The sequence below is a fragment of the Mchenga conophoros genome, linkage group LG10 (genome assembly GCF_057382185.1).
Source record: "Mchenga conophoros isolate Kocher_MC1m ecotype Shallow Benthic linkage group LG10, M_conophoros_male_GT1.1, whole genome shotgun sequence".
NCBI classification, from domain to species: Eukaryota; Metazoa; Chordata; class Actinopteri; order Cichliformes; family Cichlidae; genus Mchenga; species Mchenga conophoros.
In genome coordinates this window covers 32,209,227-32,281,315 of record NC_140535.1, presented here as the reverse complement: position 1 = coordinate 32,281,315, position 72,089 = coordinate 32,209,227, and the positions used below count along the sequence as shown (strand labels likewise).

The 72,089-nt window shown below is 39.7% G+C and overlaps 3 protein-coding genes across 4 annotated transcripts; 1 reads left to right on the top strand and 2 right to left on the bottom strand.

Annotated features, from left to right (window-relative positions):
* Positions 1-40,711: 40,711 nt before the first annotated feature.
* LOC146566248 (uncharacterized) lies at positions 40,712-50,625 on the bottom strand. Of its 2 annotated transcripts, none has more exons than XM_085289845.1 (2): positions 49,896-50,625; positions 40,712-42,494 (listed from the first exon to the last, which is right to left on the bottom strand). In XM_085289845.1, the coding sequence occupies exon 2, from the start codon at positions 42,011-42,013 to the stop codon at positions 41,402-41,404; it is 612 nt and encodes a 203-aa protein (XP_085145971.1). In that variant the 5' UTR covers positions 42,014-42,494; positions 49,896-50,625; the 3' UTR covers positions 40,712-41,401. The 2 variants fall into 2 exon arrangements, with proteins under 2 accessions (XP_085145971.1, XP_085145972.1); XM_085289846.1 differs by having other exon boundaries at positions 40,712-42,050; positions 50,300-50,625.
* Positions 50,572-58,589, top strand: sap30l (sap30-like). The gene is made up of 4 exons (XM_085289849.1): positions 50,572-51,337; positions 53,372-53,494; positions 54,831-54,929; positions 56,332-58,589. Exons 1-4 carry the CDS (start codon positions 51,152-51,154, stop codon positions 56,458-56,460), a joined length of 537 nt encoding a protein of 178 aa, XP_085145975.1. The 5' UTR covers positions 50,572-51,151; the 3' UTR covers positions 56,461-58,589.
* A 954-nt stretch (positions 58,590-59,543) lies between these two features.
* Positions 59,544-62,650, bottom strand: LOC146566246 (heart- and neural crest derivatives-expressed protein 1-like). The gene is made up of 2 exons (XM_085289847.1): positions 61,827-62,650; positions 59,544-60,858 (listed from the first exon to the last, which is right to left on the bottom strand). Exons 1-2 carry the CDS (start codon positions 62,304-62,306, stop codon positions 60,763-60,765), a joined length of 576 nt encoding a protein of 191 aa, XP_085145973.1. The 5' UTR covers positions 62,307-62,650; the 3' UTR covers positions 59,544-60,762.
* Between the last annotated feature and the right edge of the window lie 9,439 nt (positions 62,651-72,089).

The following is a 72,089-nucleotide window of genomic DNA, read 5'->3' as shown; positions in this document are numbered from 1 at the left end:
CAAAGTCTCCCGGTTGAGGTGAGCTGAGGATGAATGACTGGCCGTCAATGGCAGTGTGATCATATACGTTGTCTCCATGAAGTTAGCCAATCCACATGATCCGTCCCCTGGATGCACCAATCACGGAGAGGCACCTGCACATTCAAATTTGCATATCAGACAACATTACGACAACAACGAAACAATCGACTACACTACACACCAGCTACACAAGACAACACACTAACTACAGACTCCAAACATGCAAAATGTCACAAATCTTAACTTATGCAAAGGACAGGAATATGTGTTTGTAATCAGTTGTTTGTAGTAAGCTGGTTTAGTTAAGCTGATCATCTCACACTGGCTTTAAATGAAACAAATTAGCCAAATCAACAAAATAGTTGACTCCCTAAAAATGATCTCCAAGACAGACACATAAAAAGTTACAGTTAAGTCTAAGTATGCTGCAAACACACCCGTTTGGTGGCCTATTCAGGGCCCTGTTCAGGGCTTGTGACCTTACTATAATGACCTGCATCTTTTTGCATCTTGTGTGACACCTCTTTGGGGATTAGACTTAAAGTTCAAAGCCTAGTGTTTCACCTGCCGTCTTCCTTACTTGTGGTATATTCTGTGTATAAGTATAAAAAGGTCTTCCTTTTTTTAAATTTTTGCTAAACAGCAGCGACATAAGAATATGCACAATGTGTCACACAGAGAGAGCAGGAAAACAGGAAAACAAGGTAAACTAAGATGTGGAGCAAAACAGGCATTTTCACCCACCAAATTTAGCCGAGGGTGGTTTGCTTGATATGTAAATGGGACTTGCTGTATGAATGTTTCATCGACGCTTGGCTGAGGTAGAGTGTGCGGAGAGCGCCAACCAAGCATGAAATATACATCACGACTTTTATGTGTGTGGGTACTGCAAGCCAAATAAGTGAGATGTTTGCACATTTTTGTGTATTCAGTAACTTGCCATCTATCAAGCATGACCTGCATGAGGTTATTGATATAAATCTTAATACATGGGACTGGACACTCCATAGTTTCTTGGTGTAATGTTGATAAGAACTGTTTAGTGTGCACAGATTAATAAACAGTCAGTGAGAGTAGGTTTGTACTGCAGGAATTATACAAAAGAATTATTCATGGACTTTGCAGTAGCCACAAGGTCACATGGGTTCTTCTTACAGCTGCTCCCCACAGGGGAGGCCACAATGGTCTGACTCCATCTTACTCCATCCCTCCTCGGTCACATCAGCCCTTCTACCTCCACTATTAAGTGGAAAGCATGCTCTGTTGGGTTGAGATCGGGTGATTGACTTGACCATTGAAGAATTTCCCATTTCTTTGCCTTGAGAAACTCCTTGGTTGCTTTTAAGAAATTCTTTGGGTCATTATGTATTAATACTGTGAAGTTCTGCCCAGCTAGTTCTGGAGTATTAGTATCTGAGCAGACAATAGCCCTCCACACTCTACAGAAGTCTTCCTGCTACTTCTATCAAACACTACTGACCCACTTGTACATACTAATGCTGTAACATTGCCTCCACCATGTCTGACAGATGATGTGGTGTGTTTTGGATTATGTGCCAGCTTTGTGCGCAGACTTTATTCAGTTTTAAAAGTTGCCTCAAGGTGCTTTAGAGTTTAAAGTAAAGACTTTATAATAATACAAAGAACACAGAGAAAACCCCAACAATCATATGAACCCCTATGAGTAAGCACTTTGGCAACAGCAGGAAGAAAAAACCTCCTTTTAACAGAAACAAAACCGTGACCCCGGATGGGGTCACTGCAGTTTATCTTGTCTAGTTTGCACGTTGCTGTAAACTCTTTATTCACATTCATGAAGGAATCTCTTGATTGGAGACTTTGACAAGATAAACCTGTTTTCTCAAGAGTGTTCTTCACTCTGTTAGATGTTGTGAAATCATTTTTCATAAGCAATGAAAATAATTCTGTTGCTGTAAAGCTGAGCATTATTCGTTTGGCCACTCCTAAAGTTTTTGCTCTTTCTTATAGATTTTTTTTGTTGTTGTTCTTCGAGCCTAATGGTTCCCTCTCCCACTTGCACCAACATCTCTTTGAGCTTCATTTTTAAAATTACAGTGGAAAGCAGATTTATAGTGTGTCTGCTCCATTTGTCACAAAATAAGAAAATGGCCTTCACCTGACCATGAAGCTGCTTTATGTGTACTGAGGTGTTCATGGTTTACTTCTGTACCCACAAACCTCTCTAAAGGAATTGTGTGTTTTTTGTTTGTTTCTTTGTTTTTTAAAAACCCTATTAGGTGTATATATTTAGATGATATTAAATGTTACTAAGTAATAATATTTTATAAATCTTCAGCCATGATATAATGCAGAAAGTTGAAGACTTCAGGGAAGAGTCCAGCAAGACACTGCGCTCTGATCCAGTTTATCTTATTAAACACTGGAGAAAGATTTACTTTTTGACACTGAGCTGTAATCAAGGATGCACAATTGTGTTCTTTGTGTGTGGTGTTTTTATCCTTATCCATTTAAATGACCACATGTCACCACCACTGGCATGCAAATCATGGGCTTACTTTTCATATGCTGGTTTAGTTATAAAGCTGATCAGCTCCTGGAGCAAACTTTGTCCGGTTAGCAGCTGTGCCACACATTGTACACAGTATTATAATGACTTTTCTTTAAAATGACAGGTCCAACGCAGGATGTCTTTTGTTTAATACTTTTCCTCATTTCCCACTCGCATGTCTGGTTAGGTACTTTCAGGCAACTGAAGATAGACAATGTGGGAAGGAAGAAAATGGGCAGGATTTCCAAAAGCCATTTATTCGGTGGAGGGAACAGTTTTCAATACAGCGGGGTTTTTAAAAAAAAAAAAAAAAAAAAAAATCCATTTCAGTGGATGGCTTCTTGGCTCATGGCAAGAAGATTGCTGGTTCCACTCCTCTCTGTGTGGTTTACACTTGAGGTCAGCTGGCAATTCTAGAAATTGAGCATGGATGTCAAGCAGCCAAAGTGCTTGCATTGTGTTTACATGTGACTTTGTGTGGCCAGTTAGACTGTATAAATGCTAGTCCCACCTCTAGAGCGCAGAAGACATGTCGACTGTTTACAATGTCTACAAGTTTTCCAGGAAAGTAATGACGATGTAGAACTCTCAAAATATCCAAAGTCTCGTTTTGCTGAAAAATCTGATAGTAAACAAAGTATTGAAGCAGTAGTCTACACTCTGTGACCATCAACAAGAAAACTTAGATAATGAAGCCACACAGAGAGATTATCTTACTTTTATAAGCAGTATGGGTGCAGCAGATTATAAAATACATTTTGGATATGCACAGATATGCAATCAGTAGCGAGATCTTTAAAAAACTAATTTCCAGCTGAAAGCAGGAATGTATGTCAAGGCTGCTGATCTTTGCACAGGTTAATTAGATCATTTCCAGATTCACATGAAGAAATATTGCCAACAACAATTACCAATTTGTTTTTAAGCAATATTCTGCAGGCTGCTGAATGTGACAGAATAAAAAGGCAACGGAGAAGCTTATATCCCTGCAGCACCACAAACATTTGTTTTCTGAGACACCGTCCTCCCACGAATGAGTATTGTCATTCTTGTAGCAGACTTTCAGTGAAATCAACTAATCAGAGGAAGTCCTAAAAGTGCCGCTGGTTTAAAAACTATGACAAAGTTCCTCTTTTGTCAAAATCTAAATTGCAGCTTTGAGGAAATTACAATTATTTGACTTTCCCCTTTGCAATGTAGCTCCAACAATGAGGTTATTATGTTCTCCTTCAGAGCACATGTTTGCGAGTGACACAAACAATGCACCTTGCTGTGCCGAGTGCTCTGCCTCAGGCATGCAGCAGCCAATCTGCAATGCCATGTAATCTCTCAGCCACCATTCAGTAGCCAACAACCTCAGCAACTTGCTTTGCTTCCCACGTCATGTTCTTCCTGTCGCTCACCAGCTGTGTGTCCTCTGTGCCTGATGAGCTGTCCAGACTGGAGCTTACGCTACATCCTTACCCGAGGACCATTATGTGGCTCAGCACCACAGAGCACATCACAAATGGCAGAGTCGTAGTAGTGCAGATGGGTTAATTAGTTCTGTGCCATTAAGAGTGCTTACAGTCTAAACTGTTTCCAAATAAGACTAGGAGCAACAACGTCCCTAACAACCCTCTCAGGCCTTATTACTCATTATAAGGGAAATCCCACAGTAAAGTTAAAGAAAGCTGAGGTTCCTCTTCAGGTTTGCATTAGTACTGGTTTCTATGACCACAAATTAAGGATTTAGAACTTAAAACACACATTTATCAATAACATCTGTTGTAGCAATATAATATAATAAAGTATTCAAGCTAAAACTGTCCACTGTGCCCCAAAACTGAGAGGTTTCACTCCAAATCAAGTTGGTTGAATCCCCATCTCACTATATCCACGCTTTACCTTTTAAAATGTTCAATTTCTAATTAAAATCTAATGAATTATATTTCATTCATTTTAAAAACTCATAATCACAGAAATATTTAGATATTCTTTTAGTCTTCTTTGCAGGAGTTGCTCTCACCGGGGTGAGTCATCAGTCTGATGACTCACCCCGTAAACTCATCCATGAGTAAATACATTACTGGCAACGTGGCAGTGGAAATACAACAATTTAAGCACAGTAGGCTAAAAATCTGGCAAAAAGTTTTGTTACTGCACCTGTTGATACAAAAAACAAAAGTCTGTCACAGTTTCTCTCTTTAAATAGATGTCGACTCGCTACTTCTGAAAATTAATTTCCATGCTGTGAAGCTGTCCGCAGCGTCCACTAAATTTCAGCCACATACAGCCTTTTTTCACAGGAGGAAGAAAAAAAATGGTACAGAACCGAATAAATGACTGACTGTAAAAGGCAGATTCACACAGGATCAATCTTGGATGAGAACTGTGCTGGTTGAAATATGTTTTTTTTAGCCAATTTGATTTGGAAGCTTAAATTCATTGGTCAAGTATCAAGTTCTTTTTTGTCAGTGAAGACACAGGAGGTTACCAGAGAGGAACTGTCTGAGAAACAGAGCTTAGCAGCATTATAGGATATTTGGAACATAAATGCGAGTACAGCACATCTTGGCCTGTTCTGAATTCATTTTGAACCCATTACTTTGGCACACTTTGAATGGTTTTGTTTTAGAACAAGGCTTCTGTCCTTCCAGTGGAAGATGAGCTGAGAATACACGGAAGCAAAAAATATCACAGCACTGAGAAAGGGTTAAATTGCTGTTGTGCTAGGTTGAACTCCCAGTTAGAGTCATTATGGTAAATGGTAAATGGCCTGTATTTGGATAGTGCTTTACTAGTCCCTAAGGACCCCAAAGCGCTTTACATATCCAGTCATCCACCCATTCACACACACATTCACACACTGGTGATGGCAAGCTACATTGTAGCCACAGCCACCCTGGGGCGCACTGACAGAGGAGAGGCTGCCGGATACTGGCGCCACCGGGCCCTCTGACCACCACCAGTAGGCAACGGGTGAAGTGTCTTGCCCAAGGACACAACGACCGAGACTGTCCAAGCCGGGGCTCGAACCGGCAACCTTCAAATTACAAGGTGAACTCCCAACTCTTGAGCCACAATCGCTCGATTATTTATATAGTATGCAATAAAAGTAGAAATAAAAGCAATTAAATGAAAGTAGATCGAAAAAATTCACCTTTAAAGGTGGTGTTGGAAAGGTTACCTTTGAAATGTAACACTTTGCAGGCTACTCTGTTTAAAATAGTGCACATATCAAGTATTAACGCAATTTTATCTTCTCTCTTACAAAATGTAGTCTTACTTTTTTAGATAACATCTTTTTTTTAAATCACTGTTGTGCATATAAATAAAATCCTGCACTCTCTCATAGTCTAAGGCCTAGTGATGGGAATCTAGGACCAGTTCTTTTTGAAAACTGGTTCCCAGTAGTCCAAATGGTGATGCAGTTTAGGCCATGGATATGGAGATTTATTTTACCATTTATCTCATCCTTTTGTGCAATAAAAATAAAGTGGAAAACTGCATCAAAGACAGAAATACTCCATTATGCTGCTAACACAACACAACTTTGCTGCTAACTCTAAGTTAGCCAAGAACCCATAGAGAAAGCTGAGGGAATGCTGACCCCATCAACCAACCCCTTAAGGAATCTAATTTATAAGTGATATCGATAATGGGATTGGAATCACTGAATTTCTACCAGTTCCCATCCCTAATAAGGTCCTTACCAGGAGCCTGTGACATTTTTTTAAGTGTGTTGTTTATCTGTTTATTATTATTATAATAATAGACTGTACTATTTTTATTCTTTGTCATGCTTCTGTAACACAATTTCTCTTGTGTGTTCCACAACTATTAAATGACAAATGGCATGATTACTTACCATATGCATTTTTAATGTTTAAGCTTGATTTAAAATTCCGTTTAGTGACAGATTGTAGCTAGAATCCTGTAGATGTTACCTCAGGTTTGACAGTTTTCAGAATTTCTAACAAGCTTTTCTGCAAACAGTGATATTTAAACAGAACGCTGCAGCTCGCATGCTGACCGGTTCCAAAAAGAGAGACCACATCACTCTGGTCCTCTGCTCTCTCCACTGGCTCCCAGTTGCTTTTAGGATTGATTTTAAAATTTTACTGCTGGTTTTTAAGGTTCTTAATGGTACTGCACCTCCTTACCTGGCAGAGCTTCTTAGCATTTACCGCCCCAGGAGATCTTTGAGGTCAGCAGACCTGATGCTTTTAGATGTTCCCAGGTACAGATTAAAGACTAGGGGAGAGAGTGCTTTTGCTGTGGCTGCACCCAGACTGTGGAACAGTTTACCTCCTCACATCAGATTCTCCACAAGCCTAGGAACTTTTAAAACTGCTCTTAAAACTCACCTCTTCTCATTGGCTTTTAGCAAGGTTTAACTTATTGTTTTAATTTATTGTTTTATCAGTGAGGTGTTTTATGTACTTGTGTTTTATTGTATTTTATATTTGTATTTTATTGTACAGAACTTTGGTCAGCCTTGGTTGTTTTTAAATGTGCTTTATAAATAAACTTGACTTAAACCCTTTGAAAGGGAAAAAAAGATTATTAACCTTCCAGTATAACAAGGCTTTATGTCTGATTATATGGATACCATGATGAACTGGTAACAGATTCAACAGTGTAGTCTGATTTAATTTTTTATTGTCAGATGCCATAATTGTCCCATTATGCCTCCGGTGTCAAGCGGCCACTTTCTTCTTGTCATTCTGTCTGTTGCCCCTCTTCCTCTGTTTATGCATGTATCTTTAGGTTTTTGTGGATTCTTGGAGGTGCTGCTACTCATTGGTTTCTTGCAGATCTCTGGCACGCACCCACGTCTGGCTAACTGGACAGTATATCAGGACCAGCATTTCCATCTGCCAGATTGTTTTTTAGCAGTAGAAATGTTCAGGCTCCTCTCGTAGTACTGGTTTCTGGTTGTGATCTCTTGCATTCAAATGCCAAACTGCACATACTGTTAAATGAATGGATCTAAAAATAGATGGAGATTCCTGTAAGCCATTTTACACTTGATGTTGCTGTATTTTTTGGTGTCCAGAAATGCGCCAAAAGATGGTATACCCGCCTGCGAAAAGATCCTCCAACAATTTAAGGATTAGGCCAACATGCAAAAGGCAAATCCAACATTTCTAACCAAAACTGAAGACCTGAGTGTTGACCAAGGCTCTACAGTGATCTCATGTTTCAGCCACTGAGACTAAATATTCTCTGCACTGAAGACCCTACTCATCCATCATACTCAAGAAAAAAGCATTATCTTGTGTTTTTGACTTGTGCCTCAGTATGAATTATTCAATGAGCTATTCATTATCTAACTGGACCTGCATGTAGAGGACGAGTCCCATCTACGACTCAGCCACTTCTATCTCTGAGGAGTTTGGAAAGCTCTCAAAATAATTGAATTGTGGCTTTAGAGGGTCTGGCTTTCCATCTGACTCAACTGCAAAGACAACTGCACTCGTCTGCCACATCTGATTTATTTGATATGCCTTTATTAGTCCCACAAGGGGAAATTTCATAATTTAGACACAAGTTGTGTCAGTTTACTGAAAACCTGATCAAAGTCACACAGGGACTAAGCCACATAAAGATCCATCGCCCCAGAACTGGTCATTCATAAAGTAAAATGGGCAAAGTCTAAGCTACTGCAGCCACTGTGACTATTTCCATTAGACACACATAATGTGTAAGGTCAGAAGATGAAAAGCTGGAATTCATGATGTTGAATGTAAGCTTTGCTCCAAGTAGCATTACAGCGTGGTGTAAATGGCACTGTGCTGAATCACACACATGATATGGTGGAGCAGCTCTCAGCTACAGATTTAATAGAAAATATGAGAACATTTAGAAAAACACTGAACATTCGGTAGAAATGATACAATACCAATAAAGTACAATTACTGGTGTCTAGGGACTGAAATGAGTTGGGCAACCCAGCTTGTTTTCACATTTTCACAACTGTTTTTACCTGTATGCTTTTATCTCTTTAGGTGAGGAAGTCTCTGTACGAGACCTTTAACAGAATAACGATGACAAACATATTAGGAGTGCACAGGCATGAAAAGAAATCTGGACAAAAATATGTCTTGTCATTTTTGGACTCCACTGAGAAAACAGGAAAAAAAACAGTAAAGTACCCTTAATGAGCTATCTGCAGAAAACAGGAAGCAAAAGAAGAAGAAAACAGTCAGACGACATGAAAATGCAACAAAATTCACCGACTCAAGAGAAAATACATAAGTACATAAATAAGCTGTCCTCTGCAAAATTACACTTTTAGGACGTAAAGAGCTCATGGATGAATTAAAGATTTCTTTAAACATGTGTTTGCTGCTGTCCTGTCAAATGTGGCATAGACGATGCAGTTTGTTTGATCTTTCAAGTTGACTACTTGTTGCTCGTTTGTTAGTCAAAAAAAACATGCTGATTGTGCAATAAAAATAAATCTATAATAAAGTTTTTGGACACATCTGTCTCAATATTAATGGATTTTACAACTAAGGAGATTACTCAAACAGTCAATATTCATTTTTCAGAAATTCTGATTGTAACCGTGATACTCTCCTTGCTTATTTTTTAAATAAGTGAAATATGGAAGTAGTGCTTACACTCATTTTCACACAAACTCTGCAAGCCTGAATTAGTTTTTTATTTATTTATTTATTTTAAATGCATCACTTGGGAGGTTTAAATGCAAATGTAGTCCAAACAGATTGGACATTAGTCTTCAACATGCCAGCTCAACGTGCAAAGGAAAAGCAGAAATTCTGACTACCTACTCTCACATGGAATCCAAAATCCCACCTAGCCAGAGTTACTCCTGTGTCCTGCAGTGTGCTGTGCATGAGACAAAGTTGGCAGAATAAGGTTGGGAGAGTGTGCAGATTTAATATGTGAAAAGACCTTTGATTATGTCTTTCATTTCACAGCAAAGAGATCGGAGGGTTTATAGTGATGGTTGAGTTTACACAGTTTATACATTTAATGATGATTCATTTCCCCCGGGAGTTCGTGTTATTCTGCATGTTGTGTTTATTCTGAGATCTGCATGGGCCAAAAAAATATTCAGCCATCTGTTACTGTGTAAAGGCACAAGTGTGAAAAAATTGATTTGGGGATTAAACATTAGCATTTTTGGAGGTTTATCAAATGGTTTTTGTCAATGTGTCTACCTGTAAAAATCAGATTCAAGAACTGTAAAAAAAAAATAAAAATGTTTTTTTAACGTAGTAAAAGTAATAGTAATCTAGTTACACTGTAGAAAAGGGAAGATTGCAAACACAGCTCTGCTGCCATGCTTTGAACTGAGGAGTATGACCATGTCACTCGTGTCTTGAGTAGCAGTTTATGTTTTATTTAAAGCTCTTCCAGTCTTCCAGTTCCATTGCCGTCTTTCTTGTGCCATATCAGGCACTATGTAGCCTCATATCCTCAGGCAGTTGTTGAAAACAAAGGGAGAAAGAGTGTTTGTGGTCAGGGGCTCAAGACTTTGGATATCACACGGGCCAGTTCAGTCAAAACATTAGCTTATACACTCCATCACGACTGATTTACCTTCTGAATTTACTGGACATCTGAAGTACAGAGCGCACCATTACTCTGCCACTCTTGCCTAATCCTTTTTACACAATCTGTCAATTTAATAATAATTTAAAAAAAAAAAAAAAAAAAAAAAAAGTTGGTGACATTATTTGAATCGATGTGATTCTTGTAAAGAATTGGCATATGTAGACAGAGATTGACTTTAAGAGTAAGCCACTGAAGAGAATGAGACAGAGTGCAGTGATAGTTTGATTTCATTTTTCTGTCCTAGCATATCACTGTGGCTGCGTTATTGCTGAATAAACTGAAATATCAATGGTATGTGCATCAGTCTGTCAGACGAAATGAAAAATCTTTGACTCAAATTGGTTTTGCACTGATGAAGGTCATTTCTTTGGAAAAGAGCAGACCAACTGAAAAGAAGAACTGACTCTCACTGTTTCACTGCTCTTTTTTTCCTGCTTCAGTTTGGCGTGCTCATCTTTAACAACCACCACAGCAATTGCAAAATGCTGTACTGCACATAACTCCCAGTTAATTTAACAGCCATACCACATGTTTGGATGCCAGTATCTTTGGAAGCTTACAATAGCCCTTTTTCCATTAGTACCTACTCGGATCGGCTCGATGCGACTTGAGGCAGCACAACTCAGCTCAGCTAATTTACTGTTAGAATCAAGTACCACGTAATGTGTGCAGGGTCAACATAGCAACACAGCCAAACGTCCCGCGACATCATTGGTAGGAACCAACACAGGTTGATGTTGAGGCAATGGTACACCTGCTGCTTGGACTGTGGCTTTTCGTCAGACTCTGGGACCATGATGCTTTTTTTCTGTGTAACCATTTCCCTCATTCCCGGGTTTTTAAAAAAAAAAAAAAAAAAAAGGACGCTCTCATGACTCAGTGATGCCACTGACTAACCAATCGTGGCATATGGTCTGACATCACATTTTCAGATGGTTTGAAACCCTGGTTGAGAAGTTACCAAACAATTATCTGGTACCAGTGTTATGAGTGGCTGTGTGCAGACAGGAATAGGACCCAAGGTGCAGACTCCGGAGACAGTCGTGAACTCAAAACAGCTTTAATGTAAAACTCAAAATATAACATAACTGGGGGAAAAATCAAAATAAACTTAAACCGGAGGACTGACAGAACACACAGCTAGGTAAACAGTAGATCGCGACACAGACACAAAGAAACACAGGGCTAAAATACACAGAGGGAGCAATCAGGGAATGGGTAACAGGAGGGAAACACAGCTGGGGCAAATCAGGCCTAACGAGACAAAGGAAGCAAAACCAGACACATTAACATCAGACATGGACTTTCAAAGTAAAACAGGAAACATAACAGAGACTGAACAAAAGACACAGACTCGCATGCAGTCACTACAACAGAGGGAACAGAGACGTGGGACCAGGGCAGACACAGACACTGACTGGACACGGGGATATAGCAACTAAGGATACACAGAGACGTGAACTAGACAAGGGGATACAGCTGACAGGGGGGACAGAGCAACTAGAGACGACAGAGACATAAACCAAAAGACAGAACTCTAAGAAACCAAAGACTAGAAATTATAAATAATAATAATAATAAACTCAAAAACCCTGGGTCGACGACCCAGGCATCCTAACAACCAGGTTTTATCACTTAATGGAAAACCCTAGAAACCATGAGCCATGCCAAGTCGACACAAGTAGGTACTAATGGACAAGGGCTAAAAATAACCATCTTCAAACCTTTAACTCCCAAACATTATTAGTTTGTCAGCTTGTGCACATGAAAAACCAGTGTGCCGAGCTGAGACTCTACATCACCAGATAAGTTCCCATTTAATTAAATTTAATTCTTTGGCATATTTATTTTAATCACCTTCTACTATTGTTTTCCTCAAGTTTTTTAATTCATTGTGAATCTATAAATACTTGACAGTGTTGTCACAGCAGCATGTTGTTTGTTTAAATGTAATTGGAATAAATTATTGTGACCCAGAAATAAACAATTTTGTGATGTTTGTCACTATGAGACAACCAAAAGCATGGTGCCGCCTTTGTTAAATGTTATTTCTTTTCAGTGCATCACTCCGTTTCCATGACAATAGGTATTATAGGCCACATATTTTAATGTAATGAACTTTAAAAAGGGGACCATAAGGTCACAGAGCACCAAGTGGAAACTAGGCATGTGGCCAAGTCATTGCACACCGACTCAAAAATCTTAAGCTGCCTATATTAAAATTATGATTTTAATCTAACAAATCATCAATAAGCAGATGACTTTTACATAATATATCTGAATGCATTAAAACAGAAGTCATCAAGTCTTCAGTATACAGGATGATCAAAGTGCATAATAGTTTTACACCAACACTTCTTTAATGGTTAAACAAGTTTCTGGCAGACACCTGCTCGTATTTAGGAAAAGCAACTCAAACAGCCTCACAGTGCTGTAAGGATTAATATTTAATGTCTTTTCATATTTAAATCCTTTTAAGAGGAAACACATGGATTTCTAATGTCCCTACTTCAACTCATTGTGGACACAACATGTTGGCTAATTATATTCTTTTTTGAGTGACTGAACATGCAAGTCTGAAGTTACTGCTTTCAGCGATGGGTTACATTTGTAAATGGACTTTATGGTTTACTGGTAATTCTAAAGTACTCGAGGGATGTGCTGCATGTTGTCTGGCTTTTTAATGACATGGGCATCAATTATTCAGTTGAAAACATTTCACTGCGGGAACCAGACAGTCACTTAATGATTCAGATTTGTTATTTGCATTTAAATAGAAAGAAGAAGTACTCTTGAAATATGAGTAGTGTCTACACATTCAACCTAGTTGACATGTTGTATTATGTTATATTTATAATGAGAACAGCAGAATAATTAACATTGAATTAGCATCAGAGTTTTATATCAAGATGTGATCCACACCTCACAAGTTTGCTCATTACCAACAAAATTCATCATTTTCAAAATTCATCATAACTCTGTGTTCCCCTCTAGGCCATCTTACAATGATTTTAACATGTTTTTCTTTTCTGTTCACAAGTCTTACTACAAAACTTGTTGAGGGTCGGACCCTGAAGATGACATAATAGCCCTGGGGTGTTGAAAAGGTTCCTCATCTACCCTCAGGGGTTTAGTTCACCCCTCAGCCAGTGCAGGCACTGAATATACAAAATAGACAATGCTGCTCACAAGGAAAAAATAGTCACTGAGGCAGCAATAAGAGATAACAAATGTGCTGAAGGTTTTGCAGCCAGAATGTTAAAAAAAAAAAAAAAAAAAAAAAGAAGGAAAAAAAAGCAGACTTAGATTTTTTTACTTTTACAGAAAAGGAGGAAGGAGCTTGGAGAGACGGATGAAAGGACAAGAGGAGGTAGAGGAAGAAGAGGGATAAAAAGACAAGGGTGTATAAAAATATAGTGAGAACAGGAGGAAACACAAGGGGAGAGAAAGTGTTGGTTGTTTTTGTGCGTTTGCTGGAGTGTGAAATGCAAAACAAATTTCTATGCATGCAAACAGAAAAGTATAATGTCAATGAAAAAATAGGTTACTGGCGGTGGTGGAGGAGGGCCTGTGTACCCTCACTAACTTTACAAATAAAGTACACGCTCCTCCCCCCTAACCCCCATCCCCAGCTCTTTTGTGTTCAGCAGCCAGGGGGAAAAGAGCATTTCAGGATGTACAGCTGCATCAACCAAACCCATTTATAGAAAACACCTCATATGCAATATGAGGTCAATTAAACGTCACATGTGTCAGGTTATCTGAAAATAGAGATGAAAAGAGATTACTGATGAGATTTTAAACATTTTTCTAAGGAAATATTTACTTCAGTAGATTTATAATCAGACAAAATGAAACAAGATTATTTTGGTCCACTTAAGCAGACAGTAAGAAAAGGCAGCAACTAGAAGCGTTTAATGAAGCTAAAGAATGTAGTGAGGACTACAACACAAACCTAAGGTATGCATCTCTGCAAGGTACGTTTTCTAAGTACCTAGCTGGCTAATCTGTTAGCTTCTAGACCTGACCTTCCTTCCCTTCAACCTGGTGTCAAGATATGGTGGTGTCAAGTCCCCACTCAAGTTCTCATTCCTGCCCTTCCTTCTCTCGCTGCCTCCAAACACACCTTCACCTTCTGTTCGGCTAACAGCAGCATCTTGCAAGTGCAGTCGACTCAGACTGAGACTGAGTCCAAAACTAGATCAAAATCTTCACTTTCTTGTTCCACGTCATCACCTCTAATGATCATATCTGCTAAGATACTGACCCCAGGCATTCCTCCATTTCCCTCTCTTATTCCATTTGTTTTCCAGTTCCCTTCTTTACACCTTCATCTTACAAGTTCTTCTAGACATAAGGCGTCTCCTGTGATGCACTTTTAACCACAGGGTTGGAGCAGCTGCATGATGACAGAGTAGAGATCAAGCAACGATACAGATATGAGTGAGAACAGAAAACACCACAGACACACGTGGTTTGTTTACATTAGCTTTTTTTGTCCACGCTTTTTGAGAACTACATTTTAATGCACATAGAGTACGAATCAATCTGTGAAAACAGATTTAGGCAAGGCAAGGCAAGGCAAGTTTATTTGTATAGCACAATTCAACAACAAGGTGATTCAAAGTGCTTTACAGAGACATTAGAAACAAGAACAAATAAAAAGCATGATTTAAAATTGATTAAAACAAGCAAATAAACTAACTAACTAATTAACAAACAAACAAACAACAGTATATAAAATCAAAACAGATAAAATCAGAACAGTAGATAAAATCAGTAGTTAAATGTAAGTTTTGAAATTTAAGCTTAAAAGTGTGGATTTGGTGCTTTATTCAAATGCAGCTGAGAACAGGTGAGTCTTCAACCTGGATTTAAATAAACTGAGTGTTTCAGCTGATCTGAGGCTTTCTGGGAGTTTGTTCCAGATATAAGGAGCATAAAAGCTGAATGCAGCTTCTCCGTGTCTGGTTCTGACTCTGGGAACTGATAAAAGACCGGATCCAGATGACCTGAGGGATCTGGATGGTTCATACTGGGTCAGGAGGTCATTGATGTATTTTGGTCCTAAACCATTCATTTAATAAAATAAACCTATAAACACACTGATCTTTGTATTAGATGCAGGTTTTTGAACATCTGGCTTTACTTTTTTCAGTTTTTGTTTTAATAATTTGATCAAAGTTCAGGCAATATACATCAGTGAGCCTTTACTGATGCTTCACAGACTTTTCAAAGTGGGCTTCAGACAACAGCAGCTGACAAGCTTCAATTTGAAGAACAAGCCACTCAATCCAAATGGCCATCTGGCTTTGAAAAGGCAGAATTTTGGTGGAAAAACAGGTTGTATCAAAGGGGACCAATATTAGGACTCTAAATGATATTGTCAGATATCTACTTCATGCATAGATGTGTGCGCTTGCATTAACTTCCTCTCACCCTGCATCATCATTACCACACATGTTCAGGTGTGCAATATTTGTTATAAAAAAATTCATCTTAGGAGGTGGTAATTGCATTTTCTCTTAATATCGTCCAGATCCCTGAAAACTGTTTGTTTACAACAGTCATTGAAAATGGACATCTACGTTTGTTTAATTACTTTGATTCCTGTGTATCTGCTACCCCAGTTTAACACAAGAACACAATATAATCTGCCATGTACAACAACAAGGACACAGACAGACACCCTTTCACTGTCTACACAGTCCCTGCAGGCGAGTAGTGTCTTAATAAAGTTTTACAGATCTATGTTGGAGTTCAGCTTGCATCATCAATTCCCTTTTGTTTATTCATTTTCCAAATATAATTTCCTACTGAAAAAGGCGTAGATCCATAAAATATGCATGACCTGCCCACTCCCACACAGGCAGCGAAAAACAAAAAGGAAATTGTACAGTAAGAAAACAGTACGGCCTTGTTAATTCAAGGTTACGAATGCAAACTGGAAATGACTGTTGCTTATAAATAATGTTTATTATTAACATTCCATCACTCGTCAGTGACAAGAATTGTGTTGTGTACAGGACTCAATGTGTCTTCTCAACTTTGGGCTATGTGGGTACATTTAAAATTTAAGAGGTTGTTTGAAGGTCTGATAGGACATGAGGCTCCACATGTTTCTCCAAGGGTGCCATCATCTAAAAACACACAGGCTACATAAATTATGCACTGATGCCCTTTTAAAAGTTACGCAGTACAACCCTGTCAGCTGCTCTTCAGACATGGAAAAGCATGCGATGGAGTGGAAGCGCTGAAAAGGTGTCAGTACCACCACCGAGTGGTTAAATAAAGGAACAAGTTTTGCTGAAATGTTGCAGAGTAGTCACATGCCACATGTTTCCTGTGCCACCAGTGCCCGTGAAAGACCAGACGTTGTAATAATGGCTGCCACGTGATAATGTTCCCATTTTAAGGATTAAGGTTAGGTTACTGGGATAATGATACCATAAACTGCAGATGGTTCTAATGGAACAACTTTATATTCTCCAATTTCTGATTTGTTTTGTTTGTCCTTTATTTTTGCTTAAATTACATTTTGGCAGCAGGGATTACTTGGTTAGGTTTAAGAAAAAAAAAATAAAGGATCTTGGCTTGGATTAATATATGCCTGTTAACAGTAATCCTAATTGCTGACAGATGAATGGGATGTGACAGAGCCCTCTCACTGCTGTCATAGTCCAGTACATCAGGGCTCAAAGAAATCCTTATGTGTAAATGAGCCACAGCAGTGACTCTGACGAAATGTCACTAATTGTTGCTCCAGGGATGAGAACGGCCTGGCGATACTGAAATTAGTACCTCTTGAATATAGCTTCCCATCACATTTGCAAACACATGTAGATGTGGACTACTGGCCTCTACAAAGCCAGGCTGAAAGCTTATGCTTGATCGTAGCCTGTATTACAAAGTCAATTTGGTGGGCTGACCATGCGCTCAAAAGGTAGTTTCAGATTTAATTGGACAGGAGGTACTGGTCCTTGTAGTTGTTCTGTTCACAATGGTCATGGAGATATCCTCAATGATGGAAATTCAGCCTGAGAGGTCAGGGAGAAAGTGCACAGTCAAGTGTGCATCTCTTACCAATTCAATCTTCCTCTTGTTGGAGCTTCAGAGTGAATTCAAGCTGAGGTTGTTTTATGATACACAACCCATTTTACATATACTCATACAATTTATAATAATAACAACAACAACAACAACAACAACAACAACAACAACAACAACAACAACAACAACAATACTAAGTGTGCACTGCTCCCCCCTTCTAAAATGCATTTTAAAACAGATCTCTGCTAGCTATAAAACAGAAGAATGTCTGCAGTTGTCCCCAGCACACCACAATGTGCTGTCAAAGTTGGTTTATCTACTTCAATCAAGTGGGTTAGTGGCTGTGCTTAACAATCAATCATTATGTCTTTAAAACAAGAACAGCTGAGACTTTATAATGCTAAATTTTAGTAGCTGTTCTCAAAAGGTGATGGAAAAGGATCTGCTGGAGGTGTTCATATAAATAATGGTGCACACAAATTCTGTTTGAATGTGTTCATACAAAAAGTGAACCAGTGTCCTGAATGCCAATCATGGTGGGCCTTTGTAGCTCAGGAGGTAGAACATCTAGCTGAAGTTCTCCATTTACTGCAGTCCACATGTCAACGTGTACATGGTGTATCCAAAAAGTTGAGCGTATGTGCATTAGAGCTAAAAAGCATGTCCATGATGGGGGAATACAGCTAATAGTATAAAAACAGTCATGTGTGATTCAGTGCATTTTATATGATCCAATACCAAGTAAATGCGGGGCAAGCATACCAAAACTGAAACGTTTAATTTATAAAAAGCAGCTTACTGTATGTATGGGAGAGCAGTATGTCAAGATTTATCTGATGGATCATCAGTTTTTAAATCCTGAATACATTTTAATGACCACTTCATCACTGATTTTTACTTTACCACAATAATTAATCAACAAAACACAACACAACACACTTAGCTTTTCATTTCATAAATGTGCCTGTCCCTAAAGCACTATGGGTCAACCTCTGTTTAAATGTGATATAGACTATAAGTCTAGAAGTTAAAAAGATGTGAATGTCCACACAAAAACAGATGTTTTTTTGGGGAAGTTTTTGTAGTGCATGTTTTCATTTCCAAAAATATGATTTAACACACACTTTAGTGGGCAACATACAGAATTAGAGGCTGGAAACAAAGTATTGATGATGTCGTGCCAGTGTTAGCATCAATACCAGTGCTGGTATCAATATTTGGATCAATCATTCCACATCTTGTATAAAAGCACTTCAAATGCTTTTAGTAACTGTGTATACAAGTACCACTCTAATTACAGTTTACCAAATGCCATTTAAATGAGACTGAATCTGTTTGAAAGTGTTATGTCAGGTAACACCAGGCTCTAAAAAAACAAAAACAAAAAAAAAACCAGTGAGACAACACTGCAAACTCTGAATTATTTTTGTAATCACAACAAGCCGTTCAGTCAGCACTGTCCTTTGGTTCCTCTGAGTCAGAGCAGAGCCTTAATATGGAGCTGCAGCAAAATGAAACATGTCCTGACCAGAACTGAGGGCTCCTGACAAGCCTGTCACCATGAGCGTGATGCTACCTAAAGAGCACACACTGACAGCTGAGGGGGTGGAGGGTGGTGACATGGGGGTCAGATTGGTAAGAGTGAAGGGAGAGTGATGCGTTTCTGACGGCTGGGTGTTACCCATGTCAAATCAGTCCATACAGGGCAGTGCTGATTCACCCAGTGTCATTCAGTGATGGAATAAAATGATAGTGGTGAGAGCGTGTTACACAGGCAGACAGGCCAGAGAGACATAATTACCATCAGATCCCTTAGAGAGAGACAGAGACTAAGAGAAGGATGTGCATAAATTGAAAGAAGAGAATTAAAAATGAACAATGTGAAAGAATATAATAAAAGTGGAGAATTTTTTTTAAAAGGGCAGAAGTGTTAAGTGGCAAGGTGGTAAGTTTCATTACCCGCCATTAAAAGAGTTGCATATTATCCAGGTCAGGGCAGCTGAGAGTCCTACAAACTGTGGCTGAGAGTCCTCTGGGCTCTTTTAAATTTAAATCGGCTACTCACAGGTGGCAGGAGATGAGGAGACAAACGTATCAAAGTCGAGGAGGGAGAGGGTGTACGAGACTCAGATAACTAATGTCAGGAAATGAGGGAGGAGACTGATGGCTGCGATCAGGAGAGACAGGAAGACTGACAGCTGCTAAAGCAGTTTATGGAGTTGGTTGGACTGTGGCACTGATGTTGATATCAAGTGCATTTATATACCAGATGGTCTAAATGCCACAACATTAAAAAAGGAACTCTGTAATCACAACTATAAGTGGTCTTTTGGGCCAAACAACCAGGATTCCAAGAAGACACCTAAGAAACTAAGCTTGATAGATAAATAGCAATAATAATTAGCAATAAAAGCAATTAAAAAAGAAATTTAAAAGGTCTTTAGCTTTCTGGTGGCGATGCTAATATGGCAGTAACAGCTTACACTGTAAATATAAGAGAAAAGGAAACAGAGGTGTGAAGGAATGAAGCTACAGCATCAAGCAAGACAAGCAGCCATCAATTAGCTACTCCAGGGAGGTTTATGGGAAATATACACCGTGGAAGCAGCGCCACTCGAAGCGATACAAGCAAGGCTGCACAGACAAACAATTTCCGATCTTTATTATACCATGTTTTTTTTGGATTGTAAATCCAATTGTCTCAAATCTCTCAAGAAAACCCTGAGGGGAATTCTAATTAAATTCACTTGGATTCAACGAACAGATTCAATTCTGGCGATCAAAATGTCAAGGTCACTCATCACAGAAAGCACATCTTTGGCCCCAACACAAGAATATCGTAGTCAATAAGTTATAAAAACAAGATGTCAGCATCATTGTGATGTTCTACAGAGAGACATTTTTTACAACATGACATTTTGGTCAGATAATAAGTTTGTTGTGCCGTCTGATGTGTCCGCCTTCAAATTTGTGGCGTTGTGGGGCTGAAACGGTGTGAAAGAGACACGTTTTAGAATTAGCGATGCCCATATTATCATAGCTACAACTTTGTGTTCTACCATTATCAGCTTTTATGGCTTCATAGCAAACACTTTGTCCTTCAGTAATGAAGTGACCAGATCACAAGCATGTTTAGTAACAAAGACAGTATCATTCTTAAACTTGCTTTCTAATTTAGGTTGGAGTCTTTACAAGGTCATTAAATACAATTCAAGTGTTGCTGCAGCTATGGAATTGGACGAGAGTCAGGTTTATACGACAAGTACAATAAATTTTGGCAACATGAATCTCAATGCTCTGACAGCACTGCTGCTGCTGGCTTCCACAGCCATCTGCTGTGGCTGAAAAGTGGCCTTAGCCTAGAGCAAGTAGGGAGAGGCACAGAGATCCAAGTGATGGTTTTATGAAGTTAAATAAAATGAATAAAACAACAAAGCAACAGATTTTTTTTAAACTTTGCCTTTAAACACAGTGGAGACAAAAACTTTTGTTTTGACAAAGACCAAAAATGTATCCACATAGTCTTGAGGTAATCTTGACCTCTACAAACAAAATCCACAAAGTTCACTTCAGATGAAGAAAAGCCATCAAGTCAAAGGACAAAAACACTGCATGGTCAACAACAGACTACTATCATCAAGATCCAGATCTTCCACATATGTCTGACAGCTGCAACAAGTGCAAGTTATTAAGAAGTTTAATTTGGCTGCGGAAGTTTTTTTTATTTGTAAATTTGTATCACTTTTAGGGTGAGTCATGTGCAGCCATAATTCTTTTGTTGTTTTGTTTCATTACAGTTTTGCTCCTCTTCCAACACCATGTTTAGCTCGCCTGACAAACTAAACAAATTAAAACCATAGCACTGTTTTTCAGTGACATAACATTGATTGGCACAATAGTTCAGACACAAGCTTTCTGACAACTCCTACACCAGAGGGACAAAAGACCCAGACCAGAAACTCAAAACCAAAACGCTTGTGGAGGAGAGCAGTGGAGAACTGAGCTAATTAAATCTCACTTCTCAACTTAAATTGACCAAACAACTCAAAGGCAGGCAAAAGGTTTTTTGTAAGAACTTATAGCACCTGCAGGCAATGATGCCTAACGAGGCCTCTGCACACCAGCAGATTATAATTATCCAAAAAGAATTGAACTGTGTTAATAAAGCCTGGAGTAAAATGTTCAGCTATCATACATAAAAATAAACACCTCAAGCAAGATATGTTTATGAGGTACGTGAAGAAGGAACCTATTAAAATTAAAGAAGTAGCTTAATTCTTGCTCATTTACATGAAATGCTGATTTGGCTTCATGATGATGGTGCCAATCAGATGCCTGAAGACACAGTTTCTATTACCTGTTATTTGTACAAATATATTACAAATACCTTCTAAACCGCATCAACTACAAATCAAATTAATTAATGCTAGTATTAGAAGAGAGTGTGATTCCAAACTCTATCCTCGAACTATCAATGGCCATATTCTGATCTTTTTAACCTGCCTTAAATGTTTTAACAGAAGTCTCATGTGTGATCCACAGAACTTTACAAACATATCTCCAGTTCACACATATACAAAATGAACATCCTGAAGATATTAATTCACTCAAAGATGTTGCAATAGTTGTTCAGGTGTGTTTATGGGAATCAGATCTATTCCAGCAGACCTACGACACCAGCTTCTATAAAGAATTGCTTTATGAGTCGTCATAAAAACTGCTGTTTCTAGTCTGGTGAGTTCCTCATATTCATTTTTGAGTCTTTCAAAATGAAGCGATAATTTGTTGCCTCATTTGTGATATATTTTACAGCCAGCGGTTTATGTGTTGACTGAAAATGAGTGAGGTGTTTCTTGAGATCTTACAGCAAAAACATACCAGTGACTTTATGTCACAGTGTGTCATGATGATAAGCAAAGATCACAGAGCATCATTCTAACCACTTCAAAGAGTCTGACAAAAAAGTATGTGACTGATGACAAGTTATGCATTGATGTTTGATTTGTGATCCACTTTGGTGAACGCCACTCTCAACAAATGCAGGAATCCAAAAACCAAAGAGCAGCCTACGATGTAAAAAGTTTATACAATTTGTTGCTGTTATTCTATCCAGCAGATGGTTTTTGTCACCTGAAAATAAAGGAATATCTTTACTTGGTAAAATTCAGTCTCTTTGTCTTATAAGGCTTCCACACTAGAATTTCTTCCACTTAGACATTTTACACACTGAGTGGCTTTTATGGACTCAGCCTTGTTTAATAATAGCGGAATAATAAGCTCCATGGGAGACAATTAGTGAAACACTCTAAACTGACACCTGTGACCACATGAAATAAATTATTAAGCAGACTGAATGCAGAAAAAAAATGAGCAAATCATGGAATCTAGTCAACATTTACACTGAACATAAGTGTAAAGAGATGTTTGTCTAACAGGAAGATATATGAAACCACACTCATGTGATTAATTAAAGGGGGAAAACTAAACTCTTGACTCCTACAGTGAGGGCATTTGGAACCTCTGTTACGGAGTTGGGGTGCCTTTGCTGTTTCCTTTGAGAAAAGGATATTGAAATCCGCCCATCCATTCAGATGGACATCATCTTCTTTAGAATTATTGATCGTTCAGAGACGCGGACTACAGCTTTCTTGGCTGCTGCCTCAAAGCACATTGTGCGCTGTCTATCTTGTGTGCTGCACAATATCGTTTAATATTTAGTATCTACTGTTATCTACTGCTAGCTAGTTTATTGTGATGGTGCTGTTTTTTTATTCTGTTGCTCTTTGTTGTTTGCTTTCTCGTCTTTTTTTTTTCTCCATACAGGTGATCCAGGTGTTTTGTTTGTTTTTCTTTCTTTCTTTCTTCCCCCCCTTCTCACCGTCTCTTCTCCCCTTTGGTTTTCTTTCTCTCCCTCTCTTTCTTTCATTCTTTCTCCCTGTCCTATCCCCCAGTCATGTCTGTCCCGTTTGTAGCAACCGAAAATAAAATAAATTCATAATTATAATAAAGGTCAATCAAATGGACCAATATGGCAAGGCCATGATGATCCACTTGGTAAAATAAATCCGCTTGGCATCTTTCTTGGCCTTAAGACAACAATTCTGATGGCTAAAGATCCAAACGGGACACAAAAAAAAAAAATAAATTATTGATCCACCCAAAGGGATGGGATCCCGAACAGTTTGAGTTTGTGAATGTTGTTAGCTTCTCATCACCAAACCTCAGCCTGATTAAACCCCTAAGTGGACATCTCAAACTGCAAAAATAAATTTGAAATGTTTAATATTTTGAACTTGTGCAGATATGTAGTCCCATCTATTGGTGCTTATTTGCATTTTTCAATATTGTTATCTAACTGTGCCCCAATAGAACAGCTTCACCTTTGGTCTGAAGTCACTATTTGACACCAGTTGACCTTTTGCAACTTGATTAAAACATCAAAATCATTGGCGCCCCATTTCCAGAAACTCTTCTGATGTCATGTCTTGGCTTACTGAAGAACATAACGAGAAAAAAGTTCTTTCTATCTCTACATGTATATTTTCCTATTTTGCACCTACAAAAAACTAAATTGAGCTTATGTTCTCAATTTAAGATAGAAAATGTTCCAGTGTAATATATTTTTGCCCAGTTACCTTATAGGACAACATAAAGCCAGTGGTAACAGTTGCAATATTTTTGTGTTATATTGTGAAATGTGTTATATTGTAAATGCCACCTTTAACTGTTCATAGTATATAGTTTTTCCTCTCCGACAATGAAAACTATTGAAGAGAGAAAGACATGGGGGGCACTTCTTGAGAGGCTTCACATAGCAGGAGAGAACAAACAGCAGTGTGATTTAACTCCCCAAAAAGCTGCCATAATCATTCAACACTAATAACCAGGAAATGAAACTGGACACCACATTAGCCCAGCACTGCAGTGGAACATCCAGTTCCTCTCTGTCAAATTACCACATTAGTTCTAATGGCACATGGAGCATTCCAGTCGGACACAGCCCTCAACCTGTCCAGCTACAGGTTGAGCTACAGGAGGTGGACTCAAGATCATGAGCATTTGTGAGGTCTGAATGATAATGTTGTGGTTGTGTGTTTCCTTCTTTATGGACTCAGAGGAGAACAACTAAAGTCTTTGGAATGTGAAGGTTGTGTAGAGATGAGGGTTTCGTGTTTAATTTAAACAAAAGGCGTTGTTCGTTGTTCTGACAAAATGATGTGGATAACTGACATTATGACAGTGAATAAAAAGAACAAATGCTTGTTGTAGTGAACATTAATGTCCAACTGAACTGAAAATATTCTGACTGGGGACAGCTTAAAATGCCTGCCTCTCCTTTGCTATATTCTTCATCATCATCATCATCATCATCATCATCATCATCATCATCATCACCGTTACAAGGCAGGCTCAATCACTGGGCCCTTTTCAGTCTGGTTAATATTCAAGGCATGGCAAAAGGCATCCTGATGGGACATCAAATGAACCACATGGAGTGGGCTTGTTGCCATTAGCCAGCAATCACAAACTAAAGACCCTTGTGACTTCTGGCACATTTGATGCTACGATAATAAAGCCTCTGCTTTAATGAAGCAACTCAAAAATATGTCAAAGGAAAGAAAACAAAAATATTTTCATCTCATTAATGGTCTTTCATGTGGTGGTTGACGGTTGCAAGAACTGCATCTCACAAGGTGTGTGGGAGTGGTGGTTACAGATTGGTAACCACCAAATAAAATGATATGTAAACTTCTATTAAAATCAAGTTTGCAGGTTGGTCTTATTGTGTGACTGCATTTAGTTAATGAGTGATGTATCCTGCACATCCACATCTAGCAAAAGACAAATGCAAACTTTATCCTAAACAGATATTAACAGCACACAACTATGCTTCTTTCATAAGAAAGAGTCCACATAGCAAGAGTCAGTAGAAGCACCAAGCGAACGAAAATGCTGATGATCAAAGCAGAATAAAGTGAGCACTGCAGATTGTACTGCCAGTTAAGGGACAAACAATCCATCCATCCATCTTCTTTTGCTTTTCCAGTTCAGGGTCGCAGAGAGGTCGCAGGTGTTCCCACGTGTCACAGGGCAAGAAGCAGGGCATACCCTGGATCAGTGGCCAAATTCATATTCACATCCGTCTTCTGCCTTTCCTTCAGTTGTTCTCATTTTCTGAATAAATCCCTCTTTCTTAAGGTTCATATTAAAACATTTGTCTCCATGTGATTAACAGCCAACCATTTTTGCTTGTGTAGTTTCACACAGGGAAAGCAATCAAAAGTACTTGCAGCTTGTTTTTGGAACAGCTGCATGGGTCATTTGAAGGGACTCGCAAACAATCGACTGGGATCCTGGCCCAGTATCTGTCCCAGCTTTGATCTCACCGGATTCCTAGCAGGCGCACAAAGCAGAAACCAAGGAAAGAAATTGCTTCCAACAAAGTCTGAATTCCTATTCTCTCTTCTCCTGAGGTGTGTTTTATCCCCAGCTCGCTTTCTCTCAGTAGATGAAATGCAATATTTGGCTTTTTTTAAATGACTGACTGAGCCTCTTATTGTGACTGACTTTTCTTACTAAACCTCAAGAGACTTGGTGTAATTTTCCATTCTGCGCACGCACACACACACACATACACACACACACACAAAGAGAGAGGGGGGGGATTCATTAGACATGTTATGTATTGAGGAACTCCACTCCAAACAAAACTATGAGAAAGGTCTCATCTTGTTTATTTTTGGTCCAAATTGGTATAATTTAGGGCAATTAAATAAATTTTACATACAGATAGTAGATATGAAGATAATGTTAGAAATTAGTTTCATATTTGATATTTTAAAAGGAAATATGTTTGGAGGACTCCACTGGCAGAATTAAAGAAATACATTTAGAAATGAAATAATATATAAAATTTGACTTATACATACCACTACATTAACATTTGCCCTCCATGTCATTACTTCCCTGTTTTTATTGAGCGGCGTTTTTAGTTTTTGTCACTGGTTCTACACCTCCAGTGTATTCGATTTATACCCACTGGACACTTTATTAGTTACTCCTTACCAGCACCACATTAAGAGTTGCTGCAGTTTTGTCACCTGCACATCCATCATGTGAATCTCTAACACAACCCAAAGGTGCTTTATTGGATGAGATCCGGTGGCTGCGGAGGCCATTTGAGTGCAGTGAACTTGTCGTGTTAAAGAAACCAGTTTGAGATGATTTGAGATTTGTGGACATGATCAGCACTAATACTTGGTAGGCTGTGGTGTTCAAACGGTACACAGTTGGTATTAAGTGGCCCAAAGTGTACCAAGAACATATCCTCCATTCCACATCCATCCACTTGCATCATTGATGGATGGAGCCACGCTTTCATGTTGCCGACAGCAATGAAGACTGATCACTTTTTTTTTCTCCAATTTTCTGTTGTTCAATTTTGGTGAGACCCTACAAAACTGTAGCCTTAGTTTCCGCTGTACTCCATGAGCTTCAAGGTTTGATGTGAAGTCCATTCAGAGACGGGCTTTTTTTTTTAAATTACTGTTGCTTTCCTATCAGCTCAAAGTGGTCTAGCCATTCTCCTCTGACCTCAAGCATCAACAATGCATTTTCTCCCAGAGAACTGCTGCTCCTTGGATTTTTTTTTCTTATTTGGAAGATTCTCTGTAAATCCAAGAGGTGGTGTGAGAAAATCCGAGCAATTTTGGAAATAGTCAGACCGGTCCATCTGGCACAAACAGCCATTCCACATTCAAAGTTAGTAAAATGACCTTTCTCTGCTATTCTGATGGTCAGTTTGAACTTTAGCAGGGTGTCTTGACTATGTCCTAAATGTATCGATCTATTGAGTTGCTGCCATGTGATTGGCACATATATAACTATCCCTTACTCTAATAAAACACACACACATATATGTGTGTGTTAAATAAGAACTGCAGACTTAATGTTATTGAGGTTTTACCTTGTGAATACTGAGTTTGATTTTATACACATTTACCAGTAATCTTGGGCAAAGTTTCAAGCTGCAAAATGTGATATTTATTTCCCTCTCCAAATTGATATTCTCCATTCCCTAAAGAAATGTCGGGGGAGCAAAATAAGAGCAGATATTGACTTTTTTGAGTCAACGACTTGACTAGTCAATCAATTCCAGTTTCCTAAATATTTACCCTGGAGCTCACTGACAGTAATACACCACAAGTCATTATTTCTTCTCTTTTGAACAAATGTCAGCAAGGTAAAATGACATTTTCTCACACTGGAAGATGAACTCTTATTCACCCATGTTGCTTATTTGAATATCATCAAGCATCAGCAGTGAGACAGAAGGAAGTTATGGTTTCAAGCTCAGACAAAGTTATATTCAAAGAAATTTGGAAATGTGAGTATAATCATCCCATTCTCAATCCAGGCTGTCAAACGTTCTTTTATCAAAGCCCCTGGCCTCTCAAAAATACAGTGTTTAAGGTGTCATCACACACCAGGTTTCTGACAAAGATGAGATGACCTGTCACTCCCAACACTTTACACAGGGACACTTGTGAACGACCCCTTTTGTATCAGCTTTAATCACAGGCTACGTCTACACTAATCCGAATAAATTTGAAAATGACTTTTTTGTCTAAAAACGCTCCACATCCACACTAGCATTTTCAATCATTTCCAAACAGTTGTTCATCCACACGGAAACGACTGAAAATGCTTACGTTGCTGTATTGCGCATGTGTGACACATAAGACGATTCGACCTACGTCATTTCTGTGTGCTGTTTCTTTACTTTCCGGCTCTTTGAAACATCACAGCAAAATGTCGAGGAAAAGCACCAAGTTTTTCAAATGAACCGACAATGAGGTGGAGTTGTTGCTGCGAGTAACACAAACGTACAAAGTTGCAAAAGCGAGTGAGAGTTAAAGAATTTGAAGAAAAGCTATCTGGAGCATGTACAAACTGATAATAATCTTTAATAGGGCTGTCAAAATTGAGAGCAAACAAAACTGCTCCGCTATCTTAGGTTAATTGGTCACATGACTACATCATATGACTAAAATGCGTCATCGTTTTAAAAAGTCTCCATTTACGCAGTCTACACTGCACCACAAAAACAGCGTTTTCAAATGTATCTGCTTTGGAGAACATTTTCAAAAAGCTCTGTTTTCCTTGACTAAAAACGCCGTCTCAGTGTGGACGAAGGTCAGAACGGAGAGAAAAGGATACATATTAGTATGGACACGGCCACAGTTAGGTTTAAATATGGAGGGTTAATGGCATGAAAGGGCATATTTTAAACCAAACCTTGATCCGTTTCTAAATCTATCCAAGTAATCTTTGGTGCCTAGACCTAACCAGGTGTGTGAATGCAAATGTAAACTGCAAGTGAAAAGGAAACAAACAAAATAGAGTGCAAAACACAAAGCTTCCAAATGGGACATGAACTATGGTCTCCTGGCTGGAACACTTGTGATTTAGTCCACTAACTCTGAACAAATAATTGAGCCGACAGCTGTATAGAACAATCATTACTGACTACCCTAATGACCACTACAGAAGTGTTCATATACCACATTTAATAAAATCTGTGATATGTCAAGAAGTCTTCACAGTGTGAAATCTTCTCACATTTCACACTTCATTTCTCAACCTGTTGTCTGCAATAATTTATGGTTAATGTTTTTAACTTGAAGTATCAAGGTTAAGAGTGCATCGTTTTCTTCTTTTTCAGTTAATTATTTATGATTATTGTGGTATAAAGCTTAAAACAGCAATCTGAGTTTTCTAACACGTTCTGTCCTCTCCTCATTCTTCCCACCACCCTCAGGGTAAACTTCATTTTTCTCCCCATCTTCGCTTCTATCATCCTCTATTATATCTTCCTGCTTTCTATCTGCTACACATACAAGCTCCTAATTACATTCTAACTCTTTTGATGCTAAGGCAGATCAGAAGTCAGTCCGATCATCTGGGGAACCTGCTGCTTCTTCTCTGGCTGAGGCATATAAGCCCTTTTTCCATTATTACCTACTCAGGTTGGCACCCCATGGCTCACCTTGGTTTTCAGGGTTTTCCATTAGGTTAAAACCCTAAAAAAAACCCTGGTACCTGCTACTTTATTAGTACCTACTAAGGTACTAAGTTAAGGCGTCACTCGATGAGTCATGAGAGCGTCTCCTTCGCAAAAATAAAAACTGCCATTTTTTTAAACCTAGTGATGAGGAAATGGCCACAGAAAACAACAATGTTCCCCGAATCTGAATCCTTAGGGATTAATAAAGTATTCTGATTCTGACTGATTGTTTCAGGATGACCTGCCATTATCCAATGACACATCTGCTTACCTGTATCTTTTGCTCGTTTCTCTTCCTCTTCTTTTCTATTTTTTCTAAACTGAGCACCTGATGAACTTACATTGGTTTTAATTTTGCACTCCAGTATGAACACAAATTCCCCAACTCGAGAATCGCCACAACATAACCTAATAGACCTACACCTTAGTTCACAGATTCACTTTGTCTAGGGTTTATTTATGGGATTTCACAAAAACCCAGGATTCAAATCATGAATACATGATGGCCTTGGATTTACATCATGAATGAAATGTGCTCTGTTTGGAAGCAGCCGCCCCCTCCCCTTTCGACGGGTTGTGTGTGAGACTTTAAATCGATCCTTAAATCGATGAGACTACCGCCTCGATTCGAGCCGATAGTTACTAATGGAAAAAGGGGCTGTAGTGTTACATCTGGCATTAGCTTAATATTTTTAACAGCTGCTGATCTAAACCATTCTTAGCATGTTAGTTGTGCACTGCTCACCTTTCTTTTAAAAGAAATTACTTAATAGTTGGCTTTTGCCCCCTCTCCATTCTTTCTTTTCTTTTTTGATGCCCCCGATTTTTCTTTCTTGGGGAAACAAATGGATCACAGTTCACATTAGCAGTCACCTTGATAAAATAAATTAGCTGTGTTGTAAAGGGAAGTCCCAGTGTGAGGCGGACTAAACCAATTTGCTTGATTTGTAAGGGGTGAAAGCGGCATCGGAGAGCGTCCGCTACTATTTCTAATGATAATAAGTTCAGGCAGCCAACTGATTTATTCAGGCAATTAAATTATAACACTTATTAGGTAGAAATTTTAAGAATGTAAACAAAAGATTTGGAAGGGCTCGTCCTTTCCTCTGGGGCCCTGGGTAGTCACTTCCACCTCCCCTCTGCCTCTAACTAACTACTACCGTCCTTTAAAAGAGGACAGTTGTCTCTCAGCCAGTGTGTTAACCAGCAAACACCAAAGGACACCTTTTTGTAAATCTGACACCATTATTTCACACCTTTGGTTAAGACTTGAATGAGACGTGTTGGAATGACTTCTAAACAATTTCTCATACTTGATATATTTGGCTAAATTATAGATGTTTGTTTTTTAGAGCTACCCAGATATACTATCTGACAGACGAAACAGAGTTTACCTGAGCTAAGCTAAATTATGTGGTCAATTTATAACAAGTGTGGCCAGTCATACCACCACCACCTTTATTTATAAAGCACTTTAACATAAAACCGAGTTCACAAAGTGCTGTACATGCTAATAGCATAAGTAAAGAAAATTAAAATGAGATAAGATAAAATAAATAACTAAAAAAAATAAAATAAATTGAAACATGTTAAAACAAATTGAGTCAACCCCTCTAATCAATGCCAAAGGCTTCAGCGAATAAATATGTTTTAAGAAGACTTTTAAATTCAGAGAGAGAAGAGGCCTGCCTAACATGCAAGGGTAGATCATTCCACAACTTTGGAGCAACTACAGCAAAAGCACAATCACCTTTAAATTTATACTTAGTTTTCGGTACCTTAAGGAGCTGCTGATTGGCGGACCTAAGGGAACATTGTAAAATGTGAGTATTGCTTTCTCCAGTTTACTGAGTTGACTGATGTGATTAAAGTGTTTTCATCGGGTTTTTGGAGATGATTTTGCCAGAGAAAATACAAACTTGTTGTAAAGAGACTGGGAGAAAAAGGAGAAAATATCAGTTACCCAGCAGGCATTGTGTGGGTTAACAAAGGAGTGATGGATTTTCTACTGAACATGACTTGTTCTGTCTTGATGCATGTCCAATCATTCAGGTAAGGAATCTCAAAAAGTTGATTCTGCTCATCTGGGACAGAATTCTGGGATTACTTGTTCTGTTTGTGCCAACAGTCTGCTTAGATGGGTATTCTACACTCAATTGAAACAAGCAAGCAGCAAACACAGCTAGATGACTATCTCTGGATTGTGGATTTGGTGTTCCTGACAGATTGCACCAACCCACCCATTATGTTTAAATTAGAGTTGCAGAGTAAGGATAAATATGAAACCAACATCCCCAGTTGAGTGACTACAGTGAAAAACAAGATAAAAGTGATGCAATGCTGCCACCTGTGGAGGTTTTGTGAAACTGAGCACATCTTACAATTTCAATACTGACTTTGCATCTATTGAGCCTGTTCACAGCTTCCGTACTGATATTAACATGGGTTGCATCATGCATTATTCTACCTCTGTTGTGCTGACTAATTCTCAATCACCAGTATATTGAGATTATATCCATGGCATCACCTGGCATGAGTGGAGAGCTCTGACAGAAACTTCAAAGATATGCAGCGCCATTTGGACCAAATTATTTGTGCAACTCTTTTTTATGTTGAGTATAACTCATCAGGGCAAGATCCACAGTTACAGATGACCACCGTGTGGCTCGCCTAATCATTTCAACCATTTCCCAGGGCCCTGACTATGAGAAAGTAGCTGCCTACTTCTTGTACCAGCAGACTGTTATAAAAATACATTTATTTCTGCTTTTCCAGTTTTGAAACCTACATTTTTATTATGTTTAGGTATAGTTGGATAGCACTGCTTTAATAATTTAAGCACTAGAATGTTTCTGATGGAATATTTCTTCTTTTGTTTCTGTTGTAGCTGCAGGTGTCTCAGAGCGGCAGGGCTGTCACAGCTGAGCCCACTGTTGTATCTGGCAGTAGATCCAAACTGCTTCATGACTCAGCTTCCCTTTTTTTTAAAGTCATGCCCTGGTTACAGGACTCATCACAGTTTTTATCAGTATGACCAACAGTATGCGAATGCTTGAACTGTACATCCACATGTGATTACTGAACATGTCATTCTAATACTGTGGGCTTTGTTCTGCTACTCTAAGCCTCTGCACTTTTGGTTTCAGGCTTTCCACCAGATTTTGGAAACTGGCTGCAGGGATTTGCTCTTATTCAGCCAAAACAGCATTAGTGAGATCCAACAGTGTGCGATAAGGCTTGGCTTACAGTCGACAATCCAGTTCATCCCAGAGGTGTTTGGATGGGTGGATGGGGTTGAGATCTGAGCTTTGTGCAGCCAATCAAGGCTTAACTGTTGTGAGGCCCAGCACATAAAAACCAGCTCCAGACTGAAGGCACATGCAAGTATCTGCTGTCCAAATTATTTTTTTTTCTTTTCTTTTTTTTACATAGTTAATTTAATGATGCTAAACAAAAAATGGCTAACTAAAAAAAAAAAGAAAAAAACATTAACATATAGCAAAAAAAATCTATTGTTTTTTTTTAAAACAATGACTATAACAAAAGGTCAAAGATTGCATCTGCATTAATTCATTCAGCATTAACTTTGTCAATAGATGTGCATACTTCACTTGTACACATTTAAAGAAAATCAGACATTTAAAGCACAAGCTCTCCTCCACTAAAATAGAACAAATGAAAATAATGTGAGATCTGAGTGGATGATGGCACATTTCCTCTTGTGAGACATCCTGCTAATTACTTAGATTTTTTTTTTTTTTAGTCTTCATCTTTCAAATTGATGCTAAAGCTGTGACATGAGTAGGAGGAGTTGTCCATGAAGAGCAGGAATAGACTGGCTGAGAAATGAGTGAAAAGATGCTCTTAGATGTCAGACAGCAGGGAAACAGGAGGGTGATCTGACCCTGACTGAGGAAGACACAGGAAGCGTACAAAATGCTACAGGGTTTGCACACTGGGGCAGAGACTGGGTTCTCATTCTGAGCTCCATGTGTGGCTGGGTACATGCAGAAAGTACACTTGCTTATGTTGGAAAAAGATCATTTTTGGAACATTGTTAATGAAGTAAACATGTTTTCTCTCATGTTTTCAGTCACTCAGTGTTTAGAGTCAAACTTTCAGTGTTATTAATCCAATAATACCATCTCTGACACACTCTTTTAATATGACACCTGTACAAAAGCAGCATGTTTCTTCTCTTCAAAAGGGAAAAATCTCATACGACTTGACACTGAAATGGCAAATTAATTGGAATAGCCTTTTTCCAAAACTCTTACTGCTCTATAGTTACATTTAAGTCTTTTTATTTTTTTTAATAAGAAATTATTGCTTAATTGTGATGTTAAAGTCCATTCATTAGTCAAACCTTAGATTCAGAAGGAACAATGTCGGACTCATTCTGTGTTTTCTGGACTTCATAGGGCCTACTCTTTGTCACTGAATGTGTGTGTGAATGGGTGGATGACTGGATATGTAAAGCGCTTTGGGGTCCTTAGGGACTAGTAAAGCGCTATATAAATACAGGCCATTTACCATTTTATTTACTGACTCATAATTTGCATGGACAGAATTTCAGCAATGGGGTGAAGGGTGTCAGGTTTGGTTTGATTTGATTTGAAGCCGAGTACTAGGATAAGAATTAGCACCTCCAAGCCTGAAGCAGTGTCTGACAGACACAGTACCTGTCTCTTGTCTCAGTGGAGAATGGAACATGAAAGTAAGGATGTCGATTTACTGGTTAGCTTGATTTCCAAGCACATTTATGGTCAGGAGCTGTAGGTACTGACTGAAAGAATGGCTACTTCATCGCATCAAAAGGAGATATCTGAGGTAGTTTGGTCATCTGACTAGGATGTCTCCTGGGCACCTCCTCAGTTGAGTGTTTCAGGCACATCTTACTGGGAGAAGGCTGCAAAGCAGACCCAGTACCTACTGGAGAGAGGTTGTCTCACCTAGTTTAGGAACTCCTATATGGGCCTCCCAGAAGAGCCGGGGGAGTTGGTTGGGGTGGGGGAGGTCTGGGCATTTACACTGCTTGTGTAGTGTGTATGTAAGTACAGAAGAGCACTTAATATTTATTGGAATCTCTCTAATGCCCTTCATGTCTGCTTATGCAATGAAAAATGTTAGTGGAGGTCAAGGGTGATGCTCTTAGAAATTAGCATATATGCAATGGGGGATTCAGTGATTTAGCATCTGAAATTAACTTTGACTGGAGACAAATGTTTAATGAGGGGGGGTCGGAGGTCTAAGCCATTAAAATTTCAGTCACATAAAAAATGCAGCTGGTCTTTTTTTTCCCCTAAAGAGCGCTGGGACTTCTGTGTCTTTTCACTCAGACCATGCTGATGGAGTTCTGATTATAGTTCAAACATTGAGGAGCACGATGAAGGCACAGAGGAAGCTACTGGAATCACTGATAAAGCCTGCTGCTGCCATCAGCTAACATTATCAATTTGCATATGTGTATGCGTCACATGTCTGCAGTTGCCCTTTCCAAATGCCATGAAAGGTCAGAAAGCAATAAGTCAAAGTGCCACTCTGCTTGGCAAGGGTGTCTGATTTCACAGGTTGTATGCATCATTCTTTAGTTTAGCAGAAAATAGTAAACAGTAAGGATAACAGAAAGAGACCTAGAATTAATTATTGAGTCTACTGAGTCTGGCACTCATTTGATTGAAGAGCCCCGACCTGTGCTGCTCCGGCAAAACTTGATGTTTATTGAAATTTATACTTTATTATGCCTGGCATTTTGAGCAGCACAGGGTTCAAGTTCAAGCAAGTTCCAAACCAATATTGATGCTCAGTATATGAATCAATACAGGGCCTGTATATCCTTATGAGTGATAAAGCTAACAGTCAGAGCAAAATTTCTTTTTCTTAAAGTATCACAACTCAAACTGAAGGCCGCTGCTGGAAAACATATCAGAACATTTTTATTCCAAAAGCAAATAAATATTTATTTCCTGAGTAACTTGCATTCCTTCATGGTTTGAGAATATTCCAAAATGTATGTTAACTGCAGATATAACCTGAAAGCATCAATGTGGAAATGGAAAGATTATTTACTTTTCTGTTGACTCTAGTCACTGGATCTCAAGAAAACAAATGACTGTGGCAGAGATATTAGAAAAGGACATGGCTCTCTCATTAATGAGTTCTCTCTGATGATGGTGATACTGCCAAATTTCACCAACCTATTTTCATCCTAAACTGAGAAAACAGTTAAGTGTGGTATCTGGCAGTAATATGATCATTAGAACTGATCTTAGTCTTTTTTATTACATTCCAAATCTCAGAAGTTTATGTTCTTTAGGTAAAGTAAGCACAATCTGTGTGATTTCGGGCTGTGTGGAAGAATCATGGTCATACCCTTAGCTCCAAAACTGCTCTTCTAATGTAAAATACAAGGGGTTTAAAAACAGCTAACAAACTTTATTAACAGGTGGCATGGAAAATATATATAGCTGCTGATTAGGGATAACAATTATGAAACACAAAAATTTAATTCACCAAAATCAGAGCATAAACTTTTGGATGGGCCAACATCAGAGCCAAGAAGTCCAGCTCGATGACTCTAATTAGCTAATAAACAGTCACCAGTAAAAGCTGCTTGTATGGCAGGCACACATCTAAAATCCATTACTTTCAGCCTTAATAGAATTAATTATTCAAGTATCTATTACATAGATGGAATTAGTTATAGAGAAAAGGTCTTTTCTTTCTACTGGGTTGTAAACCTATTTATTTCTGCTGTAACGCTGACAGTCTATGGTGATTTTTTCACTTTGGGAACCAGTCTCAGGTGGCCATTCAAGCAAATTCAAGTTTTGACATTTCCTTAATGGTTTCATTTTTCACAGTTCCACAGAGCCAACCAGTAGTGGTAAAGCATGAAATGACAAATTGATCAACATAATTTTTGAAAAAACAAAACAAACCCAAGAACATAAAATATTGTAGCGTGGAGAAGAAAATCTTGCCGAGTTGTGGCACTGAAACGTTTGTATGATGGATCCTTCAGCTGTTATCATGACAAGCCAAGAGGACAGCAGTGAAACAAGAAATTCAGTCCCGCATTGCAGCAGCAAGATTACATGTCAAACTTGATGTTGTACCCAGATTTATCAGCCTCACTCTGCAGGTGCCTTGAAATGATCTGAAAGACCAGGATACGGTCTGGACACAGCAAGTTCACATGAAATTGTTTGGTCTCACTCATAGCCACGCAGATATGAAATATCCTTAATTGTCATTTATCTCCTGGTCTTTTCTATCAATGTAAAAATTAAATAAATTGGCATCCTCTAATCCATAAAGTCTGCATGCAGACACGCTGTCAGCTGTCAGAATCTGCACTAATTAATGACACAAACTAGAGGCTTCTTTATTCGTTATGGTCACAATCGCAATAATTTCATTTGACAAAAGAGCGAAATGTCAGCAGGTTTAGACGACACATTATGACTGAGATGTGATGATTTCAGTTGAAGAAAATGAATTTTGACAAGTTTATTTCTGCAGTCACCAACTGTTAATGGATTCACCCGTCCTTGTATTTCCTTAGTTTTTCTAAGGAAATAATTGTGTTCTTTCTTTAATGTTGCCACTTTTCTCTCTGTTTTGTATACTTATTTTATTCATACATTATTGAAAGGTATTTTCAATACCATTCAAAGCAAAGAGTTTAGGGCCCAAAGTATTATCATCATTATTATTTGTCAAGGTTTCAAACTTCCAAGAGTTTTTTTTCTCTTATTTTCATGATTACTGGAATCTAAATAAGTCAAAGGGTTTTTTTTTCCCTTTTGCCAATGTAATAATAAAGAAGCTGTCCTTAACCATGAGTGCAGCTGCACTGACTCGGTGTTAATTTTATTTATTTATTTTATTTTGTTTGCTTGTCAGGGTTTCTCTGTCTTTACTACCATGATTAAATAGTTCAGTTGCAGTTTCATTGAACTTCAACTTGAGTGGATGTCTAATCTGCCAGAATAAGGGAAAATGTTTGTTGGAGCACAAAACCTTTGGCAAAGCATAAAACATAACACTCAGAGTGTGAATAGAAACTGCAAGCTGATGACCACAAGTTTGATAATTTCCCTGACTCATTACCCAACCACAGATTCAACATATTAAGGATTTAAGAAGAAAGTTCATTATGCTTACAAAACAGAATCTGGAAAGCCAAGATGAAAACCCTGCACATCTGATGAAAGTGCACATCTGCTCGCTGTCAAGCCAAAGCTAAACCCACAGTTCAAACATGTAGTTTGAACTGGTCCACCTAAAAACAGGGTCTAAATGTTTGTTCATAGAGTACATAAAGCAACAGCTGCATAAGCCAGTCATTTTGTACACAGACTAAAAGTTAAGCTCTCTGGCCATAATCACTAAAGCCACAAACAAAAAGAGAACATGATTGCACAGAAAGCATCACCAAGATAGGAAGGATTCCACAAAATAGGAGAAAGGTTTGCATTCAGATAACTTCAAAATGTCTGGTTTTTACAAAAGGACAATAAACCAAAGCAGTCTTCAACCATCCACTGAGAATGACTCTGTACAAACGCTATCTGAGCAAATCCATCTGATCATCCTTCAAGCTCTGTAGCCAAACCATACATGCTTTAACGTCCTTTGAGAATCAACGTGGTGGGTTTAGGGTGAAACAACAGACAGATGCTTACCCTTTTAACCAGCTGTGTGTCAATTTGGATGCTCACGTTAATGTGCTGTACTGTGAATATTATGCACACAGTGCATGAATTTTGATAGGGTAGTTATCCTGTACTGGACCGAAGCAGTTGTTAACAGAAGTGGTAATCACATTTGACTGCAACTTGTTAGTCATCTGACTGCACTGAAGATGAAAGTTTATATAAGCATAAATAGCACTGGCACATAACCTAAAGCTACCACTGCTAGCTAGTTAGCACTGAAATCACAATTAGCACTAATAACTTATCCTGTTATTTGGCTGTGTAAGTATGCAATTTGAGGCAGTGATTTTCTGGCACAGACTGTAGGTTGTTCTTTTCTTTGGAGCCCTCTGCTATCAGTGATCTTATGGATTCTTATCTGACTGGTTGAAATTTATGTGATGCATGATTCAGGTAGCAGCCTGTAAGATATGTTTCTGTATGTATGACTGCTCTTTTCTAACTGGTTTCAGAGCACGACTTCTCAGAGGGTTCTGTGTAACAAACCGTCCAGCAAGTTAGATGTGCCCAAATTTATTCATCTGTAAGCCTTACCAAATTATACTAAGTGCAGATTTTAGTCAGTGAGTAGTTATTTACGGCATTACTCTGCCAGATCCAGGTAGGAAAAACTCAAACACTTGCAGCATGTTGAACAACTTTATTGCTAGTACTTTCGTCACAAAAACTAGCAAGATTTTATGTGTTGGGCTCTGAATTTTTGTCTTCTATACTGATCTGTAAGTAACCAAGTAGAATTTTCAAGTTTTGTAAATAAATGCTACTTGTAAGTAAGTGGTAACAAGAAAATGTGTATATTGATGTGTAAGCTTTTATTTGTGCCCGACCAAGTCAGCAGTGTTATTTAAAAAGCAATTTGTAATGAATTACGTAGACTTTAAGAACAAATGCTGTAACATAATGTGTTTAATATGTCTTTTTTCTTGCTTTATGTAGAAGTTCCAGATGTGCAGTTCTCTAAAATATTTTTTTTAATTCAGGAGACACAACTGAAGTAAATGCAGACTGTGTTCCAGGTTTTTATAAGCACCGAGTCATAATACGGAGACAGTTAATCAGATCCCCATCTAGAAATAGTGTCTACACAGAGCAGTCCTGTTTGTCCTTTCACATTCCACAGAGTGTCAGAAAATGAGACAGTGGTGGAAATTTTCCATTCCCCTCTGTGACAGGCGGGATAATTGGCTTTCAGTCACATCTGCTGGAGAAGCAGGTGCTTTTCTGGGCTGTGGTTTTCATAAAGTACTGTGCTACATCTGCTAAAGGGAATGCAAAGGTATAGGGGGAAAACAGTCATGTATAAAAGATGCCGCAACTATTTTTTTTAAAGCCCATGACTTTCTGACGCATCATTTTATTGCCATGTATGGACATCTACGAGTTCATGCATGTAGACAAATTAATTCTTGAAAACAGATAGTATTAGAAAATATGAGGAGAGAAAATGCACCTTTTTTCCAATCTTTTTCCGATTTAAATAATTTACCCTCCTGTAGCCACAAGAGTGAGATATGACTGCAGCTGCTCTGAGAGAACATCTGACTCAGGAAGGTGTTTCTGTGAGTCACCACTGACTGGTTGGATTTTTTCCCCCCAAATACAAGCGGATGAGTGAAGAGCAACAGACAGATAAAACCTTGAGCCTGAATGAAAACCAAGATTGTTCAAAATTGTGCCAACAACTTGCCCATTTGTTCATTTTGTCAGCAACCTGTTACCACCTGAAGGAACCTGCTTTTCCCAACGTGATGTAGTTCAAATGATTTATGTTGTCCATTCACCGCTCCATAGCAGACACCGGAGAAAGAAATATAAATCTTTGTGACAAAAACATCCAGAAGAGCACCTGAGGCATAAACACTGTATTATCTGTAGGATAATCTTAATTGAATAATTCAATCATATGTAAATCTTGCAGTTCCCAATACCCCTAAGAGCATGTTTGATTTGATAACAGGTCATGCATTAGCAGCAAAATTGGTGAAGCAGTCATGTAATCTACTGATCTGTGTTCTCCTTTCATACAGTATGAGGTTTCGTAATGCTCTTTCAAAACTGTCTACGCAGTTCAGGAATAGGAACAGAAATACACTGCTCCAAAAAATTAAAGGAACACGTTTTAATCAGGGTATAAGATGAAGTCGATTAAACTTCTGGGATACTGATCTGGTCATTTAAGTAGCAGACAGGGTTGTTAATTAGTTTAAGCTGCTTTGGCGTTAATGAAATTAACAACAGGTGCAGTAGAGGGGCAACAAAAAAAACAGGTGGAGGACACTGAAATTTGTTTCCTTCTTTATCTTTTCTGACTTTTCACTAGTTTTCCATTTGGCTAGAATCAGTGTCACTGCTGGTAGCATGAGGTGATACTTGGACCCTACCGAGGTTGCACAGGTAGTCCAACTTCTCCAGGATAGCACATCTGTATCTGCATTTGCCAGATGGTTTGCTGTGTCTTGGAGCACAACCTTAAGAGCATGGGGGAGGTTCCAGGAGACAATTTCTCTAGGAGAGGGCCATAGAACACTCTTAACTTATCTGAATTACTGGTATCTGCACCTTTGTTCAAAGAGGAACAGGTTAAGTACTGGTAGACACCAAGAAAATGACCGACAGTGACCTACACTCTCTGACTAAGAAACAGACTCTAGTGGGCCTTGTGCTGACTGGCCAGTACCATTGGGTCCAATTCAGTATCAGTATCAGTATCATCAAGCTTTATTTGTCGCAAGCAGGTTGCCCTGCAGCGAAAATGGGACCCCCCCCCCCCCCGACATTACACACATAACACAGACATCACATGGGGTTACAAGTCGGAGATTGGCAGCGTTACAGAAGGAAAAAAAACACTGAAATATACACAACAACGGGATGGTACAAGAGGAAAAAAAGAGACCCCCACTCATGCTGCGCTTCCATTGCAGGACAGCACGAGAGCAGGAAACAAAAAAACTCCTCTGCACCAAATAAAAGACCATAAGAATGGACACATCACCACATAGTGAAAGACATGACAAGCCACAGGGTTGGGTAGGGGATATCATAACACAATAAACACAGTGTGTACATCTGATCTGGGAACTGCTGCAATCTTTCGACTGCGCCGCCAGCTGACCCGACGTCCACATCATGGGACAGGTAAGCATCGAAGGTGTTGGAAGGGGAAGGGGGATGAGTGAGTGCTTATCAGTGTAAGTGTGTGTGTGTGCGTGTCCATAGTTCAGCTGAGACAGTGTCCTTCACCCTATCAGGCTAAGTAAACAGTCCTCCAGCCAATCCAGGTGTCCTTGCATGGGATGGGAAGAACAGCCATAACACAGTCAGGCCCAAGGCTCCAGCCTTGGGCCTGCAGCTGGCGCCGTGATGGGGGTCCGCAATTTCGATATTGATTTTGTAAATTTCCATGCGAGCAGCCCAGGAGAATTTTCAGGCTGCTCTTTAACACTCTGACGCTGGTCTCTCAATCTCCCGTTGGAGAGCCGCGAGCCTCCCCATGATGGTATCAAACTTCCGTTCCGTGGTGTTGTCATTCTTTTGATTCTGAGACCTCACAACTGCAGTGATCCGTTCCGCGATGTGTTCCAACTGTCGCTCAAGGGTCTCATTTTGAGCAGGCCTCTCTCTGATGTATCCCCTCATACGCTCAATGGTGTTATTTTGAGCCTTCACAGCAGCTGTAAGCGTCTCCAAGGTGTTAACCATGCTGCGTTCGTTGTGACAGGTCGTGCCTCGTACCATCGCTTTGATTCCAGCGGGCAGCCTTGGGGGGGGGGTTTGAACAGCCGGTTCCGCTCTCTTATTTCTCCGATAAACCAGGGCTAAGCCAACTCCGATCAGCAAGAACCCTGTTATCACGGTTCCGAATAGATAGATATCTTCAGCGTCCTCGATCGACAGTCCCGCCAGGCACACGACCCTCCATGTCTGCCACCCGTCCATCGTGTATCCGGCAGGGAAAGTCCCTCCAGGGCACTCAGGCTCTCCCAAGCCCAGACTTCTCGTTGAGAAGAGGGTGTCAATAGCATTCAGAGACCAGTTGATCAAATCCATAATTCTCGTTTAGGTTTTAGAGAACGACAGCGAGAGACTGTTCCAGGGAAAGTAATGCACACGAGACAAGACAAGGACATAAAGGGTAAGGAGAAGAGGAAAAAAGTGCGACCACCTTCGCTGAGAGCCAAGATAGAAAATTGGCATTTGCCCTAGAATACCAGAATAGGCAGATCCACCACTGGTGTCCTGTGCTTTTCACAGATAAGAGCAGGTTCAACCTGAGCATGTGTCACAGACGTGAAAGGGTTTGGAGAAGCCATTAAGAATGTTATGCTGTCTGTCATTCATTATGACTTTTTGGATAAAGGAATTTATACCACTGACTGGTCCCCATGCTTGCCTTGACTTAAATCCAATAGAACATATATCTGGGTTATATCTGGGACATTATGTTTTGGCCCATCCAACACTGCAGGCTGCACTTCAGACTGTCCAGGAACTCAGTGATTCCCTGGTCCAGATCTGGGAAGAAATCCCCCTGGAAAACATCCATCATTCATTGGGAACATCATATATGGCGGCCATACAAACTGAACACATTACCCAGTCCATACCAGCATAGATGTTCAGCATGATTTCTTTCACATTGAGCCAATGAGATCTGACGAGTTTTCAGTGTCTCCCTCAATTTTTTTTTATTTTGTATATAATTAATTTAATTTAGTGTTTTATGTAGTACTTTGAAATTAATAGAGCATTAAAGACCACATTAGGAGAAAGCAAATGCATTCTCTCTTCATTTATTTCTCTTCATTACTGTGTCCACATATGGACTAAAGATTAGTTATTACAGGGCAGAGTAAAACAGCTTGTCCTTCCATAGTTTTCTTTTGACATTGCTTTCATCAAGGTTAAATCAGAAACAACCTGGATTCATGGTGATAATTTTACAGCACTGTCTACAATAGACATTAGCATGCCATACAGAACTTAATAACTTGATAAATACAATTTATTGGTCTTGATTTACTAGAAACACTAGTCCTGGGAGTAAAGCTCCATCCTCAAAGGAAGCGATTTGCAGCAACACTGACCTGAGACCATAGAAAGTCAAGCACATTTGGAGACTTCAAGTGATTATGAGCAAAGAACAAGAAAAAAAACCCCACTACTGACTTGAAGTAGGCAGATCCCAAAGTGAATCACAGTGAGCAAATTTATCCCTGTGCAGCTTGATGCTACTTTCTTTGCTAATATTAGCTGTAGTAACAGTAAACAAGAAATGACAGTACTAATATGTCATGGTATTTACACTTGCTGTCTGGTTGGGTTTATTCATCAATACTACTGGTAATGCATTTGTATCCTTTGTAGCAATCTGTGTAGCAATGTAGATCTGTTTGACTTGGTAGAATGCTGATTGGCTGAAAAGACAAACACCTGAAGAAGCACAGATGAGAAGCATCGAGTGGCTGCAGTGGGAGATTTCCACTGTTTCGCTTCATTACAAAGAAATTCTTTGTATGTTATCATTTTTGCCTTTTACTAACCTAAAGGAGCAGCAATAGCACAAACACAAACAAAAGTAGCCCACATAACTGACTTTCCACATATTTTTGACACTGTCCTCTAGTGGCATTACAACATGCAGATCTGCTAAGCAGCTGTAGCTGGGGTTGGGGTTCAATAAAATAAAGCTACTTGTTAAATCTAGGCAAAAACAAAAAGCAGAAGCTCGTGTTTCTGTGCACAACCAAAGTAAATATGTCTTTTTGTGCCTGTTTCACATTTTGTTATGAGGCTGAGCCGATATTAAAGTAAATAGATGTCGGGGTGTAAGCATATTTGACATTTATAGATGGCTTGTGGATGTCAGCAGCATTAATTTTCCTTCTTGTGGAATCGATAAAATCCAATCTTCTTTGATAGATGTTTAAAAAGAGTTTTGAAATTTGCCCTTGCACCTACAGTGATATTGAAAAATCTGAGTAGATGTGCTAGTTTCCTCCATCTTCAAACAGCACTTGAAAAAAACTATTTTTTTGCTTTTAAAGACAGATGTTTTAATTTACCCGATCTTTACTGAACTCTTTGGTAATACCTTTCAGTCTGTATATCAAACTTTACCTACTTCCAACTCCAAATCCTGAATGGATTTGGCACAGATTTTTCTCTTTCTTTGTAATCCCTGTATTTGCTTAACTCAAGGAGAAGTGACTCATTCAAACCATAATCATCTCCTCTCTAAATAAATTGCTGGGTATCTTCCCCGGCCCTGAGCTTTTGTGTTTTGCCTCTCTTACCGTGCTTTTTTTTCTTCTTTAATGGCTTTAATCATCTCTGTGACTGATGGTGTTATAACACACACAAAATCTTAACTTCATAATCATAATCTTAACTTCATAATCAAACTAGCACATCTACTTCATAATCATTTCATCTGTCAAAGCTGGGATGGCTTTTAGGCAGTAGTTATTCACTGAACGCTGCTCCACGGCGTGCCCACTTTCACGCGTCTCATGGGATGTCATATAACGCTCAACTTGTCACACCGGCTTGGATAGAGAGACCACTTTACATGTTATTGCCTCCGAGAGCCAGTTCCCTGATGATATAAACCTCTAAGTTGCAAAGTGAAAAAGCTGCTAATGTTTTGGCGCTCTGTCATCTGCCGCTTTTCTAACAAAAGAGGAAATTCAGTTGTTTTTAATCCTTTTCATATTTTAGATATGGCACCCCTTCTCTCAGTCATTTCCTACCTCTTCATGCGGGATGTTTGCACATGAGAGTAAATATCACATTAGACATATGACAACAAAGAACATCATCAGCAAAGCAACAGAGTACAAACAGATTCACATTTACAGCATTAACAGCTCCCAGTGTGGCCAGCCCAGCCTGTTATCATTTTGGGAACCAGCTGCAGTTATTTGTCCACGCTCAGCTACAGCACCATTAGTCAGGTCTGCAGCTCTTGTTGGTAGCAAGGTCTGGCTCATGGTTGTTGTTCCAGTTTAACCTGAAGGTGATGAATAAGGTTGTGATCAGAGGCTCTGTGCAGGTAAGTAAAGTTCTTGTGTATGTATGTATATATGTATACATATATATCCATGGCGCCGCGTATGGATGCCCTGGTGCTTCAGTACGTTACTTCTGTTTTGTTTTTGTGCATAACTTCTGTGTCTGGGCACTCCTCTGGATATTCTTACACCAGAGAAGAGCTTCTTAACTACAGGACTACAACACCTGTGGATTTACTTCCAATATTTGTCGCATCTGCGGCAGATTTACTGCAGACTCTGATCAGGAAAGTGAGACGCCGAAAGAGAGGTAAGCGAGCCGGCGCACTCGTGCGTCTGAGGAGACGCGGACTGCGAACTGCTCTTCCTGGGATCTTCCTTTCCAATGTACGCTCACTCAGGAATAAGATAGACGAGCTGGCCCCGATGAGAAGCATGAACAGAGACTTTGCCTCCTCCTGTGTCTTATGTTTTACGGAGTCATGGCTCTGTGAGGACATCCCGGACAGCGCGCTCAAGCTGGATGGCTTTCATCTGCTGCGCGCGGACCGGCAGGCCTCTCTCTCTGGTAAGACCAAAGGTGGAGGTGTCTGCATCTACATTAATAGTGGCTGGTGCACAGATGTAACAGTGATTGCTCAAGCACTGCCCTTCCTCTCTGGAATACCTTTTTATTCACTGCAAACCGTTTTATTCTCCGTGGGAGTTTGCTTCATTCATCCTGGCCGCTGTTTACATCCCGCCAGATGCGGATGCGCAGGCAGCTCAGTGCGCACTCGCGGAGCAGATACTGCACATGGAGCGGACATTCCCGAACTCTCTCATCATTGCTCTTGGGGACTTTAACAAAGCCAATCTGAGCCATGAGCTTCCCAAATACAAGCATGCCCGACCAGAGAGGAGAGGACATTAGACCACTGTTACAGCACGATCAGCGGGGCCTATCATGCGGTGCCCCGCGCTTCACTCGGACTTTCTGACCACGTTATGATCCACCTAATCCCCGCGTACAGACAGAGGCTGAAGCTCTCCAAACCTGTCGTGAGGACCAAAAAACTGGAGCAACGAGGCTGTGGAGGAGCTTCGCACGTGTTTGGAGTCTACAGACTGGGACACAATGAAGGCTGCTTCTAACAGCTTGGACGAGTTTACGGACACTGTCACCTCCTATATCCACTTCTGTGAGGACAGCATTGTGCCATCACACACCAGGGTGAGTTATAACAATGACAAACCCTGGTTTACTCCTAAACTCAAAAAGCTGTGGCTGGAAAAGAGAAAGGCGTTCAGAAGCGGAGACAGGGACTGCTACAGAGAGGCCAAGTACAGGTTCACTAAAGAAGTGGACATTGCTAAACACCAGCACTCTGAGAAGATGCAGCAGCAGATCTCAGAGAATGACTCGGCCTCTGTGTGGAAAGGTTTTAGGAATATCACCAACTACAAGCCTAAAACCCCCCACTCCACTGACGACTTGCTCTTGGCCAACACCCTTAACGACTTCTACTGCCGTTTTGACGAGCCATCAGGCAGCCTTCACACCTCCAACGGCCCCAACAATAGAGACACTTTGGACACTCATTCCCCCACCTCTCCCCTCTCCATAGAGCCATCACCACCTTCAAACACTTCACCTACAACACCCCCCTCCTCACCCCACACAAAAGAGGATTTCACACCACCTCCTCCCACCACAACTCTTCATATTCATGAAGCAGGTGTGAGGAAGCAGTTTAAGAGTCTGAATGCTCGAAAAGCTCCCGGCCCAGACGGTGTGTCTCCTGCCACCCTCAGACACTGTGCAAACGAGCTGGCCCCAGTGTTTTCTGGCATTTTCAACTCCTCACTGCAGGCATGTCATGTGCCTGCCTGCTTCAAGTCCTCTACCATAATCCCTGTCCCCAAGAAACCTAGGATCACTGGACTAAATGACTACAGAGCAGAGGCTCTGACATCTGTGGTCACGAAGTCATTTGAGCGCCTGGTTCTCTCCTATCTCAAGACCCTCACGGCCCCCCTCCTGGACCCCCTGCAGTTTGCATACAGAGCCAACAGGTCTGTAGACGACGCCATCAACATGGCCCTACACTTCATCCTGCAGCATCTGGACTCCCCAGGAACCTACGCCAGGATCCTGTTTGTGGACTTCAGCTCTGCCTTCAACACCATCCTTCCAGACCATCTCCAAGACAAGCTTTCCCAGATGAATGTGCCTGATCCCATCTGCCGGTGGATCACTGACTTCCTGACGGACAGGAAGCAGCATGTGAGGCTGGGAAAGAATGTCTCGGACTCCCGGACCATCAGCACCGGCTCCCCTCAGGGCTGTGTTCTTTCTCCTCTGCTCTTCTCCCTGTACACCAACTGCTGCACCTCCACCCACCAGTCTGTCAAGCTAATCTGTACTGTACTGTGTACTGTATTTATTCTTATTGTATTCTAATTTTTGCGTCATAACTTTTGCACTGTCCACTTCCTGCTGTGACAAAACAAATTTCCCACGTGTGGGACTAATAAAGGTTATCTTATCTTATCTTATCTTATCTTAATCAAGTTTGCAGATGACACCACCGTTATTGGACTCATCTCGGACGGGGATGAGTCTGCCTACAGGAGGGAGGTTGAACGTCTGGTGTCCTGGTGCAGCCACAACAACCTGGTGCTGAATGCCCAGAAGACAGTGGAGATTATTGTGGACTTCAGGAAGCACACAGCTCCACTCCCCCCCATCATCCTGTCTGACACCCCCATCACCTCTGTGGACTCATTCCGCTTCCTGGGTACCACCATCACCCAGGACCTGAAGTGGGAGCCCACCATCACCTCCGTCATTAAGAAAGCCCAGCAGAGGATGTACTTCCTGAGGCAGCTGAAGAAATTCAACCTGCCAACACGGACGATGATGCAATTCTACACTGCAATTATCGAGTCCATCCTCACCTCCTCCATCACCGTGTGGTACGCTGGAGCCACTATCAGGGACAAACAGAGACTGCAGCGTGTTGTGCGCTCTGCTGAGAAGGTGATTGGCTGCAGACTCCCATCTCTGCAGGACCTGTACACCTCCAGGCCACTGGGGCGTGCAGCTCAGATCTCAGCTGACCCTTCTCACCCTGGACACAGTCTGTTTGACCTGCTCCCCTCAGGCAGGAGGCTCCGGTCCATTCGCACCAGAACCTCTCGCCATAAGAACAGTTTCTTCCCCTCTGCTGTTGGACACATGAACAATAACCATATGACTGTTCCCACCACTAACACATGACCCTACGCTGTGTCACTGCATCATTCCATGTTTGGCACTGATCACCACCTGCACTCATGTATATATCATGTATATATCTATCTATCTACTTAGCACTTTTAATTCTTATTCTTATTTTTATTTTCATGTCTATTTAAGCGTAATTTATGACAGTATGTTTCCACTGAAGCACCGCAGCAATTTCCTAATGTTGTAAACCTGCTCAACATTTGGCAATAAAACCCTTTCTGATTCTGATTCTGATAAATTCCTAGAGGAACGTATCTAATTTGCACCGGTGACTATAATATTAAAACAGAATCAATAATGCAATAACACATTATAAAATACTAATATAAGGCTGAATAAAGTTTTTTTTCCTGCTGAATAATGGTTTTCCCTTTTAGTGAATGAGTACAACTGATTTTGCTTCTTCTTTTTGCTAAAGAATCTGAATTTCTTCTTGCTCTGCAGTTGCCTTAAGCACAATTTAATCTACTGTCAAACATATCCAAGTCGTTTCTACAAGAATAATATTAGAAAATATAACTACACACTTATGCTGACATTTCATTGTGTAATTGTAAGTAAAATGTGCTTTTATAGCTCTTATCTAAAGCAATAGTCATAATGTGCCACAACTGAAACAATATAAATGGATAAAACTTATTAAAGACAATCCTGCACAGGGGGGAGCTAAGCTTCTTTTTTAAGGTATCAGCAGCGTCCACAGATGTTCAGTCCAATTGAAGAGAATTCAACAACTTGGAAGACACAACCTCACTTCTTGTCTTTAACCTAGACCTAGGTACAGCCAACAGCACTGATCAGCAGTTACATATGGATGAAGCGTAATAACCATGTTATGATCTTGTGACATAAGTAGGTTAAGAGCAGAATCTGAACAACATTTTTTTTCAGTAATTTTCAGCTTTTAATTGAAGATAACAATGGACTTTACAGTCCAAAATGTGGTGTGGCATTTGGAAAATGATGGCAATATGGCACAACAGATGTCATGACAGAGTTGGATTAAAAGTTAGGATAAAGTTAGGATCTGGGAATGACCTGTACTTGAACAAAAAGTCAGTATACCTTAGAAAGTAACTTGAAGTGACTGTTGCTGTGATTTGGTACTATATAAATAAAGCTGAATTGAAACTAGCCCACGCTTGACACAACCCCTTTTTGAAAAAGAAAACCACAATGAATTGCATTTGAACATTTAAGGATATCAGTTACAGATAAAGAATGGTGGGCAGCACTGATGCCTCACAGCAAAAAAAAATTGTGGGCTGCAATTCACCTGTCAGCTGGGGCCTTTCAAGTATTTGCATGTGTCATCACCAGTTACTCCAGCCTCTTTCCATACAAACATGTATGTGGTTTGGCTGAATAGGTTAGATTAATTGGTGATTCTAAATAGATCTGAATATGAACGTGAACGCCTGACTCTCTGTGTTAGCCCTGTGACAGACTGGCGACCTCTCCAGGGTGTACCTTGGCTTTCACCCTGTGACAGCAGGGTTAGGCTCCAGTACCCCACGAAGAAAAATGGATGGCTAGAAATAAAGAAAACACCATTGCCCATTGAACTATAAAACCCAACATTTTTAGTCACTAAAATGGCTTTATATCCTTGACAGTCAAGTCGGAGTTATATTACTTGAGATGTTACCAAAATGATGAATGATGAGCAGTCAAAACCTTTGGCCTATGTAGTCCAAATCAAGGCACGGCATGTGAAGGAGTCTGTTGTTCCTCAGGTTTTTATTCATTTGTGAGGTTTTGTCTCCCTCCAGCGGTCAAATGTGGAACTGCACCGTGTTGATGCGAACAATTCTGTCCTCACTCTGTCCTCATGTAGCTTAAATGCTGTTTAAGCTCCCGAGAGCACGCCGCTACAAACCAGTCTTTTAATATTGACCTTTGATGGTTTGTTTGAAGAGGTAAACGAGTAACTGTGACGATATGCAAATTAGTAACAATGTCTCCTTCGTATCACGAATCCAAAGAACGCAAACGATTCAAAGCCAGACTTAACGAAAGTGGGGTTCCCCCTTCAATTTCGCATACACTTACTTCGTGTGATAGAAGTGGTGACTCGTCAAAAATCAATAAAACTTTAACATTACGAAAGAAAAACTGATTTCGAAAGTGTGACGTGTCGTCAAAAGCCCCTTTAACTGGCAGCAACGCCACCTTTAACTCCGATTCATAGTAGAAAACATCTGACGCCGAACGATACAGGAAGAACTGGGCTGCAAAATTGAAGTTGGTCAGAGCCAATGGAAATGTCACTTTTTGTACATTAAGCCCGCCTTTGTACGAAATGAGCCAATGGGCGCTCAGTATGGGAACTTCCGCCCCATAGACAGAGCATGTTCCATTGTAGGATCTCCTCGAAAGAGTGCCGTAATCGTTAGAGGTGCACGTCGTTAAATGTGTAATTTAGTCAAAGTTGGTTAGAAAGCTGTAGCCGCCAGTGATTTTATAGCTCGGAGTTGTTGTCGTACGCGCAGAAGCGACGGCTGGTTACAGGGACGAACTGCGGCGCTCTCACCGAAGGAATTCCTGCATCAGCGGCAGCTCATCCACCTTGCTGCACCGCTAGCACAGGAGCTAGCCAGTGTAAGCAGAGACTGACGGCGCCAGTCTGCCGGAGATATATACGAATATGTCTTCAACCTATGGCAGCGATCGTGTTTTTAAATAACTTACAAGTCGGCATCAAAACATCAGGGGCTGTTAAATTTACATTGTAGCCACTTAGCCAAGGTAGCTCGCTAGCTAACGTTGCCAGAATTGTCTTTCATAAAAGGGCAACGGGTGAACAGGAGACTAAGTGTCCCACCTGACGCTGTTTGTTTTTTGTTGGCGCTCCTTTTTTTTAAATTGTTGAGGTTAAAGCAGGCACATCGTCACAAGTACAGAATGAATGGGTTCAGCACAGAGGAAGATAGCCACGACGGACCGCCTGCTCCGCCGTTTTACGGTCAGAGCTGCTGCCTGATCGAGGACGGAGAACGCTGCGGCCGGTCTGCTGGAAACGCCTCCTTCAGCAAGAGAATCCAGAAGAGCATATCACAGAAGAAGCTCAAACTGGACATCGACAAGAGTGTAAGACAAAGCATGTTATTGCGTATTTTAAAGTCTTGAACAGAGTGCGGGGGTGGCTGAAAGTTAGTGGAATCTGAACAGCTGTCAGCTAATGCTAGTTAGCCGGTTAGCGTCAGTTATTGTGACCACAGAGCTTTCCGGTCCTGCTGGAGGTAAAGTTAGCAGACTGTGGTGGTCCTGCTTGCTGAGAGATTTAGCTGTCATGCTAACGTTAGCTGTGCTCGTTACTTGAGCGTCGTGTGGGATAGCAGTGTCCCGAACTCAGAGCTTTCTGTCGTCGCAACAGTTTTCTCCAACACGCCCCCGCCGCTGCTCATAAAATGGCTGTTGCCAGGGAAGCTGCTAAATGTCAGTCCAGTTATAGCAACAGTCGAGTTTTAATGCCGGCTGTCGACAATTGTTAAAGTTAAACTCCACACCGCATCGCTACCGTGTGTCTGCTGAAGAGCTTTGCAGCGACTTGGCTTCTTTTATGGCAGTTATTTAATGGCACGCGCTGTCTGATACGCATTTATTACAGCTGATTGTGCCAGCAGTTATCACGTGGTCTGTGTGAGCCCACAGTGAGAGAGACACTTGTTGAGACGTGAAGCAGAGACTTTTCTTAGAAGTTCTCTTTTCATATTTTGCTTATATTTAGCAACAGACAGCACTTTACTCGGAGTGAGCAGACATTATAGGAAGATACTTTATTGGAATTATTGGGAAATTGTTGTTACAGCACCAGGATAATCAATAAAAATTGTAGGGTCCATGTTAAAGTAAAAGTGCCTCATACTTTGAGACAGCAACTGTTCCCAGCCCCAGTTTTGTCAATTTTTTGCACAAAGATGTCTGGGAATAAGACCACTGAAACTCAATATTGTTGGGGCTGACAGGCTGCCTTGTAGTTCCACAAACACTGGTTTTGTTTACTGTGTCTGGGAACAAAAACAAAAGCATTCATTAGCCCAGAGCCACATTTTTAAACAAAACAAAAAAGGGTTATCTAACAGAGTGACAAAACGGAGAAAATCAGCAGATTGGCACATTTGAAGAGAACGCAGTCAAGCTTTTGAGTATGCCCCACTTTAAAAGCTGGAGAAAGTTTTATCAGTTATTAACAAAAACAGCAAATCTGGATCAAAGCGAAATTCCAGTAATAACAATGGCAAACTCTTTTATTTTCATTACAGAAATGAGATTGTGTATATTCTTCCTTTTAGTCAGATTCCCTCACGCTTTGAGAAACACTTTGGTTCAAACAGTTGGCGAATGAGCAGCTCATGAATAGTGTTCGCATTACAGCAGCTGCTGAATAACACAAACATATGGCAGGTTTACATAGCGTCCTTGTGTGATCTGCTGTGCAGTTTGTCCACAACACTGAAAAAGATTAAGAAGAACCTACGGGCCCCAGGTTTGCCCCGTTATGCACAGCAGTGTCATATCCACGAGTGTACAGGTGTCTGTTGTTGCTGCATTAAGCCACTCTGCATGCTTTGCTCCTCATTGTGTCCACTCTCGTTTGTGTCCTGTGTGTTTCCTACAAAGTGGTGGCCGTGGGCATGTTGGTGATTTGTTACACCCACGTGTCAGCTCAGGGAATGAGCTTCTATTCGTTTGTGTTCGTGTGTTAACTCTCCTAGTTTATTCATGACATGCAGGGACTCGAGTGACACGTCATACAGTGAAAGTGTGGCCTTGAGGAGTTACGTGCTTATGATCACACAGAGATACAGGGATTGTTGCATTAGAGGCTTTCAGCTGAGACAACACATGGAAGACGAGCAGAGCGTAGAGTCACAGTTTCAGTGTGGAGGTCTTTAATGAGACACTTCCTGTTTTGAGTGACACATTTTGGATGATTTCTGCGTGGCTGCAAACAAGAGGTTTAAAGTAGAACAGCAAAAACAGAAGTGTTGTTTTGGTTGACATTAAAGCAGAAGCTTGAGAATGATTTTGAAAAACTGTATTAAACAATCTGGAAATGACCAGTGAGACTGGTGAACCTAAAGCTTTGCATTAATGGAATTCTCCCGTCTGTTCCCACAGGTGCGACATCTCTACATCTGTGACTTTCACAAGAATTTCATTCAGAGTGTTCGCAACAAGAGGAAGAGGAAGACCAGCGATGATGGAGGGGAATCCCCAGATCATGATGTGGAGGTGCCCGAGGTAACAGGGAGTGAAACGTTAATCATTATAATGATGCTGAAGCTCTGTTGTCCAAGTATTCAAGTTTCTTTCCTTGCTTTCGATGTTTTCCACGTACCTCATGTTTAAAAGCTTGGCTTGTTTTGTTTCTCTAAGCAGTCCATGGTGAACTTTGAGGAATGCTTTGGATGATTTCCCTGCACTAGTTTTCACTTTCTTTACTGACTTTGCAGAACTGATGTATACATCGTAAACATTCTAAGCTTGATTTAAAAAAAAAAAACAAAAACCCTCAGTTATAATTTATCCACATCAACATTCGTCTCCAGAAGAACTCTGGTTTATCCAGATGTTGCTTTGCATACTTTAGGAACATTGCCCTCTGTGTTTGCAGCAATTCTTCCTGCTTTGCAAGCAGGCAGCCCTTTAATATTGTTTATAAACTCCCAGTTTTTTAGGCATCAGTTAGAGAGTGGAAGGGATTGGCAGGAGTATGCTAGCTCCCCTGAGCCTCTGTTTGTCTCTCAAACCAAAGATTGCCATCTAAGGTGAATGTGTTAATCACTCACATAAGACTGGATGGTGTGACTACAAATTAGTATCACTGTTTTCATTAAGATTCAAGTGGCTTTGTGTATGTCACTATATTGTTTACAATGTGTTACTTTTTGTCAGAAGCACATACAATATATAGTAACTTTTTAAAGTTATAATTGAAAAAAGAATCACTTCTGTTAAGCAAAATTAAATGCTTACATATGGCTCGTTAATGTTTGTGCAGCAGATTTAAAGTGAACCTTTAAACAAACGTTATTTCTCTCTGAGTAAAAACACCTAAGTCTTTTTCTTTGCCTCACCTGATTCCATGTCACTGTGTGGGTGGAGCTTTCTTGGTGTGGATGGGTAATATTTATCCTGTATTAACTTTTGGGTTGTGTAATGAGAGCTGTGGGTTCACAGTTAGTCCCCTCTCATTGTGCTCAACAGCACTCCTCGTGGCCTGTAATGATACATTTAAACTGCTTGAAACCCCACAGTGGATGTTTCTCTGTTCCCCAGTGCAGCCATATTTGAGAAGGCAGCACTAAGCTCAGACCACGTTTGGATTGCCACAATTTCCTTCTTTAAGAAAAATAAATCTGTTCTGGATTTACTTGTTTTCATGTATTTTCATGCTGCATTGACCCACTTTCTCTCTGTGCATCATTAAAGTTTCAGCTCCTTTAAAAGCTGAAAAAGAGGCAGAAGCCACTGGGAGCCTTGCATAAACCATGGAAAGCAAGATTAAAAAAACCCCCCAAAAAGCTCATCACTTTGAACCCACTCACTGAGTCCCTGCTTCTCTTGGTGATTTCAGGTGGACCTTTTCCAGCTGCAAGTGAACACGTTGAGACGCTACAAGCGACACTACAAGCTCCAGACCAGGCCCGGCCTCAACAAGGCCCAGCTGGCAGAGGTAACAGCAGATGCTGCTTTTCATTTAGGGTGTTGTGTACCCTAACTCTTTCATCAGGGAGACTACCGTGAGAGTGGATTTGTGTTTTTTAATCCAGTACATCTCACTAATTTTTCTTTTTTTTTTCTTTTCTTTGGGAATGTTGATCACTGAGCTGCTCTCATTAGTGTATGCTGCTGTGATATAGGAAGTGTTGGCGCTCCCATTCAGCTGTAATGGCAAATTGTTAGACTGATTTCCCAAATCGACAGGTGGACTCGGTGCAGCCAGCTCCGCCCTCGTCCTTATAATTACCTTCTGTGCTTTGCGCTCCCGGTCATCCTGAGATGGGGTCAGCTGGGGTCGCATGTGGTGTTGGGCTAACAGTGGGAATGAATGAAATCAAACTGGGCTGTAAGTTGGATGTTTCCCCAGGCTTTTAGTCACATTCAAACCCTCCTATTAATGAGCCTACCACATCATTAATAAAACACCAGTCAACAGCCCCACAACCAGTTACAGCTGTCCTGTGTTCAGCCGTGTTCAGGAGAACCATAGCAATGTGAGAGGCTGTGCAGAGGATGTTTGGCTCTGTAAAAGTCGAGGTAAAGAACACAAATGGCTATTTTTCAGTGTTTAGTTTAGGCCCGGTGCTTTTGGTGATCGACACTTTCAGTGCAGACACCGCAAGGACTATTTCCAGTAATTATAAATTCACTGGAGCCAGCTTTGTACTGTAGTGTTGTTTTCACTCTGTAAAATGTTTTTGTTCCCTGAGCTATAAATTCAACTCCATTTGCTTTTGATTGATGCATCACTTGGCCCTCTGTGCAAATGAATAACCAAGAAGAGGTTAAAAGCACCAACTCTTCTTAAAGCAAGGATTGTAGGTGTCCAGAGGGCACCTACAATGTTTGTAAGAGGTGTGTTTACATAGTTTTAAACAACTTATTAGTCAAAGCTGATTAAGAGGAATCACGGGGTTGCTTTTTAAAGAAGTATGAAAGTCGCTCTCATTTTTTGGACAACAATGGAGCATTTCTCAAATAATAACTCCCAAAAAAGCTGCTCATTATCATGTGACTGACTCATATAAACATCATATCAGAGGAGGGGCCAACTTAGAAGTGATCAACTTTTAAAGTTTCTCCAAATCTGGCTCTAGGGAAACCAGTGCGAGATATGGAAAAGTTACATTTTTCACAATTGCAGAAAAATGAGAAACCGTGTCGCCATGTTCTCATTTACAAATATCGCAAACTAATCTGGATCCAGATTTCTTTCTGGGGATTTAATTTAATGGTGTGAAGGAAGATTTCAGCAGTCAGGTATGCAGTCTCAGTCTTTTCGCTTACCAACCCTGAAACAAACGATGTATATCGCTTTTCTTTTAACCGCTTCCCTCTTTCTCTCCCTTCTGCAGACGGTGAGCCGTCACTTCCGGAATATTCCAGTGAACGAGAAGGAGACGCTGACCTACTTTATTTACATGGTGAAGAGCAGCAAGAGCCGCTTGGACCAGAAAGGGGACGGTGGCAAACCCCTGGACTAAACTTCCCCCACAACAATCACAGCGGCAGCTACAACCACAACAACAACAACTGTAGCTACAGACAAAACCTGGACTTCAGTAACGGCTCCTCTGCACCCTCCTGCTCCCCTCTGAGAACAGGACACGAACTGCTGTTGTCCTTAAAGGACTCAAAACAGAAATCCAGGGTGAGATGAGTTCATTTTGGCTTTTTGGCCCTCTTCACAGAAATCCAGTCTCTCCCTTTTGACTTGGCCCTCTCCAAGGTATTCCCTGATTTACGAAAGCCAGGACCATAAAGACTGCTGATTACAAGGACTCACTCTGCAGAGTTTTATGTCGTCATACTGTAACACAACTGTGTCTATATGTACAAAAGAACAGCGTCCGACTCAAGCGACTCAGCTGAATGCAGTATCCTGCCTTAAGAGTCAAAAAAATAACAAAACAACTTTTGGTAATTTTGGTTTTCTTTGCCAAGTTGACTGTTAAACACGCTCACAGTGAGGAATGCTTGTGCCAAACGGGACTGCGAGATGGAGCTGAATGATGCGATGATAAGTGGGATTTTTCCCTCTTTCTTCATACGTGACTGTTGGAAAAGAAATGCCACCCTGGTCTGAAGTCACATCCAGAACATTAAGGCTCAGGTTCACTCTTTAAAAGCTGCAAATGGTGAAGATAATGATTATAAATGTTGTGTAAAACATTAAAGGAAGAAGAACCGAGTAAGGATGTGATACGTTGTGACTCAGTCTTCTATTTGTTAGTGGTTTCTTTTTTTTCTTTTTCTTTTGAACCTGTGAACATACACATGCTGATTTCTTTATTTCTGTAACCCAGTTTAAGTTTAAGTAAGCTTTAGTTCAGCCTTAATTCCACAAGTTGTTCAAAGGTTGTGTCTGGTTGCATATATCATTTCTATTTTCTTTTTTCCTTCCACATTAAGTGAAAGCTGTTTCGCATGAATGGTCGGGCTGTATTGTGCTGCCATCCGACGGTGTTTACAGCGGATAAAATCTCTACTCTTAATTTCATTCCTCCAAAGTGGGCTGACAGGTTAGCCTGGTGAAAGTGGGAGAAAAAAATTAATGTTCTTCTTTTATTCACAATTTTGAATATGTGTTACATGTGGATGCCCTTCTTCCGTATCGGCGGGTGAGATTTAAAATTTTAAAAACTTAAAACAAACCTTTTCATAGTGGTGAACCTGCTGCTGCTGCTTCAGTCCAGCACGATTCATTTGGCAGTAAAACGGCATCAAACAGCAACATGTTTTTTCTCTGTATAGACTCAGTTATTTACATTTAAAGCAGAAGAAATAATACGTTTGGCTTTTTGTTTAATTTTTTTAACTTTTGTTCAGTTCCTTTTTTTCCCCTTCTGTTTTTTTTTTTTTTTTTTTAAGCTGCCTGAAGTGATGGGAAATGAGTGGGAGCTGTTGGGTTGCTAGCCACCGTTAACCACCTGTTGATGTGTTTAAAAACACTTAATGTGATAAAGCAAACGCGCTGCTGACGACCTATAAGTTTATTTAAAAATTTTTAAAGCACTGCTGCAACCTCCAGGTGACGGACATCTTTGCTGTTTTACAGACACATCCTCTTTGTCTTTTATGGTGGCGGAGGCACGGATCGTACGTGCACTTTGGATAATTGTGCGCACGATTTGTGTCAGATTTGTCCTTTTCTCTCTCCCTCGCTCTCTTTTTTAAGTGTCACATTTTAAATTTTGCTTGTAGGTTTGTTAGTGTCATGTAGGTAACATCCATCTTTATTAATGTGTAGGTCATGCCACGTTAACCTAATTGTTGTATTAGGAAAAAGAAACATATTTAAGTATGACTGCTTGTTGCTCCTATTAATATAAATAAATGTATTGTACAGGAAGAAGAAAAAGCCTCATCTCTGCTCTTTTAACATGTTGTGACCAGAGGTCAATAACACCAGACTAATTATACAATAGAACCAGCGATGTGCTTTAAGTGTTTTCTATGTAAAGATTATACTTTGTACTCCATGCCACTTATTTTAAAAAGTACAATCTAGAAATACATTATGCTCTGTCACTAAAGAGGAAGCAGAACATGTAAGTAATGCATCGCTGGACAGCTGGAGATAATATTTTTAAATAAAGTTATATACACATTATGCTTCAGTGGTTTAATGTATGATCCTATATGATAAGTTCTTATAGTACTTTAGCATCAAAGTATTTTAAGTTTATTAGGACTGATGTTTAAACTGTATTGGAGCTCTTCATTTAATGCTTTCTAACAGATTGGCACTGTATTTTTATTTTTTATTTTTTTAAACGAAATACACTGGAGATTCAGAGGCCTTGACTTTGTCCTACATGTTTTCCTCCACACTATATTTAAAGATGAAGAAAAAGTTTTCTTTTACTTGGTTGAAAGTTGCAGTTTCCTCATGCTGTATTTTTACAATGACGCCCATCGACCACAAGGCGTCACTGTTGCTACTGTAGCGCGACTGCAGTCCATTGATTTTTTTTTTTTCTTACATTTGGAAACAACACTTACTTCACGCTGTTCTTTTATTTAGCTTTTTGCAAAAGAATGATAAATAAATAAATAATATGAAGGGAACTGTGGAGAACAGCAGACTGTCAACCTGTGGAAATTATTTAAGGGATAAGGACAGCGTTACATTTTCAAAGTAATGAATTTGTTGAACAGCATCCGGTTAACACGATAGCGCTTTTTATGTTATTTCAAATTATATGTAGATTTAAAACATACCAGAAAACTATTAACAAATGGATCATTTAGATGTGGGTCTACATATAACTTGTGTTGGTGAAACAAACTCAGTTGGGAAGAAAATGAGTAAAAGTAAGAATTTAAAAAAGGAATTAGAAATATTAAATTTTAAATAAAGGAAAAAAAAATTCCTGCTGTTCGAAAAAAGAACTTTATTGTCCATATCAAGATTTAGGTTTCTTTGGTTTTTCGTTGTTTTTTTTTTCTTACTCGGGACCAACACCTACATGGCTAAAAAAAATTACGTAACAACAATAATAATAATAATAATGATAATAATTTTAAACATGATGGGGAAAAAAACACTTTCACCAAACACAGCTAGTGTCTTAAAATAATCATTTATTTACGGAACTATATATATATAATTTCACATCTAATGCACATTTCCATCACCACTGCGCACATTAATAAACTTTTATCCTATTGGGTCTTTTGATTTTGTTTTGTTTTTTAAGTTTTACATGACGGAGTGAATAAAGTTGCGGTAACTGAACAGTCGGTGTCTTCTCCCAGCGGACAGTGGCATCGTGTAGAGTATTTGAGGTAGATTCAGTAAATTCAATACGATTCCTACGCGAAACAACAGCCCGGAGAGTTCACGCGCACACACACAGAGGGTCTGTTGGGAGAAAATTGAGCTGGGAAAACCTACTGTGGACGAAAATACCTGAAAATGAAATAATACAGCGGGATGGAACAGTGATAAACAAAAACGTGTCCCCCCTTTCATGATGTGTTTCTTCCGGCTTCCGTTTATTTGATTGTATCTTTAGAAGCCAGACATCTATAAAAATCGTCCGGTTTTTTTTAGTACTTACTCGATCCATGATTTAAAAGTTAACATTTTAATTTTATTTTTGACATGTAAATTATTCCTATTTTGTACACGTTTTTGTGTCAGCATTAAGTAAATTAAGTACAGTAAGTTTAGGGTAAGAAATGAAATATTAATTTTTTAAGAAAAAAGGAAGAAAAAATACGCCAACACGCACAAAACTGAAATTTATAACTGCTTCCTGGTTTAACAAAACTCTATAAATTATTAACACTGAGAAATAAACCGGTGTCTCTGATCTGAAAAAAACATATCTAAATTTAAATGGCTTCATACTGAAGACTTCTTCCACCTTCTTATAATTTATTTATTTTTTGCTTCATTTCCTTTAACTGGGAAGACAACGTCAGGTAAACACACATTTAAGGGGAGACCGATGTGTTTTTGACACCTTCCATCGCGACATCTGGTCCGCAGGGGTGGAAAACATCAACAAAGCAGAAATACCACAAATATCAAACACCTACAATCGGATCTGTGAATCGGCTTAGAAACCACGGCACGAGAGAAGAAGACGTCTCTCCTGGAGCTCTCCACCGTCCCTCCACCTTTTATGCCCGTGTTGTCCTTTAGTTCGCTCTTTTTTGCGCATCGCCGCACGGCCACAGCGACGTGCTTAGGTTCACTCAGTGGTTTGTTTTATTTTAAATCTGATTTGAATCCAGAGTCTCTGAGGAGTTTTTTTCGGGTTGAGAAGTGGAGGTCACTGGTTCAGCTCCAGAGCCCAGACCTGCTGCGGCCACCCAGTCCGGCCTTTCACCTTCTTCTCGGCTCCTAAGGACTCCGGCAGGCCGTCGGTCTGTGGGAGGAGGGGGAGGAGGATGAGAATGAGGATGGAGACCAAAACACCACAACATAATCAGCAGGACAGAGAGCTGAGGGCCACTTTGCTTTTACTTTATTTGAGCTTTTTCGCACATCATATTTATCTGTATTCCAATCTTTGTGTCATGTGATGCACTCTGTTTTTAGATGTGCTTTATAAATAAATCTGGATTTGGAGTCTAAGTTTGTCCTCGTGTAATCTGAAGAAAACTGGAGGTTTTAGTGACGCATTCAGGGCGATGACATAACAGGATTTCACTAATTGACAGTAAGTCAGCTCCTGGGTCGGAGCATCAGGCATTGCCTGTCACGTACCCCAATATTGACTAGTAATCTTTTAAATACATAGAAACGATAAAGACTTTATCATTTGTCTAAAACAGCATTTTATTGTATATCTAATAAGGAAAGGACATTTACTTTTCGTCGGCTATGATTAGGAGCTATATAATTAATAACAAATAATAATAACTGTTATTAATAATTAATAATAGCTTGTTATTCATGTCAATATTTTAGGCCTGCACATATTCAAGCCTAAATATCTGAGTCTAAATCTACAATTAGAAACTGTTAGAAAACATTATGCATTCACTATAATTAACACGTCATAAATGTTTACAGGCACAAACTGTTAAATGTTGTTTTTTTTTATTGTTTGTTAGGTTAGTTTAAAATATAATTTGGCCGATATTTCAACTGGGACTCATAACTGGGAATTATTTGAAGGAAAAATGAGATTAAATAAAATGATATAATTATAAAGCGATATAAAGGCTTTGGTTGCAGGTTAAACATTAACGGTACTTCAATCCGAAAGGTCATGCTGAAGCATTCATCATTTTAAGGCCTACAGCTGCTTTTACACTGACTAACATGTTACCGAATCCCAGAAAAATGCTTTGGGTTGGGTTGCATTTCACTTCGACACTCGTAACTTACCAGCTCCCGTTTTCGTTTCAAATCCCGGTTTTCAAATTTCTTAATTTCGGCCTTAAAGCCCTCCGTCTCCCCGGAGTCTTTGGCCAGGACGTCCATCAGATAAGCGATGTAACTGGTCGCCAGGCGTAAAGTTTTGATTTTTGACAGTTTTGTGTCCGCCGGCACGTTGGGGATGCACTCCCTGAGTTCGGCGAAAGCTGTGTTGATGCTTTCCGTCCTCCGGCGTTCCTTCTTCGGCCCCGACGCTCTCCTCTTTCCCATCCCGGCCTGGAGCCCTTCCAGCCGGGCATCGTGCGTCGTTCCGGGCGCTCCCAGCTCCGCAGCTGGGTAGGGCGCCTGAATCTGGAAATCAGGGGGCACTTCGCCGTGGTTCACCACCCAGCTCTGGAAGTACGGTGCATCCTGATGACACCGCTGGACGAAAGGGAAGGGTTCGTGCATCAGGTGGTGGTGATGCTGGTAACCCCCGATGAGGTTCATGCTGAGCGGGATTGCAAATATGGTCGTTGCCGTGTTTCCCTTCGGCCTCTCTCTGCTGCCGCCCCAAAACGATCTTTGCTCGGGGATCCGCAGCCAAAAGAAATCATTCAAGATTTAAATACGTCTTCCTCTGGATTTATTAACAAGTCAAACAAAAACAACCACCGCCTTCACATCGTATTCATTCTGAACGCGGCTTCAGCCCAGGCCGAGAAAAACGTTTTAAATTCCACAGAAGAAATGTCGGCGATGAGCAGGGCTCCACTTGCGTTTCCTTCTTGAAATCGTTTCCAAACGAGGCAGCTCTGACTTGACCAAGAAATTTGACCCTGGTGAAGGTGTGAGGCCCCAGGTTTATATGACTTGGATATCTGCGTGAAAAGGAGTCAGCCAATGGAGGGCAGCGCCCAGGATGGGAGGAGAGTCTGGATAGGCTTCTGAAAACATGCACCATAATTTCAAGACCCTGCACAAGGAGCAACTATCGGCTATCCGAAAATGTTGCAGCAGAAAGTACTTTGTAAATCTGTAAATCTTTGTAGGATTCAAAGTCTTATTTTACTTTTGGAAAGCGTTTACGCACGAACTTTACGCACTGACATCTCTTAGGGCATACACGCTTAATCATTTCTGCCACTGATTTGCAGCAGCACTGTATTATCTACATTTATATTTGAATTAACAACTGCAGGTTGGAATACATGGAGTCAGATATTTAAATAAATATATATATATAAAATGTAAATTTTTAAAGACGTGTGTATAAATTTCAAAAATAAAAATAAATAAGATTTGCCAACTCAGAAATTCAGACAATTCCACTGTTTTTAATGATAATCCCAAATAATCCAAAGCAGACTTTATCTTTTTGTTCAGCTAAACATTTAAAAGAATGGGCTAATAAAAAAGGTAGAACTATGCCTAAAATGTAAAATTGACATCATTTTATCCGTTTTTACCCCGGTGTGCTCACCAATTTAGTTGCTTTAAAAACATGAAATTATTTTTCTTTTTCGGTCCTTCTTTAAAGATTATCTAAGGGTTTTAAAAATATTTTCTTTAAGGCGTAATGGCCATTTTCTTATGCCACATGTCAAAGTTTAGAACTATTTTTATCAGAGTGAAAAGGCCTGACCAGATTTTTATCCACGTCTTATTTTCCAATAATAACATGACGTGAATGTCAGAGAGTAATGAGAAGTGTAAATGACCCGTTTGAGGATTTTTTTTTTGTGCTACTTTTGGCGCACAGAATCAGCGGCCTGTCCGCGTCATACCTGAAGGAGAAGGCCTGCACTGGCTTTATCATTTTTTTTCCTCTTCCTCGCGCAGCTCCTCGCCCACCAAACACATCATCTTATCGCCATCGCCTAAAAACATTATCCCATTACATTACATGACCTTGACGCTATTTAGAAACCATTTACGGCGGCGTCTTATCTAAATACAGCCATAAATCAGGAGGTGTCACCCTCCTGCAGCACGGGTACAAGTATTCCATAAAAGCTCTCCTGGCCTGCTCACTGTTTACAGCTAAGAAGTTTGCAGCATATTTCACCGACCAACCTGCGTTACAATAAATAATCATCAGTCACAACTTTATGTTCCTTACTTCACACGAATGCACTGAAGTCTGCACGGAAAGGTTCATATGAATGCGCACAATGCTCTGCGTTTTTTCCCGTTGTTACCATCCACACTCCTGCAATACACTTTTATTCTTTCGACTGAATTATTTTTTGTGTATATAGCCACACAGATACTTTGAAGTCCACTGTATTTTTTTATGAGGGGTTATGGTTGATTTTGCACAATATAAATTTGTGATTGTTGCATTTTAAAACACCGAAGGGGCTCACAGCACCTGGAGCAGCTACAGCGCTGAAATTTGCTGCTCATTTATTTGACAGTCTTAGGGGAGCCATTCTTCATCATGACCACGCTGACTTTTATACTTGCGTGCATCATCCTGAAGAACTGTACTTATTTTATCTTGCTTTTTATTTTTATTATGGACACATAATACAACAAGAGCCTCATGTCAAAATAAAATGCTTTAAAGCAGAAAAATAAAAGCATGTGCAAAAAAATGTACAAAAGTAAATAGGACGATGCAAATTGACATTAAAAAAACATACATACATACATACATATATATATATATATACATATATATATATATATATATATATATATATATATATATATATATATATATATATATATATATATAATAAACAGTAATTAATGAAGCAAGCATTTTATATTAATTCATTTCTAGTAGACATTTACTGAATGGGTCATTGATGTACTTTTGTGTTCTAATAAGATCTGAAATTGAACTAAAATACATCTGGCTGATAATCTCACTAGTCTCGAAGTACTGAGATATTCTGTTCAGTGGGGATGTTTACCTCTATAATACAGCAAGTTATTGGCAATAGGAAGTAGAGCTGCTGGGATTATAATATAGGACCAATTCCATGCAGGGGATTTGTTATTTGGCTGCAGTTGCATGTCATGCATTATCATGTGTTATAACGCTGCATCTTAGTTTTACACTAAACAAACAGTAAGACATGGATATAAGATACACTATTTAAGTGAAAAGTGAAAAACCACAGCACAGTGGAGGGGTTTTTTTTACCCACAAGTGTGATAAATTGTGCATCTGTTTTCCTTCTTAAATCCTTTTTCAGCCTTCTTGTGTCAAACATATACAAACTATTAAAATTGTTCAAAGACAAGAGAAGAAGAAAGGGGGAAAGGTTTTTTTTGTGTGCAACTTTTCCTTTAATTAAAGAAAGTCCCCTGTGAACTGAAAAGCAAATTTTGTTTTTGCTATAAAACAAAATGGTTAATTTAAACTTTTTTTCCACTTTGATTCCACGTCTGCATTTAGATGCATTTTGCTGTTAAACTGTAAATTCAGACGTGCAATTTGTCGCTTTGCAAGTCAGCACGAGTCTTCTGCCTCTACAGTCAAACTTTGTTTTCCTCCTCTTGCACAGTTCAACAAATAAGCGCATGAAACAATGATATTGCATTTGGCATATTTTTATGCAAAGCTGGGGCTGCTTATGAGCCTCCTCTCTGTCCTGTTTGCCACTCGCGTGTAGCCTCCGCTGTCAGCGTGAAAAACACCATGCAGCCTCCAAAAAGAAAACCTGACACTGTTGATTAAGACGTCCACTACACAGAGATGAAATACAACACTGGTCATACACCCACACGCCCTCTTACTCCTTTTCTTCATCTCTCTCTGTATCACTTTCTCCACTTCTTGTTCTCCTTTTGCCTCCATTCTTTCTCTCAAATGTTTAACCAGAACCTTCCCTCTTTTTGATCTCTCATTTTTTCTGCCTGTTTTTTTCCTGCCCTGCTATCACCAGAGGTGCTGAAAGACCTGAGCAGCAGTAATAGTCTCTTCATATTTTGCTTTCAGCCCCAATAGACTTCAGTCATCTCTCTCTCTCTTTCACTCTCTCTCCTCTGTTCCTGCTTTGCCAGGAGAAACATCCAAAATAGGTCATAAGGAGCCATCTTGGCCCTGTTATGAATTCTCCTCATAATTGTTTGTGTCATCATGTAGATTTTTCAATAGACACTGCTTCCCTCCTCTTCAGATTGCTTACCCTCAACTCCACATTTCCAAACAAATATTCAGCCTGATTCAAAGCCGAGCAAGCTCAGTACAGCAGAGCACGCTCAGCTCCAAGTGTTTATCATGCAGAGGCTCTTACAGTATATACATATATCCACCTCTGGCATACGTCGACGCCAGCACGCAAAGCTAATTAAGCCCATTGGGTACAATTAGACATGGCGGCTCTTTCTCATTCTGGGAAATGTGGGCAAAGTGGATCATGCTGCAGGGTCAAGGAGTTCCTAAGAGGCCCAGTGCCCGATGGGAGAAGAAATTCCAGTGTCCACTATGTGGAGTGTTAAAGAGGAGCAGGACGGGGTGCAAAAGAGGCTAAAAATGTCAATTAATAGTTAATGTGGGATTATTTTGTTTCGTGCTGGTGCATTTGAGTTTATGCAGAAGTCGAATCTCTGAAAACTGAAATCTGAATTAAATTCTCATTTTTATCAGTTTGAGTTTTGCTTGTTGTTAAATTCTCACCACAGTCTACTTTATTGTTTTGCTGCTTGAGGGTGTATGTCATTCAAATTACACATAAATTAGTTATGTAGTTATTGATTAATGTCTGTTATCCTTGCATGCAGTGGGACAGATTTGGTTTTATGGTTCCAGATCTTAAGATTTCTGTCTCAGAGATTTTATTTGTCTACATCTTAATACTTGTACGTGGGGTTTCTTGTATGGCATTATAAATGACATTATGGAATGAACATAAAGTAAAATGCTTGATACTAAATTATTATTGTTCTTTTCTTGTAATTGAGATTCAAAATTCCAGAAAAAAGAAACGTTTTAATGGGAAATCTCAATAAACATGATGATGTCATGGAATTGTGTGCAAATTTCAAACATTTCTGTTCCATGTCTTCACATTTGTGGATTCGCTTGCATGATTTGAAAATACAGCAGCAGCTTAATGTGACGTCTGTCGTTTATTGTTATTATTTAGCTTTTTATCTTTTGCCATCCGTCCGTGCAGCCAACCGCTTTTCCTGTTGTGGGTGCAATTTACACACTTTTGCAGGAGGACAACATGTTGTGTGTGTTTGGTTTTTTTTAGTGTATGTTCTATCATCTTTTAATGGGCTGCATCTATAAAACTGTGGGTCAGTACTGATACTTACAAGTACAATTTGGCCAATAAGCAGTTGTGACATCTTTTTAATTTATGCTTATTTGTTTATATTGTTCCTTTGTGTCAGGGAAACAAAGAGGTTATCTTAAAAATAATCTCTCCATCACAATTTTTTTTCCATTTTGCACTGACATTTTAATACAACACTACAGATAAACATCAGCACTATGTTTCTTAATGGCCCCTTATTTACAGATATCAGTCAACAGGACCAGTATCGGGCAGCTTGAGCCCTTTTTCTCCACAAAAAATGAATAAATCAGTTATGTATAAATCAGACACTCAGAGACGATCTGCCATCCCTGCCACAGTCCCTCTCTCTCGCTCCTCTGATGTTAATAAAGCAGACACTCTCACACATCTGCAGCTGTTATCATAATGCAGTGAACAATGAAACTTTCCTGAGTGATTTTGTTTCCGCTTTTATTTTTCCTCCTCGAAATATGATCTCGCTGTCAGTGATGTCATTCATATGACTCACATTAAACACTCAGCTAAGCCATCTGTGTTGCATGCCCGACTCCTATAAAACAAACAGGACGTGGTTACAGTATCAGTCATGTCTGTGGCTTCTTTGCATGTTTATCAGGAACAACAGTGATTTTGGTTATAGATGGTGTGGTATTTTAGTTTAATGTAATGTAATCAATAAAAAATTAAAATTCTTGCAGAGATGCTGGTGAATGTTTTATTTGCTGTAGTCTAATTAACAAAAATATACCCCAAGCAGACTGGAGTCAAAACTCATGCTAAACATATTTTATTGTTTGTCATTTGGGAGCTTTACCAGATCATTTACTTTTACTACACACACTCCACACTTGCTTTTTTTCCCCTCCAGCCTGGTCTCACTTTCTTGACCGTTTCATTATCTGAGCAAAAAGGAAATTCTCCACATGTTTGACGCTGCCCACCTCACCTCTCGTACATTTTATTCTCTCCTCTCATCTATCTATTGATAAGTGATTGTCGTCTCCATGCATGTCTGCTCTCTGGTCATTTGTGTCTCAAAGCTCCAGAAACTGCCCTCTAACTGCTGCAATTCTGCCCGTCCTCAGCCAATAAAGATAAGAGCGGAGGGGCTGGAATGTGGAGCAGAGAGGTGACGGTGACGAGCTGAAGGGACATAAACTGACATAAACTCCAACACTTTCAATTATAAACCTTTTACCTCCTTTTTTTTGTTTATCTGACAAGTCATGTGGACACATTTTCAAGTTATACATCTCAGGCTTTTAATAAAACAGCAATTATTCTGTCTATTAGCAGCTCATGACAGTTTTTACACTTTCTGGGAGTTATGAAAGAAATCTCTTTATTTGTCAGCACCTGCGGTCATTCATCAAAAAGAATTTAATAAAAAGAAAATTGTTCGTTTGTTTGTTTTTATAGTATTTTTTTTAGTAAATGCTGATGAAGAAATAACTCCTTATAACACTGCAGAAAGTTATTAAATGCATAGCATATCAACTGAAGGACAAAAATTAATCATGAAAAATGAAAATCATTGTTTCTAAGAGACCAGTGCTTTACGGTGTCTTGTTTTGTCTGACGAACAGTCAAAGACCTGAAGATATCTGGTTTGTAATCATATGAAACAGGGACAAGATGCAGATTCCCACATCGGAGGCATCCAAATAATCCTGTTTTTGCTCAATAAATGACTTAAAATTATTTATATTGTATTTAAAAAGTCCAAATGTATTCTGAGGAACATACAACTAATCATGTACATCTTCAAGACCAAATGATCTGTCAATTAAAAGAACAATATAAGTAAGAGTTCAGATATTAATTACATTGTTAAAATTTAGAAATGCATCAGATACAGCTTGCATCATCCACGTTGGTCCCTGCTTTATTCTTTATGAAAACATCAATATAAACTAAGACTGAGTCAGGTCCTGTGCTCCGGGCTCACGGACCACCGGCAGGTCCGGCTCTAATGATTTCATAGCAGCAGATTTAACAGAGGGTGGCTGCTCTGTGTCAGACAACCCCAGAGGGTTTAGCGAGGCTGACAGTCAAAACATCGGCATAAAGGATTGACCCTGAGAAATCCTGACGTGGAGATGGTTCAGGGACCAGCATCTCTAAAAGTCTGACGTATAAAAATGAAAGCCTAACAAAACTGAAAAGCACTTAAGGTCAGCTCTTGCCTTTCTCTCTCTAATCCTCCGTGTACTGGTAATTTGAGTGGATTCTATTTGTGTCTGTTTGTGGGGTTTTTTTTTCATATTGCTCTAATATCAATATACTGAAATCTTCTGGCCTCCTAATGAACTCTTTAAATAAAGCTCAAAGATGTCCAGTTTCGAAGTAAAAGGAGAAAAGAAAAAGATTTCTCTATATTTAGATCGGACCTTTACAATCTCCCACAATGACCAGCAGGTTCAATCCCAGAGCTTTCTAGCTAGGAGCCCACAGTGAGTGCTAACCGCTGCACCACCCTGCCACCCTTACATGTGGGAACAATAAGTTTTTACTGTTGTTACAGCTCATTGGAAAAAAAGATTTACCATACAACACACAACGAGACAAAACCCCACGAGAAAGACAACCTGCATTTAGATTTATATAATTGGCATCAACTTATATATATATATATATATATATATATATATATATATATAGATAGTCGTAATGGACATTTATAAATATTCAAATAAAAAAATGTATTAATTAGTGTTGTATTGGCTGAAATTAGATAAAATTCCACCAAATCTGGATGGAAAGGGGACTTTTTTAAGGCTATGACTGGATGTAATTGAGACAACAAAGTCCCTGGATATCTGTTTCCTAGAGAGCCGATATCATGACTACACTAACTTCAACAAGCATAAACAAAATCTTAAGCATTTCTGTAGCGTTTAAGGAATTTGATTCAGGAATACCTGTGTAATGCTTTTATATGTAATCCTCTTTAGACAGATTTCTCAATGTAAGACAAACTGTTTACCCGTTGGTTATAAAATAGGAAGAATAAGCTGTGTGAAGGCTGTTGTGTATAGTAACACTCTGTATTAGTGTTGAGGTCATTGTGTTTGCTGACATAATTGCCCCACAGGCTCTTAATGGCAGAGGCAGCTAGTTAAAGTCTCCTGCTTGTCCATTCATACTCAGCGCTCTCCACCTCGTGCTCCTGCTCATTAAAACGGCGAATGGGCCACAGATGTGGAGTCGCCCATTAGTTTTTACCTGGAAGGAGCTTAGGGAGAGGTGAAGGTAGGAAGTCAACCATCAGGGCCAGGGCTTTGTTGCCCTGCTGGGGCCACCCAGGCTAAAAATGTCTGGGCTCACACTGCTGGAAGGAATGTGTTCGTCAGGTGACAGATGTTACCTGCTGCAGGTAGACAAACGGCAAGTTAGAAATATCCTCAAAAGGCGGGCTGAAGGGTAGATTTTTTTCACGACACACTAAAATGATTAACGTATACAAATCTGGAGGATCTGCTGGTTCTGTTTTTAAAGTCCCGCATCAATCAACGGCAGACAAACAAATCCCTTAAACCTGGTTTTGCTTACAGGATCAATATGAGCATTGTCTCTAGCTCTTAAAGGGACAGTTCACCACAAAAATTCTATGTAAACATGGTGCTTTTTATCCGTCTGTTTTGGAGTGATGTGCCCAGTTTTGGGAGATATCAGCTGCAGAGACTTATCTTGACTATACTGGAACTAGATGCCACTCGCTTTGCTTTGAACAAAACCCCAGAAATATGCAGCTGGAATCACTCAAAGAAATCCACAAACCTTGTTGTGAGAAGTCTAATGTAAAAAATATTCTTTTACTGAGCCATCAACGGTATCACCATTCAGGAAGTCTGCATGATGAGAGGCTCATGTTTGTGACGGCACAACATTTGTAAACATGACTGATATCAACCTTCAGCCAAACTGCAGTGCTGACACGCTTTTTTCTGCACAGCGATATGGTTGGTAGGTTTCGTTCTTCCTTCTTTGAAATTTTTTATTTTTAGTGAACAGAGTAATAGTTTCAGAAACTAAATATTTCTCCACCACACAGTGATATTCCAGGAAACACACCTTAACAACAAAACTTTGCGTCAAAGACATCTCCCAGTACCACAACTCCCGAAGCAGTGCATCAATTATCACAGCTTCATCGAAGCCGATGAGCTGAGCTACTACTGACCTTGTGAACGCCGCATTTTAACCTTAACCTAACATTAAGGTTAACGACAGAACTCAATAGTCTAATGCAATCTTAGGAGGTCTGTAAAAGGTACTGCTACACCCAGTGCATAGAATATATGTGCAAACATATGTGGAAAGACTGGAGGCATATGACAAAAGCGCATTATATAATAATACAGAAAAGTAGACATTTAATGAAGGTGCTTTTCCAAGACAGTATGACAGAGTTCTCAAACATATCCATGAAGGAGTTCCAAGCTTAGTGTGGAAAAACTTGACTTAACCCCATCTAACACCACAGGGATAAATTGAAAGCCCAACTGCAAGCCAGGTCTTACGGTCCAGCTGAATGTGCATTAGTACATGCACCCTGCAGTACTTAAGCCTGAAAACCAGAAGATCTGAGATACTCCAGATTAATGTCCTTGGTGTTGACATACAGCTGTAATGTTTCCACAAAACTTTGGTCAAATTTCCACATACTTTAGACATATTTGAGGCCAACATGAGAATAAAACCTGCATTAGTCAGAAATGTTGACCCTAACCTGGAATTGAATGACTCTGTAATGTGAAAAGGGTCACTCTGGCTGGAAATATCAAAATAAATTGCTGTATGTAGGTTTACTCGAGAATCTATAAAAAAAAAGATGGACCTATCATCTATTTCCATCCAGAGTTTTTAAATCCAGATGTGACAAGCAAGGCCAGACCTAACGAGAATAGCGTACATGGGTATAGCAGCGACTTGTCATACACAAAGCAGTCGCGCACTACAGGACGAGTGGCCCCCTGTTGGCTATTAGAAAGAATATCAGTTTAAGGCACTTCAACGTTGACTTTAC

Coding starts and splice junctions, on each gene's coding strand:
- LOC146566248 (XM_085289845.1), bottom strand. CDS start 42,013: ATGGATTTGATCAACTGGTCTCTGAATGCTATTGACACCCTCTTCTCA.
- sap30l (XM_085289849.1), top strand. CDS start 51,152: ATGAATGGGTTCAGCACAGAGGAAGATAGCCACGACGGACCGCCTGCT. Junction 53,495..54,830: donor ATGATGTGGAGGTGCCCGAG/GTAACAGGGAGT, acceptor TGGTGATTTCAG/GTGGACCTTTTCCAGCTGCA. Junction 54,930..56,331: donor ACAAGGCCCAGCTGGCAGAG/GTAACAGCAGAT, acceptor TCCCTTCTGCAG/ACGGTGAGCCGTCACTTCCG.
- LOC146566246 (XM_085289847.1), bottom strand. CDS start 62,306: ATGAACCTCATCGGGGGTTACCAGCATCACCACCACCTGATGCACGAA. Junction 60,859..61,826: donor TGAAACGAAAACGGGAGCTG/GTAAGTTACGAG, acceptor CTCCTCCCACAG/ACCGACGGCCTGCCGGAGTC.